The 72,089-nt window shown below is 34.9% G+C and overlaps 1 long non-coding RNA gene and 1 other non-coding gene across 2 annotated transcripts; one reads left to right on the top strand and one right to left on the bottom strand.

The window, feature by feature from the left end:
* Positions 1 to 32,322: 32,322 nt before the first annotated feature.
* LOC119254748 (uncharacterized) lies at positions 32,323 to 59,160 on the bottom strand. Its single transcript, XR_005127341.2, has 7 exons — positions 58,784 to 59,160; positions 57,042 to 57,119; positions 52,409 to 52,487; positions 47,099 to 47,350; positions 39,411 to 39,431; positions 36,185 to 36,251; positions 32,323 to 32,471 (listed from the first exon to the last, which is right to left on the bottom strand). It is a non-coding gene; the product is annotated as an uncharacterized LOC119254748 (long non-coding RNA).
* An 829-nt stretch (positions 59,161 to 59,989) lies between these two features.
* Positions 59,990 to 60,148, top strand: LOC119256471 (U1 spliceosomal RNA). The gene has a single exon (XR_005127801.1). It is a non-coding gene; the product is annotated as a U1 spliceosomal RNA (small nuclear RNA).
* The last annotated feature ends 11,941 nt before the right edge of the window (positions 60,149 to 72,089 follow it).

The raw sequence follows: 72,089 nt of genomic DNA, 5'->3' as shown, positions 1-72,089 counted from the left end.
TCTGGAATTCCTTAATTCATATTTCTCTAACTTTAGGATAGATCTCAGCTATTTGTACAGACAATAAACACATAGAGCTGTGTGTCAATATTAATGGTAAATCAGAACACACTATAACATATAATTGTAGAATTAGCCAGGACTTGACACCAGATAGAATAATTTTGTGAAAATTGGAATAAAGTTACGACATCACCCAAAAAGTGTTAAATTGACTTTTGGCAATGATGGAATTTTGTAATTCCATGATTAGTCTAGTTATAGTTCCATCATTTAGTTTAACAGATATAGGCTAAGTGTATTATAAATTCTGGGAATTTAAGATCAAATATTAGATTGAGATTATATTTATAATTAATTAAGAGCAACTCTAAATCAGTTACATCTTATCCAATGGATTTTTTTAGGATTTATTTATTTTATTTATTTTTTGTTTAAAGATTTATTTATTTTATACAAGAGCTGGGGTATAGGCCAGAGACCAGGAGGGTGAGAGGATTCACCAGAGACAGAGTGGGGAACATAACAGGCAGACTGATGAAATACACTCCTGAGGGGAGCAGCTGGCAAGACAGGAGAGGTCTGCTGCACCATGTGGGACCCTCGCTGGTTGGCTGGGATCGAACCCGCGCTGCAGAGGCTGTGGACAGCCTTACAGCGCAGCACTCAACCCACTGCGCCACCGGGAAGGCCCCTAAAGATTTATTTATTTTTATACAAGAGCTAAGGTACAGGCCAGAGGTGCGGGAGGGTGAGATATTCCAAAGCAGGGAGCAGAACAGGCAGAAGGACCGAAATAAACTGCTGAGGGGAGCAGCGGGCAGAACAGGAGAGGTCTGCTGCGCTATGTGGGAATCTCCCTAGCTGGCCGGGAATCGAACCCGCACTGTGGAGGCTGTGGACAGCTTCACAGTGCTGCGCTCAACTGGCTGCGCCAGCAGGGAGGCCCCAATGAATCTTTTATTTAGCCAAACCATCAACTATTATTTATGAAGTATGTGTATAATCAACAATTAAGGAGGATGAAGAGATTATAATGAAGAATTATGTAATCTACTACTTTTCCTACCACTATAACTTCATCCCATGTGGATTAAATATAATAACCAGAGGACATCGCCCTTATTTAATGAAGATTGTTTGATAGTCTGAAATTTCTTAAGGCTTTCACCTGTTTTCAACCAATATGCTACTTTAGTTGATCCAAAGGTGAATCTGTTCTTTGGTCTTTATCTTTTATATCTGAGCAATTGAACTGGAAAATGATACTAAAAAATTAACTAGATAATTTGTCTCTTGTATGAGATAGGGTTTTTACTTATTTGAGGACTATGCCACTGACCACCTGTCTTCCTACATTCCTGCCTGCCTTCCTACGTTCCTACCATCTTTCATTTCTCTCCTTCTGTATACATTTAGTCATTCAATGCACATTTTTATATGACTCCTGTACAGTAATCATATGTTGAATTCAGAGAATACAGAGTGAATAGAAAAATATGCCTTTAAGGAACCTTCATATGCCACATATATCACCTTTCATAGTTTGTAAGATATTAGTGCTTTTTGGAATGCTTTAGCAAAGAGAGGTAAGAATATATTTTCATAGTTTGCTATAATAATAAACTAAGGTTAATAAACACATAATTATAGAATAACTATACAAGAAGCCAAAAAGAAATAGTATGTGTCCCCATTACCATTACAAATTATTGGGATAGCAAAATATTTATACATGATTAAATATTTTCCCAAATATGAAAAAATTATAGAGATTTAGAAGTGGACTCTGTTTCTGGCAATATGGCAGACAAGACACTGTGAAATGACCTCCCTCTATAAAATTACTAAATCTAAATAAATTTTACTTTTAGAATGTGTTGCCAAGTTTGTAACAAGGAGTGAGTTTCTCTAGGATACCTCATAAAATGGAATTAACTATGTGCCTGCAAAATATCTAGAATCAAGGAGAAAAATCATAGTTGCCCTGAGGAAAAATGCTAATAACAATTCAGAAATCTGTCATCAGATACTATGACTTGGGCTAGTTGAAGAAGACCTTCCTGAGACAGACAAATAGTTCTGAGCAAAGATGCAAATCTTTCTCAGATTACTATTTGCCCATTTATATCCTTTATGATACTAAAGGTAAAAACTAAGCAAATATAAACATTATTATAAATCACCAGAAACACAGAGTTAGCAAAAGTAGACACAAACAGATGCCAATTCCCCAACTTTCATTTGATATTAAAATGATTAAATTCATAATGTAGAATTATAATATGTTTAAACATATAATGGTTGTAAAGGCAATAGGAAACTTTCAGAATGACAAGACAGACTGAATTTAAAAAGATCATATACAAAATATACCGATGGCGATAAATAACAAATTAGACAAAATACAAAAGAGAATTAGAGAACTGAAAAAATATTTAAGGAGCTGAATGATAATAGAATATTTAGAGAAAAGAAGATGGATACCATAATGGAACAATTGTGATATGAAAGAGGTAATGTTTTAGTGTTTGTATAATTGAATATCTAGAATCTAAATATGTAGAATGATGTTCCTATTGTGGAACATCAAATTCAAGAGAGACAATATTTAAAGCGACATTGATATCTGAGAAATTTGTAAAATTTCTGACCTGAACAACTTACCGAGTAGCTATATAGATACATAAAGGTAGGTAAGTAAGTAGGATTTTTGGAAAGGACCAGTACAGATGAGGGACCAAATGCCACCCCCAATGTCTGGACAATGCCCAAGCCAGAAGGTATGAAACCTGTGCAGTGCCCTAGTCTTAATTCTGCCCCAGCTCTGAGCAAGAGGACTGCTAGGCAAAGAGGTACATGGGCTTTTCTCTCTTTTGGAGCTGCAGTGGGAGGCAGCCACCCCTGCGGGCAGGATGGCACCAGGCCTTCAGCAGTGGCAGACCTCTGCCACACGCTGAGGGTTCCTGTAGCTGCAACTCCACTTAACATTACCTATCTGTAACCTATCTGTGATCTTACCTTCTTCCTCTAGTCTGTTCTTTGAAATAAATTGCTTTCTTTTTCTACTTTGCTACATCGAAAGCCTTTTTGTTTAAATTTGTGCTGGCAGATGGCTAGACTCAGCCAAAACAATAAGATCAGTTCTGCCCTTGTGACAGTTTTTGGACCCATTGCTGGGTAGCAAGTTGGTAGATAGCTAGATATATTACATAGATAGATGGTGCATGGATAGATGGATGATATTTCAGAAAACATAACTCATCTCAGTTTCAATAAGTACAAAGGCATTCATGCAAGGCAGCCTATAGTAAAATTGCAGAAAAAAAGCAGAAAATAATCTTAAAACAATCAGATTAGAATAGAAAAGAAGATAACATATAAGAACAAATACTTATATTGAAGTAATTTCTCAATATCAATAAGGGAGAGGTACACTATCTTGAAGTACAAAAAATAATCATCATAATTGTGTGCTAAGCAATGCGTCTTTTAAGACCATAGGTGATCTGAGGAGATATGCAGATAAAATAACAAATTACTGTCAAGAAACTTTCACTAAAGAAACTACTATGGAGTTTATTATTGAAAAAGATAAATAATTTTGGAAGAATGATATTAGATGTAAGAAGAGTGTACTATGTAAGCAGAAATAAAAATTTCATTAATACTAATAAAAATAATGGCTAAGTAGTGCTAGCAATTTAGAAGGCAAAACTAAAAATTCTTGGTGTAAAACAACATGCACAATAAGAGGAGGGTTCTCTGAGTTTTTTTTTTTTTTTAAGATTTATTTATACAAGAGCTGGGGTGCATGCTAGATGTGCAGGAGGGAGAGGATTCACCAGAGACAGAGTGGGGAGCAGAACAGGCAGATGGACCAAAAGCACTGCTGAGGGGAGCAGTGGACGAGACAGGAGAGGTCTGGTCACACCATGTGGGTATCTCCCTGGCCAGCCAGGAATCAAACCCGCACTGTAGAGATTGTAGACAGCTTCACAACACTGCACTCAACCAGCTGCACCACTGGGGAGGCCCTCTCTGAGTTTTTACATCAGTGTGTCATGAAATAAATTTCTTGCCATTGGACTTTGATAGATTGAAAAGAATGGTTTTGTTTCAAGGGTAACCACCATAATGTCATAATAGTAGAGTTTGTTATTCCCAAATCAGTATGGAAAAGCAAGTAGAAAGGAAAAAAAAAATATACAATGAAATATCAATAAATGCAATTTAAGAAGAAACAATAGGTTAAAAGGAGTACAAAATGGTTGAATTTAAAGGTAATATTGGCAACAAATTTAAACTTAACCAATAATTTCAATAAAAGTAAATATATTAAATTAGCCATTTATAAAACAGTGGTTTCCACATTATAATTTACCAGGAATACAGAAATACGCTATCAAGAATATAAATTTTACAGAGAAGTGTTGAGAATAAAAATATTTCCATTTAACACAAATGATTTAAAAACCAATATAGACATGTTAATAGTCAAAATGTGGTATTTAAGACAAAGCCATTATTAGAAAAAGAATCACTACCTAATGATGAAAAAAAATCACAAAGACTGACCACAGATACATTTTGAGCTTCTATACTATTATCTTTATGTAATCAAAATAAAAATCAATTTTAAAATAAAGATAAATTGCTAAACTGAAATCATAGTTTCAGGATTTAAAAAACTTTCAGTTATAATTAGTTTAGAAAAAGAAAGAAACTAGAGTAATAATTAAATAACAATAGATTTAAGGAACACATACTTCATACACATATGTGTTAGCACACATATGCATATATAGACAGTGTATTTATTAAATCAAATTTATTAAATTTGTGTTCAAACACATTTCATGATCAAGTACTATTTGTTTCTGTCCATCTTAAAAATGAGCAAAGGAGAAATGAAATCTACAATATGATACAACAGCTAATTAAAATCACACATTTTTCTCAAGCATGTGTAGAAAATTACCTGACCTATAATTTTCTGAATAACGAAAATGAAATAAAACTAATATAAGGAATACAAATTGCAATTGTTAGAAGTCACAAAGACATAAATTATAAAATCATCATTATTTGGAAATATAAGTACTTGAAAATGACACAAGCAAAATTAACATCATAAAAAGATTCTAATATATTTTGATACAAGAATATAAAGCAATAAGCAAAAGTCAGCTGATTTATATACTACAATATTTGCAAAATGAAATTGAAAACAATTTACAGCAGCATAACAATAAAATATGAATACATTAAATATAAATGTTTAGTAACAAATCATATAGTTATATATATGTTAGGTATCAAAAATATATGTTATATATAAAAACTTAAGAAAATGAACAAAAAGAGATAATAAATAGATATTTATAGTGTTAAATACATAGATTAAGAGATAAGAGTGAAAATGAAATGAGTTAACATCCTGTTTAAGTGATGAGTAAAATAAAAACACAAAAGATAAACTAAGGAAAATAAAGATAAAACAAAGGTAATAATAGAAAGTAAAAATAGAAAACAAAGACAGCACCAGGGTCAAAAAAGCAATTTGTGCTTTGAAAAGTCTGGTGAGAAAGCAAACCATCTGGAAGGTTAATGAAGAAATAAAAGATTAAACAGAAATAATCTTAAGACCACAAAATGGGAACATAAGTTGCATAATACAAAGTGCACAATATTATTAGTAAATTTATCCCAATTATTCTGAATTAGCTAAAAGGAGAAAATACATAGGAAATTAAAATTTACTAAATCTGAATTAGTTTTTAAAAACCTGCATCAATATCCTCTCTACTAGTTAAGAAACAGAGTAGTCATTTAAAAAACCTTTGGGAAAACCCTGGGAACAGATGGTTTTATGGGCAAATTCTACACAAATTCATTGAACAGATTATTTTAATTATATGCAACAAAAAAGATAAAATACTTAATAATCATTTGTATTAAACCAGTATAATCTCAATTCTAAATCCAGACAATGATAGCATTAGAAAACCAATTTAGAGGAAAATCTTGCTGTGAATATAGATGAACAGTTGTCCTATTGTCAAACCAAATCCTATAGTTTATAAAAACATAATTATCAATCATGACCAAGTTGAATTTACCCTAGGATTTAAACATTGGATTAACATTAGAAAAATTAATATTTATTTGTCACATAAAAAGATTACAAGAGGAGAAATATATAATAATCACAATATGATAAATTAAAAAAGGAGAAAGTATGCTTGATAATGTTCAACACATATTTGTCATTAAATCTCTTAGCCAAATAATCTGCTAAAGGTATCTGCCCAAAACCACAGGAAACACTAATATCAGTGAAAAATATTTGAAGCATTTCCTTCAAAATAAGTAGAGAAGCTCATTATCAATAGTTTTATTCAATTATGTGTGCAATGTCCTCATCAGCACAGAAAGGAAAAAAGAAATGAGATAAATGCAGGCTAATTATTAGGAAGAGAGAATCATAACAGATGCTAATCGTTTACCTATACAACCCAAGGGCACTTACAATCAAATTATTGGTATCAAGGGATTCTAGATGTCTTTATCATAAACATACAAAAATCTGTAGAATATCTGTTCAACAATGACAAACATAAAATATAATAAAAACAAGTAAATTTACAATTGTAATGAAAGCAAATACATTATGGGACATAAATCTAATAAAAACTATATGAAAACTATTTGGAGAGATTTTCATAAAACATTTTGGAAGGTACTAAAATTAATTGGAGAGATATGTCAAGTTAATGGATACAAGATTTCGATATAGTAAAGATTTTAACTTTCCCATTTAGTTTGAAAGTCTTATAAATGCATTAAATATAAATTTTTTAACACTTCACTAGAAAATACAGGTGAACTTTTTCTATTATATTAGCATAGAGAAGAATTTCTTGGGTCTCTGGTCACTCAGGAGTGAAAGTCTCAGTGCTATCAAGCTATTGCCAGCCACTGAGCATGAGTTTGATCGCTGGCCAGGGAGCTAACCCACAAGGTGCAGCAGACCTCTCCTGTCTCACCCTCTGCTCCCCTCAGCAGTGTATTTCAGTACATTTGCCTGTTCTGCTCTCCACTCTGTCTCTGGTGAATCCTTGCCTCCTTCCCCCCTCTCCCTTTGCATTTCTGGCCTACATCACCCCAGATCTTGTATAAATACAAATAAATCTTTTTTTAAAAAAGAATTTCTTTTAAACACCAAAAGGAAAGATAAATACATTTGGCATCTTTCAATCTAAAAATTTCACCTTATTGGAAAACACAAGCAACAGAGCGGGTAATTATACTATTAATACATTCTATCAAATATATGTATTTAAAGTAGAAAAAGAACTAAAAATAAATATGAAACACCCAATTTTACAATGATAAAAGTTATGAACAGCTTTTTCACAAAAGAGGAAATACAAATGGCCAATAAACATATGGAAAGATGCACACTCTTAGTAGTATTCGGGCAATTGCTAGTTATAAATAAAATGCATTGGAAATTAAAAATCTAACAATATGAAATATGATATTAGAAAGTCAGATATATGACATTTGGCACGTAAGGGATAGTCTATGAGTAAATGTGTGTCTAGTGAATAAAATACAAAAAATCAGAATGAAGAGGATAACCGATGTCAGACTAGATTTCTTTTTCCCTATAGAAATCAGGGATTGGTGGAATGGTGTTAACTTTGACAAAAATAAAGTCAACAAAGAAGTCAAATTTGTTTTAATTATCAGGGTAGACATTTTAAGTTTGGATTGGTGTATAATATGCAAGAAAATATAAAGCATTAATCTTTGCAGTATCAGGTCTGGCATTTGAGAGGTAGAGTTCTGATTTATTGAAATGTGCTCAGCTGTTTTTATTGCTTTGTATAGGTCCCATTTCCTTCATCATAATTACAGATGCCCTAAATCTTGTTTGTGTAACATCCTCTTTTACACTCAAAAATATCTCTTTTTGAATTAAAATTTATTTTGTTAGCTTATATGAGTTAATTATAGAATACAGGTGAACTTTTCCATTTACGTTAGGATAGAAAAGAATTTCTTGCAGACACCGTATCTACCTTGTAATAATCCTAAAAGGAATCTCTTTCAATCTTATTATGCCATATTTTGATAAGGGTCCAAGGTTCTTAAAAACTGGTATATGGGATCCTCAAATGATTAAATAGAATACCCAACTTAGCAAAATGTGCCACATGATTTTGAAATGAAATGCTCTGAAGATAGTCATGATAGATAACCGCCATGTTAATGGTGATACACTGCAACTTTTTCACTTGGTTAATAGTTTACAACCACTTTTCTAATTATTGATAGCAAATGGAGAGTGGAAAATGCTATCCTTTTTGTCAAGAGCAAAGCACTAGTAGAGGTCTGTTGCTGGAATCAATGTATATTTCAGAATCAAGTTCATATGCTACAAGTTTCATTTGTAAGAAGCATAACTATAATATACAATCCAACCTTTCATGGAATTTTGCTAAATTCTCCATGTCCATTAACTATAGATTATTGTGTTGTAATGTATAATCCCATATTTGCCAGTATGCACTATAAAGATTTTTATATTAAGCGGCCCTATTGATTAACATGGACAGGGGAAGAAATAGGTATTCTGACTGGACAGATTCCATCTTTTGAAGCCATGAGTATTTGGCCCAATTTTCAATGTCAAATGTAGACTATAATTTATTCAGACTTGGCTTTTGTTCTTTTCCACCCCCAACCTTAAAAAGTATGGGGTAATATTAGGCGTTTGAATTTATTAGCATTCATCAAAGAGTATTTTTGGCAGCATTGCATCACAAAGGCTGACATTGGCAGATATAAAACAATACATGTGCAAGCCTGTAAAGAAAGGAAATTTGAAGGGAATGTCCATTATATAACTTGAGCTGGTTTTTTTGGATCAAATAAAATTATAGAGGCGCCATGCATAGTACTGTTGCTGAAGGCCATCATAAACCTTGGGTTTCATGAGGTTATATGGTTTTTTCATGATGAAAAAAAAAATTCCTTCTGTTTTTAAGCTGCCAAATTACTGAGGCAGCCTGAGAAAAGGGAAACTTTTCCAATTAAAAAAAGTATGTACACAGAAAATAACATTCTTTAAAAGGTAAATGAAATAAAAATTTAGATGCCTTCATGGCTTTATTCTGAAACCATGTGTAGTTTTCTTCCCATGGTAGATGTGTGTCATGTAACTATCGTCATTTCTAGTTAAAACATTTTAAAAACAAGGAGACATGTCTGACCGTTACATCAATGTATCTTTCAAGTAATTTTATAAAAGTTATATGTGAATGATCGGGGCATTGTAAAACAAATTGGCAAGCATCCTGTCACTCATCCATTGCTTATGATACAAAATCAGAGGTTTTAAACTTTATGTGAAAAGTAAAACCAATTTCAAAAATCATTTAAAGTGTGAACTTCATTATATACAGGAGGTTCTAAAAAATGAACCACAACAATCCAGGGAAATTGAAGATTTGAATCATACCTGGATTGATTTCCCATAGGAAACATCTGCGTATTAAGAATATCTAAACATTTTACCAAACCTTCCAGTTGGAGTGTCTACAAGAGATGGGTTTTATTTCTCTTTTTTTATTGTGTAGTAATCAACATATACATGTATTGACTTAAAAACACTGTGATGAGGTAACATTAATAAAGGAGCTTTATTTTCAGTCAAAGATGAGGACTAGCTGGGAGCACAAGAGAGTAATGGTCAGCCGTGCTCTTTGTTCCAAGATGCAGTTAATAGATTACTCCATTGTGAAAAGGGTCCTGGACTGCATACAATGGAAAGATAACATTAATTATTCTTTAGGCAAGATATTTGTTTTGGAAGACTGTGTCTGGTAATTTTCTAATAACCTCAGGTAAAGATAAGAGCTAGGGAAGTGCACTGTATAATATAGGAGGTCATTATCTCTGTGTTCAACCTATGTGTGAAAAATGCAACAGCTAGGTCATAAATCTTTATCTCAAAGGTTGTCTTTTGTGGACCTTGGTGTCTGGTTGCATACTGCTGCACATCCTTTTGTAGGCAACATAGTGTGGGGATATGGAATTATGATATACTAAGTCTTTGGGGCATCTTCATAGCCATACTGCTCTGAAGTAGCTGACTCTGGCCTTAGCTTGTGTGTGTGTGTGTGTGTGTGTGTGCGCACACACCTCAGTATGCTGATCCCTGCTTATTTTCTTCCATACAGGGTGGAAACATAATGGTTGTAGTAAATCAACTCGTTGTATAGTTTCTGATAAACTTCTTGGACTCTGTTATGCCACTGTCAGTTGCTAAATTGATTGCAGTTCTTTCTTGAAACTGTTATTTCTGGTCTATCCTTCCCTTTCCACATCAAAGGACCTAAAACATCAGTTTGTGTCACTATTGGTGATCTAAGTTCATCATTTGGTTCAGGTTGTCCACAAGGCTTCACCACTTACTAATAGTTTTTATATATTAATCTTAATTTGTAAGTAATTCACTGAAATCATCTGAGTATACTCTGCTCCAACAATCTTCCACCAAAAATTTTAGCATCCTTTGGCAGTGATTTAATAAGTCATTTCAATATTTGTGCTAAGGTGATTATTTTCAATTTCTAGTATTCCTTCTGCATTTATTAGTAGACAGTATTCTGTTAGGAAAAGACCCACCTCAAGTCACTCATTTTTTTTAAAGATTTATTTTTTATTTATATAATAGCTGGAGTACAGGCCAGAGGCCTGGGAGGGTGAGAGGATTCACCAGAGACAGAGTGGGGGGCAGATCAGGCTAACGGACCGAAAACACTGCTGAGGGGAGCAGTGGATGAGGCAGGAGAGGTCTGCCATGCCATGTGGGAATCTCCCTGGCGTCCAGGAATCAAACCCGTGGTTCAGAGGCTGCAGACAGCTTCACAGGGCTGTTCTCAACCCGCTGCACCACCAGGGAGGCCCTCAATTCACTCATTTTAATGATTTGTTCTTTAGTGTGTTAAGGACTCACATAGCCATTTCTTAGTCAATATTTTATATTCTGTTTCTGTTAACATTTATGGCAAGAGGTCTTCAATTTGATGACTGAAAGAAAATTTCTTATACATGGTTTCTTTGTCTTTTAGCATACCTAATTCATTTTTGAGCATTTCTTCAGTATTTGGTATAAAAGAAAAGATAACTAATCTGACAAAAGATACTAGATTGATTCTTTGATGAAGAAACAGCAGCTCTAACAAGCATTTTTGGGACAATTGGGGACAATTGGGGACAATTTGTATATTGGGTGTATCTATCAAGTTCTAATATATATTAATGTTGGCTTTCCTTACTGTGGGAAGTATTTATCCTCCATGAAAGATAATACTATTGTCCTTAGGGAGATATATGATTAAATTCTGAGGTACAAAATACCACTCTCTTTAAGTACATCGCAAATGTTTCAACAAATATTACAAAGTGTTAGAAGTTGGTTAAAGAATAGTTTTCAGGAGTTGGAAATATTTCTTAATGAACTTGGAAAAATTTATAATGGAGCAAAAGTATAGATTTACCTAGCAAATGAAAAATTTAACAGCTTTATTGTTTTTCATTAATGAGAAATAATAAGGACTTCAAGTATGGAAAAAAAAAAAAAAACAGTTGCTTACTTTAGTCCATACAGTTTCAATGTTAACTCAGTTAAAATCACATGCCTAAGATAAAAATAAAATATAAACCAAGACTGGGTGAAAATTGCTTTTGAAAAAGACATTTTATATGTAAACTTCTCTCTGTAAGACCTCTCCCCAGTAGACCTATCTTTTCAATGGAGAAGTTAGAACTCAAATCTGCATACTTTAGTTTACTCTACCTTCCTTGTTAAACTCCCTAACTGTTCTCCATAATTATCCCTAACCCCCTTCTCTAAGCTTAACTATAAATAGTTAAGATGTCTGATGTCATGTAGTGAGTTACTCAGTTTTACTGTCTCGCCTTTATATACGGGAGGTATATATGTTATTATAAACCTCTTTTTTGACTTTTTCTCTTGTCAGTCTATCTGATGCTTATTTATTTGCTGACCTAGAAGACCAAGATGGGTTCAGATGATTTTTTTTGTGCCCCAAAACACTCAGTAATTTTACCCATATTTTCAGCGACAGCTATAGGAGGTAAAATAATTTGATTGCTTAGCAAAACAATAATGGTTTACTTTTAGGGCAACGGAAAATGGAAATGGAAATTAAGTTTCCTTATCTTATTACTGAGTTTTCTGTCTGAAGGAAGCTCCATCAAAGGGAAAAGTTAGAAAATAAATAATAATAAATAAATAATAAATTAATAAATAAAATATATAGCTATTGGTAAAATATAGTTTTAGTTCTTTGTGTTTGTGTGTGTGCACGCATGTATACATAGATACCTAGAATGCATGTATTCTCACTTAGTCCTCACAAAACACTGATATGATAACATATGCATTTATTTAACAAATAAAAGGCAAACATAAAAATTTAATCCAAACATGCTATTTTTGAAAGGTAAATTCATGAAATTGTCAAGTCATTTACAGTGTTTCTTCTGAAATGATAGATTTATTTTTTGCATAACATATAGAAGATACTGATTAGATAACTAAAATACTTTCATTTGGTCAAGCAACAATAACAAAATATTTTCATTTAGCATAAAGAACAAATGCCACAAGATACATTAAATTGTTTAAAATATGGGAGAGAATTTATGAGAACTCATTATTATAAAATTCTTTACTATTAAAAGTAGTCTGGGGCCTCCCCAGTGGCGCAGCGGTTGAGCGCTGGGTTGCGAAACTGCCCGCAGCCTCTGCAGTGCCAGTTTGATCCCCAACCGTTGGGTGAGGGTCGCACATGGCGCGCAGACCTCTCCTCCCACCTCCTGCTCCCCTCAGCAGTGGATTTCGTCAGTCTGCCTGTTCTGTTCCCTGCACTGGCTCTGGTGAATTCTCTCACCCTCCCCTGCTTCTGACCCAGTGCTTGTATAAATAAATAAATAAATCTTAAAAAAAAAAAGCTTTAAAAAAAATAGTCTGAAAAGTTGTTTTGAAATTCTAACCCTTCCATTTCAGAGGCATTAATTAAATTAAATTTAAATTAATCATTGTAAAGGTTGGCTTTTTAATTACAAAGATTTATAATTAAGGAGGTAAAGACAACAGGTTTGCAGTGAATTTTGGATGTGCTGGAAATCAGAATGCATATGAAAATGAAAAAATCTGACTAAACTGTGCATGACATTAAGTAGCATATTATTAGCACTTTTTTAAGCTCTCCATTTGTAAACATAGCTAAACTAAGAATTCTAAACAAGTCAATCTCCTTAGGATTTTTTTTTTTTACTTTCATTTCTGTACATTACTGGGTGATTATCGTTTTAAAAGCAAAATTATGTTGTTAACCAGTTTTTAAATTGTATTTGTTAAAGATTTAACAAAATACTTAAATTTTGGTTTATGCATGTTTTACATATATGTATAAGCATATTTTTATATATTTTACATACTAAAATATATGATGTAGTAAATAATGAAATGTGGTAAAAAAAAACATGTCCAAAGGAGTAAGTAATATGATATTGATATTTTGAATCTGAGTACAAAATAGTTTACTAACTGGAATATATACACACAGAAGACATTTAAGTATCTGATTACTAGATTGTCCTGTAGGGAAGCAAAAATATGCGACCCCAAAATATGTCCTTGGCAAAAGGATTATTTCACAGGATGATATCTGAAGGTTCAGTGGAGATCGCCATTTGTAAGAGACATTTTCATGTGTAAAGGAAAAAAAGTCTATCTGTAAGGGTGTTCCCTTACTATTTTGAAAAGATCATGTTTCTTTTCCCTGGAGAAAAAGAAATAAATCTGTATAACTGTCATACCTGAGTGTACTGTACCTTCCAGGTAACTTCCCATAACTGATCATCTCCATCTTCTCCCCATATTTTTAGCTGACATATTTTGGTAACAGAAGTCACATGGGTCAGACACTACATCTTATTTTGTGTCTCCCATGTATAAAAGAGGTATATGTGTGAGTACAAAAAATTTTATTTTTCCATCAATCTAGGAGAACCCAGAGGAGTATGGGATCATTCCCTTTGTGCCCCAAAGTCCCATTACACAAGGGTGCTCATATAGCCTTATATATCATAGAGATGAAAGTTATGCAAATTATGTGAATGCTTACTTTTGAATTATATATATATACACACACACATACATAATCATATTGATAAATATATGTTTAATTGACACAGTCTTTTCAAACTTTCCTGGTTATTAACCAAGTATGTATAGGAAAATATGATCCAAGAAAAATGGTAATATGATAATGCACTTTGCAAACACAATGAAAACATGACAATTATTAATTTTTCAGATAAGTACTATTAATTTACCTCAGAAGTTTTATCTCTTCCAACTTAGTGCAATGAAAGTAAGTGGTGATTTAAGTAACGGCCTCTTTATTTCCTCTTCCTTTATTGTATTTTGCTCATGATACACACACACACATATTACTATTTATGTATGTGAAGTCATATGATTACATATATTTATGTGCATATTAGTGTGTTAATATAGTGTAAATAGCATATATGTATATAATATAAATAATGATATGCATATTTATGCAATATAATTACATATAATATCTAGTAAATAATCAATTTTGGAATTTTATACACCTTAATAATTTACATCTACTTAATAGTTTACATATTTCATAACATTTCAATAGATATTATAATATCCTGAGCTAACATCACAAATACACTAAAATAAATATAGACACAGATCAGAAAACTTAAAGTATGTCCACCAAAGTTGAAGTCATAACTATAAAGAAGCATGAAGTTCCTAAACAAGTTGCTGTTTTCAGAGGTGAGAAGGACATTATGAAGGCTTTATCTTGTGAAACATTGCCTAGGTTCATGGTAAGTACTTCCCACATGTTCTCTTTGTTTTTCTCAGTTTCTTGATTTCTAAATATCAAAAAGTAAATAGAAAATAAAATGTTGCTTGTACTTCACGATGCTATTGATAATTGGAACATATGCGGTCCAGTTCTTGCTAGTTTGTTGGAGGTATTCTGGCAATGAATCAGAATATCTGGTTTGTGTGAAAAGTTACTAAGAGATTAAAACAATGATTCATAATAAACATGTATTCCTCTGTGTGAAAAATTGAAAGATAGAATACTGGTGTTTGGTGTTGGGACCTATGTATTTCAGTGTATTTGCTAATGATGAAGGGGACAACATAAACAGGGAGATGGTGAAATATTCTTACAACACTAAACTATTTTGGTTAGTTAAAAACTAATGAGGTTTGGGAGATGCTCCAGATGGCTGTAATCATACAGGAGAATTGGGCAGCCCAGTGGCAGATGAAATTCATTTTTGATAAATGTACAGGAGGAATATTGAAAAATTATAATCTAAACTCTCCATGTGTACCATGAGGTTTTGAACTGGCAAATTTTCTGAGAAGCAAGATGTTACTGCTACCATTGCTGGTTCAATGAAGGTGTCCCCCACTGCACTTTTTTTTTTTTTTTTGAAACAGCTGAGTAGATGCTTGGATGTGTTTAGAAAAAGGTTTGAAAATGCAAATAATAGGGAAAGCTGTTTTGAGACAGATAAAGAATGTTTTACCCATTGCAGCAGGATGGGATTTCTTCTGGGTAACAAGTGAGAAGGGACAGAAACAAGAAAGTCACAGAAGCTTGTGGAAAGAGTGACTTATTCCTGAAGTAAGATTGAAAGACAGGCTAACAACTGGAGAACACATTTACATATGCCCAAACCTGTTAGCAGCATAAAGCTTTTCATTTTGAGCAAGATTTGAACCATGGAGAATTTGATCTCATTAACAGGGCAGCAACTGTGGGGCCCTGACAATTATTACATGAGTTTGAAGATTTGGCACTTAAAAGTTAAAAATTCAAGGCTTTGCTCTATTTGGTACCTGGTTATAAGTGATAAATACTGGATGTGTATAGTCATAGGCTCTTTGTAATAGTTGTACTCTAAGAGTGATATATTAGCATATCAAAAGACCATGTTTTCAATTCACCACTGCTCCACTATTAGATAAAGATACAAAGCATTAGATGCATATATAGTGATTGTCTTAAAATTAAGAAAGTCAACAATAAATTGCTCACAACATATTTTCTAAATGTATCCTAACTGAATAATTGGAAAACTATCCCAAATGACTTGCTTTTGACTTATATCCAGCTGTAGTAAAATGGACGAGGAATATTTTATGAATTCAAGGTTCATTGATAAAGTTGACAGCTATTATATTTAACTGAATGAAACAGAGGGTTAAACTAGGAAGGGGTGATAGAAAAGGAGTGGGTGACCTCATCCTTATTCTGCAAGTAGAGATTAGATTCTCCAACAGAGAGTTCATGTTCATAGCTAAATCTAAGACTGGAAGATATCACCAAATTTAATCCTTCTTGGTAGAACAAAGATTGTTGCTTTGATTAGGTAAAAATAGCAAAGGAAAGAAAACCCCTAGGGTTTTCATTGCTCTTAATTTAATCATCTTCATCCCCTAAGTAATAGTAATAGTTTTCTTGAAACTCACAGTTTTTTTATTGGCCTTTAATTCCCATATCAAAGTGATAAAACACCTACTCTGGGCATATTAAGAAGTTTCTCTGGTCCTTGGAGAGACTGAGTCCATACTTTCATACAGCTCCTTAGGGTTCTTTACTGTTTGCTAGGTTTGATGATATCCAATTTATGAATCATTGAATAAAGCCAATAAGATCTTTAAGCTTTACTTATTTGAGTTTTGACTTTCACAAATATGTATTATATATATATATATATATCTCATATGGACATAGTTTATATAACTATGTAACTATAGTGTGTTATATCATTGGGTGCCACTAGTTTTTATTTTATTTTTTTAAGATTTACTTATTTATGCATACAAGAGCTGAGGTGCAGGCCAGAGATAGATGTGGTGAGAGGATTCACCAGAGACAGAGCAGGGAGCAGAACAGGGAGGACTGAAATACACTGCTGAGGGAAGCAGCAGGCGAGACAGGAGAGATCTGCTGTGCCATGTGGCGTCTCCTTGGCCAGCCGGGAATCGAACCCCTGCTGCAGAGGCTGTGGACAGCTTCACAGCGCTGTGCTCAAGCCCCTATGCCACCAGGGAGGCCCTGGCTATTTAAAATCTTGATGGTATAATACTTCTCTTTTGAGAAGATGCTTTATATGGGAAACAATTCAAAAGACCTCCTTCCTAACATCTTTCTGTAATAGAAATACCTAGTGAGGGCCCCCCTGGTGGCACAGGAGTTCATGGCAGCGCTATCTATCCCCAGTGTAGGGTAAATGGTTTTCAGGCTTTTCTTCCCTCCCACCATTAGGATTGCCCTGCCTGGTGGAGCACCTGCAGTTGTTACATTGTTGTAAGCTGTCTTGTTTACCTCTGTGGGCTTTGGCTCAGTATTGAGGTAGTCACCAAGAGAAGCAGGAGAAGAGGAAGGAGATAGAACAGGAGAGAGAAGGGGAAAAAGAAGGCCAGAGAAACCCAGAGTGAAGACGTGCCGGGGGCTTGGAGACCTCCTGGCCTCCTGGCTCCCCGGCACCCCTCCCTGCCGTGTACCTGGTTGCTGCACTACATGTAAAAGCTCAATAAAAGCCTAAGAAAGCCACCGAGGGCTCCAGGACTCTCCTTTACCTGGTCTGCTTGAATCATAGAACCAGCTCTGTGCCCTTTCTGGCACTACAGCCAGCCAATGCCGCACAAGTTAGATCCTGGCCAGGAAACAACCCAGCCTCACCCACTGCTCCCCTCAGCAGTGTATTTCAGTAGATCTGCCTGTTCTGCTCCCCACTCTCTCTGGTGAATCCTCTCATCCCACCCCACCCCTGCACCTCTGGCTTACACCCCAGTTCTTGTATGCATAAATAAAGCGTTTAAACAAAAGAAAAAATAAATACATAGTGAATTTCAATTGATCCATATAATTAATTTTTTCAATAAAAAATGTACAGGTTTACAACTTGAAGAATAGGTTACAGACATGCTAAACAACCCCTTGCATTATTTTAGCTATTTACATGAAACTTTAGGGAAACTGCTAAAGAATTTGAGTGGATCTACATTGCAACAAATCATCCATATAATGATTTAGAGGTCTATGAATATTTCCAAAATGTTAGCAAGTTGAAAACTGCCTGGGAAGGCCAAGTGAACCTATAGTTGCTGAACCAGTAGCAATGAGAAATGAATGAAGCAGTAAAGTGGAAGGAGCCTGCTCAATAACACTTCTTACCCTAAGCATGTTCTTCTGAATGCCACACATTCTCTCAAGATGTTGAACAGAAGGCTTCTATAGAGAAGCCTTAGTCAGCAACAATGTATTAAAAGAAGGCACCTGAAACTGATTGAATCCTTCTGCCTACGTTGCATTGCCCTCTGGCTCAGCATTCCTAAAACTCAATTCTTGCTAGCCATAAATCTCTTCCAGCATGTGAGGCTCTAGGTTTCCATATTCAAACATGATGTTTCCCTTTTTGCTGAATAATTTGTGTAAGTGAAAATGAATAATATTGGTCACAGGAGTTACAAACAAAGTGGTTCCATGTGTGTTTAAAGAGGTAATTCACTACTGCAAAGAGGCAGCATCATCTTATAAATCCACCGACAAGTTAAGAAATCTATGCTGATTCCCCATTCTCCAGATGAGGGACACAGTTACTGTGAAGGTGTTAGTTTGAAGTTGTAATTTGTTGAGAAAATCCGTGCTAAGACATTGTTTCTAACAGAGGTAGAAATCAGTGAGTATAGTAACTACAAACATATTATTATATTTTGGGAAGCTTTGCTCTAGTCTCTTTTATATTTTGTTATGTAGAAATTCATGGGCATTCTTTCAGTAGTAAGCCACATGTTTTACTCCTATTCCTTTTTTTTTTTAACTTTCTTCCAGGAGCCTTGATTTCAGGGAAATTAGTGAGAATGATTGCTTGATCTGATCAATGGATCCTCTTGCCAAAAGAATAACCTCACTCTCTTAACTTCCCTTCCAAAAAAAAAAAAAAAAAGTAAGCAGAAAATCTAAGTTTTAGGGCAAATTGTAACATGTTACAAGTGAATAAATGGATTAAAAAAATCCATTGTATCCATATAGTGAAAGCATAGCTATAGAAATGTTTGACAGAATCAAAGGAAAAATCTTTAACTTGATTACAATCTCACAGTGCAAAAGGAATGACAAATATAACATCTTCAAAAACATTGCTTCCTGGGTTTAGGTCTTCTGCTGCCTTTGAAGTCATATTATAAATACCATGGATCTGTCATCCTGCTCTCCTGTGGTACACATTTATGAAAAAGAGCATTTTCCTCAATGAAGGTATAGATTTTCTCTCCATTTTCCACATAGTCTTTATCATCTATTTTACCAAAAACTGTATGCCTGATTAATAAACAAATGTATGTGACCCAATGATTTCAGTGGAGCTATAGACAGGTCATTTGATATCTAGTATATGAAGGAAAATAATGTAAAACATGAGCTTCTGTAAAAAATTTCCAGTTGCTCCCTTCAAAAGGCAACATTTCACACATGTGTTATGGTACCCCTCAACTTAAATACTTTTTCCATGTTGTTAATCTGCATGATGTCAATTTTGGAGTCAATGGATTTAGAGTGCAGTGTCCTTGGGTCCACTCTGGGGAAGTTTTCACCAGAGCTCCCCTTTCAGCGGCATGTGGCTAGTTTCCCAGGCTTGTTTCTCCATGAGACAGAGACGGTAGTTATATTTAAAGAACAGGTTTATTGAAAAAGGGACAGAAAAGTAAAAGACACTTGCGTAGGAAATGCTGCCCCTAAAGGATCAGGTTTGCTGAGAGAAGCCTGCATGGTTGCAGGCCGGCTGCCTTGAGGAAAGCGGCCTCCGCTGAGGGAGGTCAAAGAAGAGAAGTCAGGCATGGTACAGGTCACGGGCAGGCAGGAGGCTGCTGCCCTGAAGAGGAGAGAGTTGGTGAAAAGAGGCACCTGCATAGGCACAGGTGGGCAGAAGGAGTGCTTCCCTGAGGCTCTGCAGAGACTGCACTGATTTTGTTTGGGAGGGGCTCACCCCATGTAAGCCTTTGGTTTGTTCCTGATTTTGGATAACTATGCAGCATCTGAAAGGGACCTGAGATTCCACAATGGGCCCAATCTCCATAGTCACACTCCCTGCAGCAGTCTGATACCTGCTTGGATCTTCTGCACTGTAATCTAGGCATTGGGGCCTAAGGCTCATGGCTTCTATAGCTGGATCAATGGCTATGCTAATCCTCTACCCCCACCTCCTGTGTGAGCCAGGTTTCCGGCCTTGTGGTGCTTCCTTTTCAGTTTTTCTGTTCTTGTTCTCTGTCATGTATATTTTTATGGGTAACAATATGGAAGTTCTTTTCTAAGTCCTGCTTCTTAAGTATAAGAATACAGTGTGGCATAAATTAAAGTTTGCAAGCATTACTTCTTTGAAATGAAACTTTCTCATCTCTTTATTTTCTTGATGTTAATTTTTGATTCTTCACTAAACTTTGTGATCATTCAAGTAACTTTTTCTAGAAATAAAAAGAAGCCCTCCTTGCATTGAAGTCCTCCCTCTTTCTCACTTATTGTCATTGCCCTGAGAGCTCATATTCAGAAGAATCATTTATTGATATTTATTTCTGATGTTTCTTTCATTAATCAAATCCTACATTCCTAAGTAAAATTGAGTCATAGGGTAATCAGATAGCTTCTAGGATCAGAATAGAATAGGCAAAGCCTCAGAGGAATAAGGGGGGCTCCAGAGACAAGAGCAACAATTCCAAAGGAGATTAATCAAACACCCCCAGGACTAGGGGCAACAGGACATTCCTGAACAAGGACAATGAAGAAAAAGGACTCTAAGATAAAGGATGCAAGACTTAGTTCTAGGCACAGAGACATTAAGACAGAGTGAGTGAGGCCATGACAACTAACCAATCATAGAGACTGATGGGGCTTTAGAAAAATTAGGGAAAGAAGGTGTATATTCCCTAAGGCCGGAGACTGCACAGCTGCTTCCTTGCCCCTCCCTGGCCTGGGAGTTTGTTTCTGTTCTTCTGTGGGAGTTTCCCACTTTGTTTCTGTTCTTTTTCTCCTTAATAAACTTTTCCTTATATATATTTCTCTAAACATATTTACCTTTTTTCGCTTGCCTGAGCATCAGCGAAGTTCCTACTGCAGCTCCGTGAGATACCAGCCCTTGGTGGTCTAGTGGCTGGACTCATCGCTGCCACTGAAGCCTGGGATCCATTCCTGGCTGGGAGACTAGGCCTGAAAGGACAGTATCAATATCAGGAATCTTAAATTTCTCATGCTCAAAATTGACATCTATTTTAAACTCCCATTCCTGTTTTTCCTTCTCAAAACTATGTTTTTCCTATCAATGTATTGTCATCAAGTGTAGAAAAATTGCCTCAGCCATTGAATGGGGAAGGGGATGATGCAATCATTTCAATTTCCCTAACAAACCACACCTCATCTCCTCATCTCTGCTTTTTTAATAGAAATTAAAAACTAATTTTATATATATATATATATATATATATATATATATAACTGCACAGTTTCTCAGGTCATTGCCCAGGTCAATACTCCCCTCTTTTAAATCAATTTTTACGTTACTGCTATATATATATATATATATATATATATATATATATATATATATATATAAAACCACTGTAGCTAGATAGATAATCTTGTTCTTCATAGAGAGTTGTCAGTGAATGTTTTTCTCCCACCTAAAAACCTTGAATTAGTTGTCACATTCTAGATAACTCAACCTAACTAACTCACAAATCCCAAGTGGTAGAATGCTTATATTTACCTCCCACCTATGCCATTCTTATACAGTAAGTCCAAAAAGAATAGAACTTGGAGAATTATGGAGTTCGGAGATTTAATCCTCATGTGAATGTGAACTAGTAACTTCCACTGTTTCCTTATTGTACAGTAAATATTGCAATGTTAACTCTAAAATATTAGGATAGATGGGGGGAGGTGAGTTGGGGAAAAATAAAATAAAATATTAGGATAGTAAAATAAGGTGAGATACACAAACATGTGGAGTACATTATAGTTCCACATATTAATAGGCTTTCTTGGAGACCACTCCTTTTTTTAACTGTTAAGATATGTAAGTGTAGGAAAGATTAATCAAAATGGTTTTGGAAGAAATCAGTTTTTGTTGTTATTTATCAGAGTGGCAGTTATTTTATCTGAAAAAAATTCCTATTTCTTAAAATTGTCCTCAGGATTAAATAACATTTCCTATGTAGAGCACATAATGTGAATCCTATTCTACAGAGAGCTAAATTAAGTATTTTCCTCTTTTTCTCAGTTTTTACTGTAGGACTTCAAAAGTGGATTCTCATAGAAAATTATGAATCAGTGATCATTGATTTGACTATGTTAATCCATTATTAGATTCATTTTTTATCAATTTATTTGCTTGCCTAAAGCAAGCATGGAAAAAATATTAAAATAGAATAATTTATTATGTTATGGTTTTCTTGCCTGGGTTATGATTCCAGATTTAGAAAGCACCCTTACCCTTTGTTACTATTTCAAAAATAATTAGTAAAGGTCAGTGTTTCAAACATGTGTCTGATTTCCATTCCTTGGGCTTGGTTATATTCTTGGTTGTGTGTATGTGTGTGAAATTACTAAAAAAAACAGCAAACAAGTTAAAAGAAAAAATATTGTTTAGATCTAATTTCCAAACTCATATAACACAACTTCTTGAAATATGCAAAATTTGCATTTCATTTCAGTCACTGACATTGTGAATAGTCAGAGTAGATGGGTTTAGTGAATTTCGACATGCAATGCTGGGCGGAGGAGAAAGTTAATCATTATTCAGCATTCACTTCTCCACATATTTAATTTGCCATAGATTAGTGAAATGGCATCATTACAGGTATTTAGACTAGATTAGTAAATTTATTTGTGTTGATTGAGTCCACACTGATCTGTGATATTTGGCACACCACACATACATCTGACTTGTGATTAAGGTGTGAGAGGCTCACTGTGCTGGAGCTGTCTTTGTGCTATAATTGCATAGGCTTACTCCACTGGGCGATGTGTACATTACAGCACTGAACTAAAGTGGGTCTGTTTTTCACCAAGCACAGTTTAGTCATGCATCAATACATTTTTAATTAAAAGTATGTGACAGGTACAATAGTGGAACATACCAAATAATTTTCTCAAACATTCCATTTCCTCAAAGATAGGTAATCAGGATCTTGTCTCTATGAGTCAGTGAAAGTATATTTTTTATCTAGATGCTTGATTAAATGTCTAAAAACTTTATGCTAAACCACTGCATTTTAGTTGTAACTACTCTGCCACAGATACTTTATGCTATTACATCAAAATAAAGCATTTGTTCTTGACAGAACTAAAATAGGTGACAATCTGATGAGCCTTTATTTTTAATATTCATAATGAAGAGATGAGAAATCAGCAGTTATATGAATAGTGAAATCAATTAGAACATGGCTGTTTCAGAAGGAAATAAATCACAGTGTAATTCTTAGACACAGAGGAATCCAGGGAACAACTTCAGGACTCATATACTGAATAACGTGACAATATTGCTATGTTGATATAGAAATCTTATAGAAAGATTAATCTCTGTAAATGAAATGTAAACATGAAAGCCGGGTGACCAGAAGAGGCTACAAATTCTTGAATTATTTGCATATATCACAATGCAAATTATTCAAAATCAATAACCTAAATATAAGATGGCAAAATCTAGTTTTACTGAGAATACTGATTCAATCACTAATATAATAAAGTTAAGAACCATTAAGAGAAGGAACTCAGTTTTCTTTAATAGCCATGAATTTTAGAACTGAACTCTGTATATCAGTTTTTTATAATTAAATGATCTATTAGCCACTACTAACAAACACTAAAGAAATTACACTCTTCAAACTGCTGGAGTAACACTTTGTTGTGTTTAATTCCATATGAATGTACTAGAAATTAGCTGGTATTCTCAATAACATTGTGTTATCCTGTCAGAAGAAATTCTTACAAACAGTAAGCTATGGTTATCTCAATAAAACTTATTTGCATAGGTTATGGATTTTAAAGTTATCTGATTACTGAATATGTGTAGTACATTTCTACATAAGATATTTAAGAAATCCTTTTTTTAATTATTCTACATTACTTTAGCAATACAAAATTAATCACATGAGGTTAGACAATTTTGTTTTCAAGTAAAACAAACAAAATTCTTGACAAAGGAGATTTCTTGTTATGAATTTTACTCTAATTCATTACATAACTATATTACTATGATTAAAATATTAAACAGAACTAATATCATTAAATAAAGAGACAGTCTTTATTTTTTATGGTCTGATGCATATCCTCCACAAAAAAAAAAAAAAGCAATTCATTTGGGAAACAATTTCAAAGAATGCTTTTGTAGAATAATATGCATAGATATATGCAAAAGGCATCTTGGTTTAGTGGAGAAAGCTAAGAATTTAAGTTGAAAGACTGTGGCTATGTACTGTACCTTTATCTACTGTCAGTGACATAGGACAATATAAAAATGTTGAATTCAATTCCACATACATGTATGTATGAAGATAAAATAAAAATTGTGGGGCCTCCCCGGTGGTGCAGCGGTAGAGCGCTGGGTTGCAAGGCTGCCCACAGCCTCCACAGCTCTGGTTCGATCCCCAGCCGCTGGGTGAGGGTCCCACATGGCACGCGGCTCCCCTCAGCAGTGTACTTCGTCAGTCTGCCTGCTCTGCTCTCCACTCTGATTCTGGTGAATTCTCTCACCCTACTGCGCTTCTGACTGTGCCCAGTGCTTATATAAATAAATAAATAAATCTTTAAAAAAATAAAAAATAAAAATTGTGACCAGTTACATAGGATTGCTGAGAAGAGCTAATTGTTTCTACGAGAACGTTTATATTATCTACAAAACTGTCTATGATAGTTATTTAAAAACAAGTGCTATTAAGCACCTGAGTTAGTCATTCAGAAGCTGAGAATTGCGAAATAAGTAGAAAATACTTAAATGAGGGCAAAGCATGAGTGCAGAAATATTAAGCAAAGAATATAATACATGATAGGTCATGACCACAACATACACAGCTCTAGGATGAGGCAGCTGTTGGTTGGCCAAGAACATTCTATTTACAAGTTACTCTTGCCAGAATTATGAAAACAGAAGGAACTCAGTAATGTCCAGAATTGAAATAAGGCCAGTGTAGCCTGGCTTTAGTGAGCTATGGAAGCAAATAGCTGAAAATGAAGGGGAAGGGCAGGTGAGGTAACTTAGTGTTCTTAGATCACTATGAGGATGCTGAGACTATTGGATTTTTTATTAGGAGAAAGGGAAAATACTAATGTTTGGGGGAAAAATGAGAGTTGTGTCATTAAAAAATCATTTTGACTATTGTATAGTGAATAGTTCATCTGACAAGTCATCTCTCCAGTTCTGAAAAATTGTAGTTTTAAGTTCCAAATAATGCTGCGCTTGGTTCGGAATGTGGAGAGAGGGCAAAGTTCAAGTTGTCAAGAAAGTTTGGTGGCATACAAACAGGATTTGATGGAAACAATGGTAATCCCTGAAACATCAGCTAATTTATCAAAAATGCCTATTAACTATTATAGTTTGTGTTATGCAACATTAATTATTTAAATAATGTACAAAATTTAAAAAATATATATTTATTTCACTACTAATAAATTAACTTAGACTAAGATGGATTTAGTGTCTGGTGCCAGGGGAAGCAGAACAAACCTTATTATAAATTTTTGGGTAGATCTGTTATAACCTATTTGGGACCTACCCAGCAATTGATGAAAATATTTGTCCTGCTTTGCTACCTTGGAACTTATTCAGCCCATAAAATGGAAGAAAATATTTCAAATCATATATCTGATAATAGTCTATTAGCCAGATTATATATGTGTATACTGAACTACTAAACAAATTGCTAAAACGAACAGTTGAGCTTTATTGGTAATCTATATTTAAGGCCATTGATATCAGGCAGTGATATGAATATAATAATCTGATAAAAATAAGAGTCATGATGGCTTGGGTTGCTATCTTAGAGTAAATTTTCACATTTTATTGATAAGTGATGTTTAATGTTAGATAGTATCTTTCTAGACCTGTGTTGTTTCCTATCTTGGAAGTAAAGTTTAATTCTGTGAAATTTTTTAATTGATGCTTTGTGAATGAGAGGAAGATCCCCTTTCACCTCTTGATTTGTTAGGCTAACAAATAATCAGATTAACATCACATAGATTGTCGGAGGAAAAAAAAAAAACAATGTGTGTGTGTGTGTGTGTGTGTATCTACGTAGTATATGTATAGATACAGTAACATGTATATCTTCTGTGTATTTTAGAGAGACCTAGTAAGCGCTGAGTATATCTTAGACATTTCTGAAGTCTCCTCCATGAATAATGTCAGCTGGTGACAAAAGATATTGCAGGTGTGGTAAGTGGGATGTCAATTATGGGAAATTTCTAAGAATGGCTCAGTAAACAAGGGTAAGACTTAAGCAGAAATAGGTTGCTGCCTTCTCCATTAATGAAAATTAAAGACATTTGGTCTTCCTGGTAGAGCAACAAACATATTATCATAATGGGAATTTTCCTTTATACATGAAAAGAATTTCAAAATAATCCTATACCCAAAAATACATACTTGGGATGGCAAATTTGCTTCCTGCAGTGCCTGTTTTCTAAAATGGTTTCTCAGAGAGGTCCTTATAGTTTTTGAAAACACTGCAAAATCTTCTTTGATTTTTTTCACTATTAAGTAAAACTGTAGTTGTGATACATTGACCTTCAGGCAACGAGCAACAAATTGATCACCCTTCTAATAAAATTCAGTGTTCAGATATTTATCTATTTAATTGCTATCTGCCTTAGTGAACCACTTTTGAATTGTTGATCATTTTAATGAATTGTAGATACAATGGAAGTACAATAAAAATAATAAAAAATGCAAATTGAAAACTACACCATACAAATGGAAAGTTAAGTGAAAGTCACAGTGCTCCTGTAACTTGAATCTGAGTTGAGAAACACTGATTGATTAAAAAATATTGAAGTTTTGGGCCTCCCCTGTTGGCGCAGGTGGTTGAGCGCTGTGCTGTGAAGCTGTCTGCAGCCGCTGCAACTCTGTTTCGATCCCGGCGGGCAAGGCTCCCACATGGCAAGCAGACCTCTCCTGTCTCACCTGCTGCTCCCCTCAGCAGTGTATTTCGTCAGTCTGCCCGTTCTGTTACCTGCTCTGTCTCTGGTGAATCCTCTCACCCTCCTGTGCATTTGGCGTGTACCCCGGTTCTTGTGTAAATTAATAAATCTTTAAAAAAATATGTGGAAGTTTCTGTGAAAATGAAAACCAAATAAATTATGAAATGTATACCAACAAAAACAAAGAGGTGAGGGAGCATGTGGTGGTAGACTAGGGGTGATTTGGCAGTGGGTGCACTATGGTGGTAATACCTGCAGCTGGGGGAAGGGAGATGATCCTATTCTTCAAAAATACCAGCAATAGGCCCTCCCTGGTGGTGCAGTGGTTGAGCGCTGGGTTGCGAAGCTGCCCACAGCCTCTGCAGCGCTGGTTCGATCCCTGGCCGCCAGGCGAGGGTCCCACATGGCGCGCAGACCTCTCCTGCCGCCTGCTGCTCCCCTTAGCAGTGTACTTCTTCGTCAGTCTGCCTGTTCTGTTCCCCGCTCTGGCTCTGGTGAATTCTCTCACCCTCCCGTGCTTCTGACTGTACCCAGTGCTTGCATAAATAAATAAATAAATCTTTTAAAAAAAAATACCAGCAATAATGTAAGTAAATGTTACCTCGATTTAAAAAAATAATTAAAAAATATGAATTGCATTTCCTTGTGGAACCTCATGATATGGCTTATAAGACTGAAAATGATTCATGGGCCATATGAATCACTTTTCTAAAAATGTGTATGTTTTACAGAAAGTCAAGGCAGGTTTAACTATGTTATGCTATAGAACTGTAGTAATCAGGACAGTCAGGACAGTCTAACCTAGGAGTAGACATATAAATAAGCAAAATAGATATTGAAGAAAATAAACTTGTTCAGGTGTGGTCAGTTGACTTTTGGAAAAAAGAATGTCAAAGTGGAAAATAATTTCCTTTTTAATTAGGTGTTCATTATCTAAGGAAAAAAAATTCCTCAATTCTTACCTCACACCATGGAAAACTTGACTTGGGCTGGTTCATGAACCCAAATGCAAGAATGAAACTATACCAATTCAAGAAAAATACTAGAAAAATATAGTTATGTCATTTAATTAGGCAGATAGTTCATACCCTAGGGTATACACATTATAAATAATAAAATAAAAAATGAAAAAAATTTGACTCAAATTTAAAACTCTTAACACTTCTCTTTTTATTATTTATTTATATATATTTTACATCATTGTTCATATTTTTACAGTGTTTGCTTTCTTTTCTCAGGTGTAGTCCCTATAGATTTCCCACCACCCATTCACCCATGCACCGTCACCATAGACCCGTGTGCTCTTCCCACCCTTGTTTTGATCCCTCTCCCTCCCCCTCCCCTGCAGAATATCTCTCATTTATTTTTGTTTTGTTATGTTGCATAAAACTCATGTCACTTCTACTCGGCATCCTACTCAAATAATTATCTACTTTGAAAATAGCAAAATATCTTCACTAAACTTACTCCCTAAGGGAAAAAGAACAAAGTAAAACAAATGAACCTTTGACCTCATAAGAAAAAAACAGCAACATCCCAGAATACAAGGTCAATATACATAAGTCAATTAATTGCCTATATACAAGCAATGAGTAACTAAAATTTTAAATTAAATATACATACATATGTATTAGCACTGAATATTGTTTTAATTTTTGAAAAGATTAAATGTCTACACTTCAAAGGCATTGGTGCATGCCAACAATTTGGATACCTCCGATCAAATGGATAACTTCTTAAGAATATAAACTATAGCAAACCTGCATCATGAAAGAATAGAAAATCTAAACAGACCCCACTACTAGTGATGAGATTAAATTGCTAATAAAAAATCTCCAAACAAAGGAACAGATGTCTTCACTGGAGAATTCCATGAGCATTTAAGGAAGAATCAACATCATTCCTCTAGAAACTATTCCAACAATATGAAGCATAGGGAATAATACTAAGCATATTCTGTGAAGACATTACCTGACACAAAAGTCAGATAAAGATACTGTAAGAAACCTATGAAGGAATATTCCTGAATGATAGTGATGCAAAATTGTTATCTGCAAAGGACATCAGGGAACATTTTGGAGTCATGAAAATGCTCCATATCTTGTTTGTGGTGGTGATTACAATTCAACAAAGAAACAGTCCCAAATGGAGCCATGCTCAGCCCGCCAAGACTTCATATCTCACCGCATAGCAAGTTTCAGCCTTTCTCAGAAATGGAATTTGAAGCCAATCAACTTGGATTTTCCAAAGCAGCACTAGTGAAGTCATCTGCCTAAGGCATCCGCCCCACCAGCCTTTCCTTAGTAAAAATGGCTATCCCTGAAATCTTTCTTTTCTTATCCCACCCTCTGTCTATAAACACCTTCCATTTTATATAACCCCTCACAGAGTCTTTCTTCTTGCCAGGGGGAATGTTGCTGATTCATGAACTGTTTTATAAATTAGATCTCTAAATTTATTAGGATGATTTTTTTTAACATTACACAATATACCATTGTGAAATGAACAACTGAGACAGGGTAAATTTTACTAATTGTAAATTATTCCTCAATTAATCTTATTTTAAAAATGTCATATCACAAGATGTGAGCATCTTCAGAGAAAAGGATTCTCCAAAAATAATAGAATGAAACATACAACTCAGTGAGTTAGATGAGGTGACATTTCCTTTATATCAGACCCTGTGACACAGAGGTGATAGTATGATGGTAAGGAATAGAGTTCTGAACCCAAATTGCAGGTATTTAGATGCTAGAATCTCCACTCTAAGTGATGTGACCTTGAGCATTGCTGAACTGTTCTACTGTAAAATGGATAATGATGGGGCATTCCTCATAGGATTGTTATGAAGTTTAAGCTAATAAAACACTGAGAGCAATGTCTTATATATTGGAAGCACTACATAAGGCTTTAAAAAAATGTAATGTAATGAATCATTAAGTCACAAATATATCCATTAATTTCTTGAATAAATTAAATAATACAAATCAAAAGCAGTTAAAAATATTGAGACTTTTTAAAGTAGTAATTTATTTTGAGAGTAGGAGGAAACGTGTTTAATTTTTTTTCTTTTGACAACCAATGTTTATAAGGACTGTGATGCATATTTGAGTTACCCAGCACATTTTGGTAATCATTATTACTTACAGATGATGTGGTTTTGATTAAAAGAATAAATGGAAATGTGTTCAACCAATTATTAAGCCAATATTTACTGTTCTTTCCTAAGAGCTTGGCATAAAGCTATGTTTTGGGAATATAAAGATGAGTGAGGTTCCAGCCCTGCTTTTAATGTGTTCACAGTGTAGGGGGGAAGAAAGATAGGTACACAAATAATTACAATACAGTATGGAAAGTGCTAGAGAGTAAGATGTACACAGTGAAATTGAAGCTCTGGGAGGTCCTAGCAGAGATAAAAAAAAACAAAGTGATTAAGGAGCATTAAGTCTAAAGTTAGTTTAGGCTTACAGGTCAGTGGGTGATGGGTCAATTTTTTTTTTTTTTTTTTTTTTTTTTTTGGTGGGCCCCTCGCCGGCGGCTGGGGAACGAACCGGCACTGCAGAGGCTGTGGGCAACTTCACAGCCCAGAGCACAACCGCTGCGCCACCAGGGGAGGCCCTCAACTTTTAACTTCCATAAAGAATTTAATTCCTTTAGCCACTGTTTCCTTCTCTAGAGCCATAAAGTTAACAGTTAGTTACACTTTAGGGTTGTTGTGAAGATTAAATCAGGTAATACATGTCAAGTGCTTAGCAGGTAGATGACTCTAACTTTCAATAAATGCTAGTTATACTATTATTGCTATTATTAACATTATTTTTAGTACTTAAGTCCTGCTGTTAACACATCATCCTACTACTGTGCTGAAAATCTACTATTTATTTACAAAGTGTTTTCACATGTGATTTTTTTTAACTGCATCCTCAGCAATTATCCAAGTTACAATGACAGATTTTGTCCTCAATTTATAGATAAGAAAAACAGGAAGAATGCAAATATCTCAATCTATATTATGATTTTTCTCATAAAAATGAATTTCACTCTATCAGACTGAAAATTTCTTAAGTTTTACTATGCTATTGTACTCAAAAATTGTCCATAGGCCACTTGCATTTCTACCTAGAATACACATGTGCTCTCAAACACACACTCACAGACACAAGTTCCCTGTATATGTTTATTTTCAATCTATTATATAGCCTGTGGTTCTTTCGTAGGACTTTCGATTAATTTGAACTCCTTTTATTCCTGCAAAGGCCAATTTTTTTTTGTTATTTATATTTTTAATTGGATATGTTTCCTTATATTAAAAATATTTCTGTCAGAAACAGCAAGAATAAAAATAGCCGAATAACTTTGAGCTATAAATGTGAAACTTTATATCCAATTCCAGTTCTAGGGGCATAGAGATAAAAGAAATACTTAACAACAAAAAAATGTTCTGTTCTGTTACCGATTTGTCATATCTTATTTACCTTTTAAATAGACCCTTTTATGTATTCTTTTAATAAAATATCCATGCTTGTTGACTAATGAGAAAGGGAGACAAGTATTGTTCAATGCTACTTTTAGATACCTGGCAGAGAAAAATGACACACACACAAAAAGCAGCAGGAGGGAGAGTAGGTAAAATATGATGTAAGATTAGTCTCTTAGATTCTATTAATATTTATAAGACATCTTTGAAGAGGTGTACATACCATTCATAACAATTCTCTGATTTAGGCAATTTAGTAAATTTAATCAAACTGCTTTTTTTTTCTTTTTGTAGATTTCATGATAGAGACCAGTGTTTAAATTTGAACTTAAGATTTCAGATTTTGATTCTTGCATAGAATTTTGAAAAAAAAAAGAAAGTCAAAGGAACATGAACAAGATGTACACAATATGAAAATAGTGAGGTAGTCACTTTAATGATAAATTTTGTCTTTACATAGTGCATGTAAGGTACATAGTTATTATCATATTTGAAATCCAGTTATTCTGCCACTAAGAAAAATATTTGTTGCTAGTGGAAAAATGACTCCATGTGTTGATAATCAATCATCCAGTTAGCTTCCTGCTGGTAGTTGTATAGATTCATTACTGTTGTGAATATTTTACCTGTGAAATCAGGAAGAAAAGATAATTAAACACACATTAACCAGACCTAGGGGTTTGAGTATAGCAATCTATTAATCAATATTGATTGAATATTATAATAAGCATCATGAAAGAGATGGGTTTTAGTTATGTCTTGAAATATGAATAAGGTAAGAATGGCAAAAAGGCAATAGGGTGAGAAAAAGATACAAAAGGAGAAAATTCAGGTACAGGAAACATGACATTTCCACAATTTCTTCATTCATTGTAGGAAATTGGATGTCTATTCATTTATTTTAAAATCAAAGAACATGACTTTTTTTCATTCTATCAAATGCTAACCATGGGAAACATATCAATAAGTAATGTGGAAGAATTATTTCTTAAATATGAGTTAATCTTAAAATAGCATTAAGAAATGTCCCTTTAGTCATATATTTTTTATTTCTAAATTCTCACCTATTTATTACTTCTCTCTTCCATTCCCTCAGTCCAACCTTTCATTGGTTAAGTAAATACTTCTGTATATCTATTATGTGCCTAGCACTGGGCATAGAATATGAGGATGAGTAAAATGTGCTATGAATGTCTGATACCAAGGAGCTTTCTTTCCACTGACCACAGTGGAAAGAAAGTAATAAAATTATTCTAAAAATAAATGCAAATTTGTACCTGAATTTAGAGCTACAAAAATTGGTGTGTGTTGCATAAGATCAGATGAAAGGAGGAGCTGACCTGGTCAGGGCTCTTGGGGCCTTTTGGGGGACTGACAATTGAATTTCAATCTGAAGGGTGAAGAAAGATTAGCTATAACAAAAGAAGGTCCATGAACAACATTGCTCTAACCCCTTTGGTAGCTTCTGCATTCATTGGTCTTGAAAAATGGCCCAACGTAATCCTCTCTCCTCTATTCTTTGTTCCTCAAGCATGACAAAGATCTGTCACATTACAACTTTTGAGTTTATTATGTCAGGAATGATGTTCTTTTTTTTCTTTAAAGATTTATTTATTTATGTATACAAGAACTGGGGTACAGGCTAGAGGTGTGGAGGGTGAGAAGATTCACCAGAGACAGAGTGGGAAACAGAACAGGCAGATTGACCAAAGTACAATGCTGAGGGGAGCAGCGGGCAAGTCAGGAGAGGTCTGTTGCGCCATTTGGGTATCTCCCTGGCTGAGGATTGAACTCCTGCTGCAGTGCCTGAGGATAGCTTCATAGGTTGTGTCTTAACCTCTTGTGCCACCAGGGAGGCCCAATGATGTTCTTCCTATAGCTGCAGTGTTCCCTACCCCTGTTTACTATCACCTGGTAAATTATAGTTTTCTCTTTTACCCCCTATCTTGCACTATTTTGAACTCCATAAAAGTAGAAATTGTAGTCTGTTTTGTTCACTGCTGTTTCTCTAGGCCTGAAACAGTGCATGCCATATAATAAGTACTCAGTCAGCATCTTGAATAAATAAATCTATTATTAAGAATATGATACATTCCCTTGTTTCTTGTAATATGCATACATAACCAATAGCTTCTTGGCACGTGTTTTACTGACAGCATTTCTTCAGTCTCACTGGTAAAATCTTCTTGCCCTGGGCTTCAAGTAAGTGGTGTGACGAAAAGACCCCTTTTCGTCTGTGGAAAATCCTAGGATTATGAGAGAGTTAGCATCTGAGAAGGCACCCAACTGACCACTAAAGGATGCTTGCTGGTAAATAAGTGTTCCTGCTTCCATTCCATGAATTTTCTCGCTCATAGGCAGCACAACACCTCCAAAAACCCCCAGCATGATCTAACCACATTGTCCATGATGGTAGCTTGCTTGTAACACAATTTTCTTCACTTTTTCTCTTTCCTGGGGATATCTTTCTAAAACAAGCTGCCTGCACTCAAGCCTTTGTCTCAGGTTCACTTTCGGGAGGGAACCCAGGCTAATGCAATTTTCCTGTGAAACACAGTTCCAAAATATTTTGTGGTATGTAAGTACTTAATAAATATTTATAGAATAAATGTTCTTGTCATTATAAAGACAAGAACCCATAATACCCATTTTTAGTCAAGTCTTATGTGATCAAATTTGTTTTCTTTATATCAGATATCAGAAACACAGTGTCCCAAGAGTCAATAATTTTTTGATCCTTTTTTTTTTCCCAAATTCACTAAAAGGATCATGGAATGTTTGCAATCAGAGCTTTAGCATACCTTCTATTTTAGTAGAACCAAAAACAGAGAATGATTTACAGAATGAAAATGTTCATTAGTATTTATACTCCACAGGAAGATTAATGTTCCTGCAGTTTAACTCTGAAACTGAGGAAAATCTTTTAATTTATGCTTTAAGTAAGTTATCTTCCTTTGGAACGATGTTTATAGTCATTGAATTTCTACAAGATACTCAAAGGGTAAAATTCAAACCAAAGAGTAAGAATGAGAGGCAAATGACTTCATATATTAAGCAAAATTAAACCCAGTTAGAGTGGTTTACAGTGATTTTTTCTGCATTTGTTTTCTTTTCCAAAAAGTCAAAAGTAAAATCCTTTTGTCCAAATTATTTCTGATTGTTTTCAGCTCATGAAGATCACCATTTCCTGGTTCTAGACAAAGCTGATAGTGTAGACAGAGAAGTAGTTGCAGGAACTATCACATGCATAGAACAGTGAGCAAATGGTCTTTCATATAACCCATCTTCCACCCTCAAGCTATTTTTCTATCCTTGCAATTTTATTTGTTTCAGATTAATAAGAGTAATTATTTATTAAAGTACCTGCAGCAAGACTTGTATTACTGCAAATGGAAAAAAAACGAATGTACATTTTCCCTATATAAGCTATTTCCCTTCCTCCCTCCCTTCTTTCTTTTGGGCCACTCCTGGTAAAGTTAATCATCTAGTGGTGGCACAGGATTGGTCTCCCCAATATGGTCATGTAGACTTTTCTCAATGTGTCTAAAGTAGGCCTCTTCTAATAGGTATCACCTGGGTGTGGGGAACTCAAGTCAATCCAGGGCCTGTGAGTCTTGGTAAATATGTTAATATTACTTAAATAATACAAATTATTCTAAATTAATATCAACTAAAGGCCCTAGAGGGCTGAATGGAGTTCTTACCCATATTTCCATCTTTTACCCTTTTCCTAACCAAGGAAACAATCACTGCTCCCTTTTAAAGACAGAGTAACATAGTCTGGAAGGGGTTATCATTCACATTTAAGTTAATTAGTGAACATGTCCTCTCCATTTGCAAAACTCTCAAAATGAAAAGATAAAGTCATTCTCTTTGGTTATGTGATATGTCCTCCTCCTCTCTCCTTACTACCCCAGGGTTCTCACTACAGGATATATAGCCCTGGTTCACCCATTTTACTTTAGAATTTATAACCATGTACATTCGTCATATCTATGCTATTAAATTTTGCCTTTTTCTCCTACTAATTGGTCTGATGTTAACTTGTTTGTTCATCTAGAGTCAAGAGAACCCATAAAGAGTGAGGGAATTTTCTCTTGTGCCCCCAAAATGGAGAGAGAATTGATATTTATAGTTATATTTTTGACATGTCATTTTCTATTTAGGATTGTATAGTCATGTAGAATATGGGAAAAAATTATCAATTTGATTTATTTGTTTTATTTGAGCAGAAATTGCAACTCAAACCTGTAATGGATAAGTGAGAAAAGTCAAACTAATGCTAACCGTAATGCACTGTAGATCTTAAGTGATGATCATAAGTCACGGAGCCACTCACCCTTTTGTTGTAGAAGAATGTCACTATGCAGAAATTCAAGTTCAGCACCACAAGTTACTCATGTCCCCTTTATTTAGGAAAATGAAAATTAAAGTTAGTGTGAGAAATAGCCCAATTTTTAAATATGGAAAATAAGTTAGACTTCTGAGAAATATATTGGCGATACAAAATAATTATGACCATCAGCATATAAATGCTATTTTTAATATTTGCATAGTTACAGGAGTTATTACATCTCAGAACTTTTTAAATAAGACCACTTACAACATGTTTGAGCATAACTGACCTTGTTTCTCGACCTAAGAAATGCTAAATTATAAATTGACAAGTAAAACAATAAAATGAGGAGAAGAGTGAGGAGAAAGAATGATTTGGGGAGGAAAGAAAAGAATAAGGGAAGAGGAGGGGGAGACAATGCCTTTGTTCACAAGCACTCTCTATGGTGGCTGCATTCTTACCCTTGGATTTATAAAAAGAGAGAAAAAGTTTGTGTTAATTTTTTTAAGGAGTCAATTAAAGAATACGATCAACTTGTATTTTCTTGTGAGTGGTTAACAGATGTTTCCCCAAGTTAGTGAGTTTACTTAAGTGTCAGAGCCTGGACATTTGTATATAAAATCTCTCTTTAGTCAAGGAGAAGTAAATTAAGTAAATTAGAAGAATCTCTTACGAGTGTAAATATTTCAGACTGTAATAAGCTCCATAATGCCCTGGTATAAAATGCTTGCCCAGAACACATTAACTTGTTCTCTCTAATTTCAGTAGTATTTTCCCTTTTGAGTTTGAAATAACAAATCACACTTAGCACAAAAATTCTTTAAATGTAAGAAGCATTTTAAATTCTGCCTCCTTAGCATGTGATCCTCATTCTTAAGAAGTTAAATGACAGACTATTAACTTTGTTTTCCACTTCCTTTGAGTCATGACTTGACTTTCAAAACATTTTGGTCAAGCAGACTCAGAGTCTCCTTGCAGAAGAAACATTCAGGAATCATGTACTTCCTTTGCTTTACAATTCCCCTTCAGGGCAGGGCACACACAAGTGACCCTGGCTTTTGACAAACCTTAGCTGAACAAAATGTAACAAGCCCTGTCTGTTTTGAGCAGAGTTTTCCATTCTGACAGATACAGCTCAGGAGCATTTGATGTCTGCTTGCTGGTCATAGATAATGGTGCATCTTGGGACCATTGTCATTCCTGTCAATAAGAAGGCCTGGGGGGACGTGCAACAAAGCTACCTTTTGATTCACCGTTTTTCTTTCCTTCCCAAGACATTTGTAAGCCTGTGGTCAGCTAGGTCATTTTATTTTATCCTGATGTGCCTTGATAATAGCATGATGTCTACAAAAAATTTGACAGGCCATCGATGTCTGTTTCTCTGACTCCTATCTTGTTTTTCAGTCCTTCTCTATGTCAAACATACTTTGAAAGCTACTGATTATGTTGGTTGGAACTATATTTGACAAGACATCCATTCTTTGATAAAATTAAACTCATGGGGGTTGATCTTGGAATTTAAGGTAATTTTTTTGAGCAACACAAGAGACTCTGTCACTCTACAGCTGGCACTCAAGAATTGTTTGAGAAACTGAATTCTTTTAATTCTGATAAGCAGTTTTTTTAGTATGAGTTTTGAAGATTGGAACAAGAGGAAACTGATAAGTGCAAAAAGGACAATTATGCCTGCATCACATTCTAGTGAGAGCTACTCTCCCATTTATTGAATTAATAAGTTCTGCTACAGTTGCAGATAATATAGTACGTAGGAATGTCCCTGTGTGAAAAGAGGTGCTTACATATAGGTCAGTCTTAAAGAGACTCGGCCATTGTTTCTATTCTTTTTTTCTATTTTTGAGTTGTGTAGCCCTTTATTAGCCACTAAATAAAAAAGTAGCTGTTGTACAACACAGTATTGACGGTAGTTGTAGAATTTTTTTAATATTTTATTTTATATAATTCTTACATCATTTTTCATTTTTGCACAATGTATGCATTTTCATTTTGGTTATATTCCCCATATGATTGTACCTCCCCTTATTTTGACCCTAATCCTTCCTCTCCCCACTGCACCCCCAGTATGTCTCTAGTTTATAGTTGCTTGTTGGTAGCTGTAGATTTAATATACTGCAATGCATGTCATTTATGAATGAAATTTCTTTATTAAAAAGCTTTTAATTTATTTGTCTGTTTTTAACGTGCAAAACTATTGTGAAAGCAGAGTATATACACACAAGCCTGCAAAGAGTGCAAATTTAGGACATGGTAAATGCTTTCAAGTTCCTTTTTTTTTTTTTTTGTGGGACCCTCGCTGGCTGCTAGGGAACGAACCAGCACTGCAGAGGCTGCGGGCAGCCTCGCAGTCCAGCACTCAACTGCTGTGCCACCAGGGGAGGCCCTCAAGTTACTTTTAAGAAAATTACTGCCACAACTGGTCCTTAATATTGTTATCTTTTTTTGATCAAAATATTTTTATGCCAATCTCTTTCCACTGCCCTCAACTATAAAACATTTTTTTAATGTGTTGAAATTAAGGAAGGACTATACCCAATAGGAAAGAAGAGGAGAACATTCTCTAGTTTGAGGTTCAGAATCCTTTCTGACCAGAACAGTATTGGTATGGGCTAGGCTGGGATCCCAGACAGGGTATGAGTATGTGCAGGTGATATCCCTGGGTATTCAGTGCTTCAGTGGACCATAAGTCTGTTACTATTCTTAAACGCCAGTTCAAAGCATATACTAAGAAATTATGTGTGTGCATACATATGTACCCATACATATATACACAAATATATTTACAAATTTGTACATATTGCAAGTACATACCATGTAATGAAATGAGCTATGGAGTATATGTCATGAATAAATAAAAATATTTTTGTGTATATGTGAATATCAAAAAAATAGTCAATATAGGCATGTCCTCAAAAATGATATTGTATCATAGGATTTTAGCAAGGTTTCTACAACTTATTTCTGGTCAGTTTCTCTGTGTGTGTCATTCCCCTCACTTTATAGATCAGTAAATGGAGACTTGGAAAACTTGTGTGAATTTTCCCATGACAGAAATTGACAGAGCTAAGGAATTAAAACAATTATTCTGCTTCAACTCCAGTTTTTTTAGATCACAACACAATAATGTGTGTAAAGATCCTAGAACATAGTGTGAGCTTAATGAATATCAGATAGCATTATTAGAGTTATTTACATATGTTCAGAAATTCCTTACCTCACATTTAGTTTATGTCTCCTGGAAAAGAAGAAAATTTATTTTCATTAAATATAATCAGAAAAGGGCCTCCCTGGTGGCACAGGCGGTTGAAAGCAGTACTGTGAGGCTGTCCACAGTCTCTGCAGCATGGGTTTGATCCTGGCAGGGGAGATACCCACATGGCGCAGTGGACCTTTCCTGTCTCACCCTCTGCTTCCCTTAGCGGTATATTTCAGTCAGTCTGCCTGTTCTGTTCCTACTCTGTCTCTGGTGAATCCTCTCACCCTCCCACACATCTGGCCTGTATGCCAGTTGTTGTATTTGAAAAAATAAATCTTTAAAAAATAGATAATCAGAAAAATGATTTTTCATACACAAATAAGTAGTTTTAGCACAACCATTTCAAGATACTATAGCAAAATATTTGACTAATATAAAAATCAAATCTGAATGCTTATTAGGATACAAGTAAATATTTCCCTAGGTTTCTGATGGTGCAATAGCACATTACTGATAATGATTTCAAATGCTAGTTGATTCTTAGTTTTTATATGGTACAGTCTTTTCATGATTACCAGTAACTAATGGGAATGTTAAATATATTTTTAAATTAGCATCAAAGTGAATTTTAAGTATTCCCTTTCCAAATGTGAGACACCTTTTTGTCTAATTCTTATTTCTCAAATCATCATATTTTACAGAAGGGTCCTCTGGTGGCTTTGGCTGAGTATTGATATGTAGATGTGTGAGAGGATTCTGTGAGGAAATAACCACTAGATTGGAGTACAGAAACACTGGTTGAGGACTAGGCCATGATCTCACAAACCAATGTGGTAAAAATCTTGTAGTAAATGAGACTAATAAAATCTTCAGAATAACATCTTAGTTGAAGTATAGAGTTAGCCATGGACTAATGGCTTCTCTTTAAAGAAGTGTCAGAAAGAACATAACTGGGTGCAAAACACAAGTGAACACTATTTTACGAAATGCAATGTGACCCAAGAACAAATAGTGTAAAATTTGAAATGTGTCAATTTTTTTCAGGGATACAAGGTAATTTTAGAATTCAAAAACCAATGAATTACTTTATCTTATTAACAAATAAGAATAAAAGTGTATGATTATTTCAATAGGTGCAGAAAAGGCATTTGACAAAATTTAGCACCCAATCATAACAACTTGCAATAAACCAAAAATAGCAGGATATGTCTTCATCTAGACAAAGAATTTATGAGGACCCTATAGCTAGTAATTAAAAAACTGAATACTCTTCTTTGAAAATCAGAAATAAAAGATGATTAATCTTGCTTTTTAAATTTAACATTGTACCAGAACTGCCAGTCAATGCAATAAAATGTGAAGAGCCTACGAATGTAGAAAATAGCTGAAAATTAATGTGACATTAGAAAAAATGTAGGGTACAAGTTTCATTTAAAAATGCATTAAATTTCCATATACTAATAACAAATGCAAAATTGAAATAAAACTAGCATTTTCAATGGCATAATAATATTTAATACTTAGGGACAAAGTTAACAAAATATATGCAACCTTTTCTCTGAAGATTACATAAAGTTGCTAAGAGAAATTAAATAAAACATAAATAGAAATATCAGATTTATGTATCAGAAGAATCCTACTACCATTTTCACCACTGTTAAGATTCAAATTATCTACAGATTTCACGACCCAGAGATACAATCTTTCCATACATTCAGCATAATCACTTAACAATCCCCCCCCCCTTTTTTTTTGGTAGAAATTGACAAAGACAAAGGAATTAATACAGGCACATATTTTGATAAAAGCAATCAAAATTGAAGAATTTATCTATTTTTCAAGATATATTACAAAGTTACAATAATTGAGAAAGTGTGGTTTGACATATGATAAATATATAGAGCAATGATACAGAATAAGTTCTATAACAGATGCTCAGTTGATTTTCAATATTGCTGCTAGGATAATTCATATGGAGAAATCTAGTCTAACTGACGCTTACCCTGAGTTCAATTCTTCTCCCTTTTCAGGTGCAGATTAATTCCCTGACACCCCACACCTCATCAATTCATAGGAAACTATAAGCTGAAAACTTTATTATGAGGACCTCTTTTTTTTAAGATTTATTTATTTATTTATTTATTTATACAAGCACTGGGTACAGTCAGAAGCGCGGGAGGGTGAGAGAATTCACCAGAGTCAGAGTGGGGAGCAGAACAGGCAGACTGACGAAATACACTGCTGAGGGGAGCAGCGGGCAGCAGGAGAGGTCTGCGCGCCATCTGGGACCCTTGCCCATGGCCCGGGGATCAAACCGGGGCTGCAGAGGCTGCAGGCATCTCTGCAGACCAGTGCCCAACCGCTTAACCACCAGGGGAGGCCCTATGAGGACCTCTTTTAACAGGTTATAGATTTAAAGTTCTCCACTCTGTTCTTTGCTATTTACCTCCTGTCATGAGATACTGTGAGTTAACGATGAAGATGTCTTCTAGATTAGACAAATTCAAGCTTTTATTTCTCTTTTTTACTCTTGTAGTTTTGGGTGAGTTTTAAAAGAAGAAACGGGAAGAAAATGCCATCTATTTTTTCCTACTTTTTTAAAAATTTTTTTCAATGTTGTATATTTTTTACATCATTTTTCATTTTTGCACAATGTATATGCATTTCATCTTGGTTATAGTCCCCATACAATTCCCACCACCCTTGTTTTTATCCTACTCCTTTCTCTCCCCTCTCCCTCTGAATGTGTCTCTGGTTTATAGTTGCTTGTTGATTTTGATTTTTACTTTATTATAGTCTTTCTCCTGGTCCCTTATTTAGGTTTTCTAAATTCCTGCTATGAGTGAAACCATCCGGTATTTTTCTTTTTCCTTCTGGCTTATTTCACTGGGCATGATCCCTTCCAGCTCCATCCATGTTGCTGCAAATCGCATGAGTTTATCTTTTTTGATTGCTGAGTAATATTCCATTATGTATATGTACCACATCTTCTTGATCCTGTTATCTATTTTGGGAATTTGTGTTGTTTCCATAGCTTAGCTATTGTAAATAGTGCCGCTGTAAACATAGGGGTACAGGTGCCCTTTAGAATTAATGATTCTGTGTCCTTTGAGTGAATACCTAGGAATGGAATTGCTGGATCATGCAGATTGAGGAATCTCCACACATCTCTCCATAGTGGTTGGACCAGTATGCACTCCCACCAGCAGTGCAGGAGAGTTCCTTTTGCTCCACATTCTTGCCAATCTTTGTGTTGCTAGTTTTTTTTAATATGTGCCATTCTCACTGATGTAAGATGGTATCTCCTTGTAGTTTTGATTTGCATTTCCCTGGTTTCAAGTAATGTTGAATGGTTTCTCAACATCATTCCATAACTTATTTCTAGTTTTTCTTTGAAACAAACACTACAATACTAAGGAAGTATTGACCATTTATAGTAGTAGAGCCCATGGTCTATTGCCATAATGAACATTAAATCATGTTATCAAGTTTATTGAGACAGAGAGAGATTAAGAAATGTACCCAAAATAATGCAGTTTTGTAAATAATGGTAAATAATGGTACTATAATTTGAATCTAAGAAGTGACTCTTTTAACTACTATTCTATATATTATAGAGGGAATAAGAAATATGCCAAAATCAACTAGACACGTACACAAAATCATGCATGAATACACAGAGAATTCAAATTTTCAAGTTTTTTTTTTTTCATTCTGATATCCCACTTAGCAATCAGTTTTAGAATTTATAGAAATTTTTACTAAAAAAAAATCAGTACAGCATTGGAGAAAATCATATCAATATACCATGCATGTTAATCTTGTCTATTCAGAATTGTTTGTCTATTATGAAAACCTGAACTGCATCCTCACTTAACATCATTAATAAATTCTTGGAAATTGGAACTATAAGCAAATGGATATTTAAGGAAAGCAGGTTCTTAATAGTATCACTTCATTAAGTTTCCTGGATTCTTGTTTTCTCATCAAAGTTGGACAACAAAATGATGTTGAATGAAATAATGTTATTTGAGGATCTGCTCTATTTAAGGAAGAATATTAATGACACAGAGTAAATCTGCAAGTCAGGGAATGCAAACCAGTCCATCTTGTTTGTATTTTAACTGTACCATCAATCTCAGGATAGTCACAGCTAAGTTCATAGCTAGGCTTTTATCTGGGGGCCTTAACCCTAGACATTCAGTTAGGCCTAGTTGCCTTCAAACAGAGGTTTGAGTTGTGCTATATTTTAAGTCTTTTACATCTTTTACTTTCAGGGCACTCTCTATGATTATCTCCTTTATTTCCTAGTTCTTTCTTCCACAGTACTTCTTATGACCCCACAACTATGTTTATCTCCTCTTCCTTTATCTCCCTTCCCTTTATCTACCCTGAATGGCAGTGCTTTACAGTGGTTGCATTTATCAGACAACAGTTATCTAATGAATGAATCCAAGTTAATAGATTAATCTGAATAGATTGAGGGTTAAGTCAACCTCATTTTTTTTCTCAATAGATCTGTTTAGTTTGTTCCTAATATTACCAGACTGTGAATTCAGTAAGAATGAGGTGATTTTTATCTATATCTGTATCTGTATCTATAGTTTGGTTTAGGTACTTATTTTTCATCTATTAATGTGTATATTATTTTGATATTATTTTCCATTTTCTCCATTAGGTCTATTAATGTTATCTTTGGATAAACTTTTTATACAAATATGATGAAAGAGAAAGACGTGTAAAGGATTACATAGCTGCAGAAAATTTTACAGAATATTTTGATATTCAGTCAAGCTAGGGAAATAGCTAGAAAAAATTTGGGGAATAACTTTAATGCTTTTCTCATATCAGCCATCTCCAGATATAATCTCTGATGCTGGTTCTCACAATTCTTACCAATTATTTGATAGTATTTCTGTCCACAACCTGGTCTAAATATTAGTCTCTAACATCAGTTCTTAGGGCTTTAAAAAAAATACACAATATGTTATGGTTTCTGAAAAAGTTAGCATACAAAAACCATTTAATGGATGTCGGCAAAAAAATACTGCCAACTTCATCCAACTTAAAAGGAGTTCATCATGAATGAACTTATCAAAATAAAGCATAATGTCATACCATAGTCTTATTACAAATATATTAATTATGAAGTATCAGGAATAGGATTATTTCATCTTCAGTTTTTCACTAAAGCATCTATATCTGCACTGTTAACAGTGTAAGTTTTTTGTCAGAGTCCACAAACAGTCTGTTTCTTTTATCACTCTGTATTTCTATTCAATAAGACATCTCTAACTCACAGATAACTCTTTGGTACCTAACTAAGTTAATAAAGTATTTGTCAAACATCCTTTATTTGCTTAGAAATATTCTTGAGACTTGAATATACTGGGTCATAAGATATAGCAGACAAAATTCCTTATCCTTGAGGAACTTACATCTTGAAAGGGAAATACAGATTATAAATGATACATAAACCAATAAGTAAATTATTTAGTTCATTAGGAAGAGATAAGCACTGTAAAATAGAAGAACAACATGAGAGGGATAATGAGCACTACATGAAAAATGCAGATGTGGGAGTCTCAAACCTGTCCTCACTGAGAAGTTGAGAAGTATAAGCAAGGTCTAAGTACACATCCTGATAAGAGAATTCCCATCAGAGGAATATAGCTAGTAAGTAAAGTCTTAGAAATGGCAGTTCCAAAAAACATTAATGAGGCCAATGAGGTGGTAATGAAAATGGAGAAAATAATAAGAGAATAGACACTGGGTGAAGCAGGTTTTCATTAAAACTACTCAGTATAATAATAAATACTAAATCAAGCAACATAAAATTTTCATTTGCATGGTTTGTGCTAGAACACAACACAGTGATAAAAAAAAAATCACCACAAATATGCAATTAATGTGCACATGCCTCTTTTCTGAGCTTTTGTAAAACTGAATGGCCCATATAATATTTTTAGTATATGGACAAACTTTGATTGACATATATATATACATACACATATATAGATTTATAACCAAGTGACTGTCTTATATCGTAGTAATACTAAGTACTACTGACAGCTCATCCTCAAATTAACAACATGCTTACTATATTCAGAAAATAATAGCATCATATTATTCAAGAAAGTCATTATATTGATTTGAACTTTCTTCATGATTTCACGTAGGTATTGTTTTCTGCCAATTTCAGTGCCTTGAAAGGACATATGTTGTCTCATCCCTATGTACAACTGCTCCTACAAAAGAGTGTACTTAAGGAAGAAAGTAAAATTTTTTCCCTTTCCAAGAAGAATTTGTAATTGTGCATGATTGTATCATTGTGTATAATAACAATAGTCTCAGTTTTCAAAAATCTATTCAAGACAGAATCAAGAGTTTTAGGTATATTGTTGAATGCCAGCTGATCTCTACAAATAGAATGATGTAGGGATTCAGATATAAACTCTTTTATTGAGTATACTGGCACTTCATTGTCAAGTACATCAATGGTGCATGAGTCCTAATCCCAATGCACTTTTTTGGAATTATTGTGACAGCAAAGAAAATAGCCTTATTGTAAATGAAATATTCTTTTTCTGTAGCAAGATACTTAGTGATGAACAAACAGAAAGTTTCTTCCTCAGGCTTATGTCACCTGCATATTTTCATACACCAAAATTCAAAGTTTTTATCAAACTACAAAGCAAAGTATGTGATTGTACACATCCATGATAATAACTGCTTTCTCCACTCTGTACACTGAAATGATACACTACTTATGAAAAGAGGCATGTGACAGGAAATTTTTCCAGTATATCATTTTATTGTATCTCCTAGATTAACCCTGTCTTTAACATTTTTCCTAGTTTATGAAAGGTCACTGTTCATTGTTTTTCTAAGAAAAAATAAAAGCATGGAAGACTTTCTGTTCATGTCCCATAGCAAACAAAGCAGTGACTGTTAGAGCATGATGGCCTGACAGCTCAATAAAATCTGATTTTCCAATACATATCATTTTAGTTCTTTAATTTTCTTTTTTTAATTTTCTTTGTTTTTGATGAGCCTTTATATATATATATATATATATATAAATATATATATATATATATATAAAGATGTATTTATTTTTATAAAAGAACCGGGGTAAAGGCCAGATGCGCAGGAGGGTGAGATTTACCAGAGCCAGAGTGGGCAACAGAACAGACAGACTGACTGAAATACACTGCTGAGGGGAGCAGTGGCTGAGACAGGAGAGGTCTGCTTAACCATGAGGGTTTCTTGCTGGCTAGCTGGCCGGCCGGAATCGAACCCGCGCTGCAGAGGCTGCGGACAGCTTCACAGTGCAGCGCTCAACCACCTGCGCCACCAGGGAGGCCCTCTTTTTTTTTTTTTTTTTTAAAGATTTATTTATTTATGCAGGTAAGAACTGTGATACAGGCCAGAGCTGTTGGGGGTGTGTGAGAGCATTCACCAGAGACAGCGTGGGGAACAGAACAGGCAGATTGACTGAAATACACTGCTGAGGGGAGCAGAGGCGAGTCAGGAGAGGTCTGCTATGCCATGTGGGTTGCTTCCTGGCCAGCTGGGGATCAAACTCACACTGCAGTGGTTGCAGACAGCTTCATAGGTTGCGTCTTAACCCCTTGTGCCACCAGGGAGGCCCCAGTTCTTTAATTTTCTAGTCAAAGTTACTGAGAACAATTCATTATACTTACAGAGTTAGTTGCTTTAAGATATTTCTGTTTTTTTGACATGAGTGTGTTCTTTTTTTTTTTTTTTTATACAAGCACTGGGTACAGTCAAAAGTGCGGGAGGGTGAGAGAATTCACCAGAGCCAGAGCAGGGAGCAGAGCAGGCAGAAGGACCAAGGACCGAAGTACACTGCTGAGGGGAGCAGCAGGCAGCAGGAGAGGTCTGCGCGCCATGTGGGACCCTCCTCAGGTGGCCGGGGAGCAGTCAAAGCTCTCCTGAAAAAAAAGAAGGGAATGGAGGCATCACATGCCCAGACTTCAAACTATACCATCTTACACCAGTGGGGGGCAGAGAGGAGAGGGATTGGGGTCAAAATAAGGGGGTTGCAATTGTATGGGGAATATAAAATAAAATTTATTTAAAAAATTGGAAAAATTAACAATGATGTAAAAATATATAATAAAAATAATAAATTAAAATAAATTTAAAAAATGAAAATAAATAAATAAATAACTGGCATTTATCTCACAGCCCTTGCCACCTTTTGTATTGCTTTCTTTCTTTCACCTTTAGGGTAAGAAAAATCAATTTCTCAGTGTTATAGTTAATTACTTTTAGAGCAGGTACCAGTCTCCAGATCTGTTAACTCTTAGTCCAGGGTTTTGTCTACTGGATTATACAAAACTTCCTCCTAAATTGCCATTAAAGCCAGCATAAATCTTTCATTTCTATTGTTCTTATTTTCTATTATTTATATTGTTTTGCTTTATTTTATGTTCCAGGTCCCACTCATAGTGTAGTTTTTGATAGAAAGGACAGTGCTTATAATTGTATTTATTGAAGACCTTAAAAATACTCCTCTTCCTGGATAATACAGAGTGTCTAAGCGATGATAAAGAAAAAGGGGGATGGATAGGAAAATAGAGGAATGAAGAGGAGAGAGTAGAAAGGGGATTAATAAGATAATACAGGGAGAACACTAACCCCATCATCTCTTATAAAGACCACACATTTGAAGAATAGGAAGGACTTCTGTACTCCTACCTTTGTATTGGACAAGGAGGGAAGTTTATTAACAAATAAAAAGAGCAAGTGGTATTTGTCACCCATTGGGAATCATCATTTGATGGAGCTAGCTTCCTAGTCACATCAGTGGGAAAGGGAAACTTATTTGGCAGGGAGGACAATGTTAGTAAACCATTCTCAAGTGACTGAGACAAATGGTTGCTTCCAATCAAAATCTCCGAACACCACTCAAAACAGTGCCCTGCAGAACAGTAGCTTGAGTTCCCCATGCCATACTCCCCTCTCTCAGATTCAGGTTGCTCTCTTTTCCTATTTACTGCAAATATATGAACCTCAGAATTTGCTCGCTTCACAACTATAATGGCATTTTTCTCTGTTTAGTTTTATTTTCTTCACTTGCAAATCTCCATTAGATTTTAAACTCTTTAATGGAAGTTTCTATTTCACTTTAGTGTGGCCAGAGGGCAAGGCAGTTGCTTGATTCTTCACACATGGCACCATTAATCCCAAAGAACAGATCGAAAATCTTAGCATTATGCCATGTGTTTTGAACAATGCAAAACTAGAGGACTGCCATCTTTGAAAATTATATACACTGGAGTTTACTTTGAACTGACAGTGTTTATCCTCTACATTTTCAGAAATAAACAGAAAAACCTTTAAATACTAACAATTGCATTTGGTTCTTGATATTCCTTGGCAACTAATCACAACTCCTTTGCAATACCCTACCCATGACATGTAAATATTTGACAAGAAGCTAAAATATAGCTATCTGAGCCTCTTAGGCATTTAATGATCCCCCCATAAAGAGCCAGAAAGTAGACTAAGAGTAAAATGTCAATGCAGAAAAGGGGCAATGGATAACGAGGTTCACGAACCAGTAGGGTGGCACTCCTCCAATGACCTACTGCATGTGTGGCTACTGGGAAAATCCCATATCGATGCTTCCCGTCCACATTATTTTCTATTAAGTTTGGAAAAATCACAAGTTATGTTCAATCAAAAGAAAATGACACCAATGATCTTTCTGACCTCTACTTTTTTTCTTCTATATGTCTGTTTTGAGTTTCCAAGTGCTAAATTGGTTTGAATATCATTATAGAGAACTTTTGTAGAATCAAATGAGCTTTATAGGTACAACTTTAAAAGCTTTAAAAGCACAAGTTGAAAACCAAGATCTTACAAGCTAATTCTAAGTCAAATGTGTATTTGTTCAGATAACATACATACAAACATATATGACAGACATACATGTAAAATTTGCAAATTCTTGAAAGTCTGTTTGAAGGTCTAGCAGGGAGGGCAGCTGCTTATATACCCTTGACTGAAATGAACAGTGACCAGTCTGTCTCTGTTCGGGGAAAGCCATCCTCTTCAACAGAGCATGCAGCTACAGGCATGATGTCCATGGAGTGGTGAGGGAGGAAGAGGACACCCGCTTAGTAGGCCATATTACCCACTGATTCAACCCTTGAGAACTATGGGGTGACAGAGGTCACGGCCAGGTGCTCTCACATTCTAATTGGTGTACTTTTAAGCTGGTCTTGGGCCCGATAATTTACCAAAATCTCTCCATCCACTTCTGTTTTGTATCTCATTCTAATCACATGTAGATGCATTACCTGCATGTCTTTCTTATTTTATGAAGAGGGAAACTCAGAACAGACAATCACCGTGCTCCTACCCTCTACCTAGTTAGTGGTAGAGCTGGGATTATACCCTAACGTTCTTGGTTTTCAACTTAGCATTCTTACCACTCACTGTTCTCTAAAAGTTTGAACATGATGGAGTTACTGTTTTATAGGATGGCTTAGGACATGTAATTGAATTCTTTCTCAAATTACTGGAACTCTCAGAATATATGTTGTATACATCCCTGGACAAATTCTTTGTCAGACAATGGTGTAATTGAAGTATGTGAGTGCACACCAAGAGACAGATTGACACTCAAATCAACAGGATTAGTAAGAAATGACTATACACTTCAGCTCTGTTATTACTTGAAATGACAGCGAACCACAGAGAGAGTGAACATTCCCAGTCACATCTACCCTTCCATCCATCTCTAGCAATATACACGAGGCATGATGGACACCAGTGATGTATAAATATGTTTACTTGTTTGATGGCAGGGACTAGGAGGTGAATTTACCAGTATTCAGAGAAAAACTAGGATACAAAAGGAATACACAGTCCAACATTTTGTGAATGTGAGAGATAATATAAGCTATGAAGTGAAAACAGAGCATATTTCAGAGAGAAAGAACTGGTGAAAGCCAAAAGTTTCTTTGTCCCATAGATTTGGGAAGAAGTACACTTCTATTTAAGAAGTGTACTTCTTTTAGCCCAACATGTAGGTTAACCGGAGAAATCCCTTACCCATCATACTTTCCGGTAGAATTGAAGCAGCTTTTGGAAACAGAATCACACTATTAAAATGGTCTATTCATCTAAATCTATTTTGTGGTATTAAAAATTCCTTCTCTGGATTGCAGTCTCACTTGACTCCTTTGGCATCAAGAAGTGTTTAAAAGCATAAAATTGAAAATGAAAGACAAGATGCTTACTAATCTGCTCTATATGCCAGTGGACTGTCAAGGCCAAGTGATTTCCTGCAGATAATTCATTGACAAGAGGGGCCAGCACAGGCACAGAAATACCAGAACTTTGTAATCTTTAGACCCAAATATTTTACCAGTGAATATGAGAATTTACATTTCTGGAGGTCCTTTTTCTTCTCCCCTATCATCACCAATTGATGTTTATTTTCTTCCTTCCTAGAAGTTTCTGCCACTGTTTGTTTAATGGTGTGTATATGCTTTTATAATAAGTGTGTTATCACTTTGCATAATTATGATGTGTGATTAATACTGCATGCTCTGGAAAATTGTTAGGTTTTATTTAAGTCTTTATATTATTCACTTATAATGCAAGTTGACAAGAACTCCTACGAATGGAGGAGTACAAAAAGTCTGTATTTAAAACTCTGTGCTTTAGTTGCTGGGAAGATAGCATTATTTTCCCCTCTGATGACCCTTCTTGCGGTAACTGATAAGTACAAGTATTTCACAGCAAGATGAATTACAAAATTCAATATCGCTTCTGATAATAAAATATAATTAACAAAAATATACATAATATAATTCTTGGTATATGACACGAGTCTACAGACTATAATATTAGGTAAATAGACAGAAAGATATAGGGATCAATGATAGATATATAGATTGATGGATGAATATATATAGGAGGAAGATAAAAAGAAGGAAAGAGACTATAATATATTTATACAAGGCAAATAATAAATTGGTATTTTGATGAAAGAGGTATATCACCCCTCTGATTTTCAGTTTATGACTTGAGAAAAGTCTCTTTTAGTAGGCAATGTGACAGGAGAATGACAAATACCACTTGCCAGATTTCTACACAAAATGAAATGGACAAAGTTGCCAAGCACATAGAAATCAAAATACCAGCTTTTGTCCAACAGATATGGAAGACTATATCTTACAAATAATACAATCATAGGCTACGTTGTAATGCTGAACCTCATTTCCAAGGACAGAATCTTTATCTCCAGATTATGACATGACCAGAAGCAAACAAAAGTCTATCTCATAGAGCTGAAGTAAGGAAGTAAGGAGAGAGTTCAGGCTCAATATGCCCAGGCTAAGAGCATAAGACATGACTACATTGTTTCTGTCTTGGGTTACTAGAAAGCAGAGTAGAGAAAACAGATTTCCTGAGCTTCCCTTCCTGGAAACTCTGCCAGGAGGAAGAAATTCTAAAACTACACTAGCAAGCGGAGGGTATTCATTTTTCATTATTAAATATGAAGTAAATTGTGTTTTGTGTTCAAAAATCCTTCATCAGCAGCAATTCTAATAATCCATGCTATAGAGTTATGGCTTAAATTATATTGTTGTTTAATGAAAGAAATGAATTCTAGATCCATGAATTTCATATTGAATAGATTTTCTTTGAATGGAGGCAATTTCAAAATATTTGGCAAAATGTGTATGGTGTTTCATGATAAGTATGACAGGTATATAATCACAGAATCATCAACTACTGCTTCAAAAGCAGATAAATTTTGGAACATGTCATTTCAATCCGTAGAAAGCCTCAAACTTCTCACTTTTGTTTTTGTACTTTGACTTTTTTTAACCATTGAAAAGATATGTTGCATTGTATTCTTAGATTAGCAATAGGATTACTAAAAATAAAAATATCAGGCAAAGAAACAGATATGATGTTTTGCTCACACCTTGTTCACAGTTGCTATCAAACTGGTGGTATCTTACCTGACAAAAACATCACAATCTTGGGCCTCCCCTGGTAGCACAGCGGTTGAGCGCTGGGTTGCTAGGCTGCCCGCAGCCTCTGCAGTGTCAGTTCAATCCCCAGCCACCAGCAAGGGTCCCACAAAAAAACAAAACAAAACAAAAAACACATCACAACCTCTTCCTTTTTAAAAAAAATTTTATTTTATATATTTTTGACATCATTCTTCATTGTTATACAATGTGTGCTTTATCATCTCAGGTATAGTCCCCATGAAATTCCCACCACCAACTCTCCCATGTATCGTCACCATAGTCCCTTGTGATCTCCCCTCCCCTGTTTTGATACAACTCCTTCCTAACATTCTTGATAGTCTCAACTTCAATAAATTTAGTAATTCGGCCTGTAATAACAGTTATGTGTAATAACTATTTTATTGCTTAGTGAAGAATATTATCATATTTAACCCATTAACCTTTACATAATATATAATTTTTCTACATCACTAAGCACATTGTTTAGTGCAATGGCTTTTTTTAATATAACATTTTTAATGACTGTACATTCTGGTACAAGTTCTTTAATGAGGAATTAAATACTATTTCAGAATGTTTTCGTCCATTGTGGCTATATTATTAGAATATTATTGTATTCAAAATTTAACCTCCAAACTTCATTTGTCTGCAATGCAAGAAGTCATAGTTTCATAGAATTGTCAAATTTAAGTTCTCCATAATGTAAAGAAATGCCATTTGAAACAATATATGTTCATCGGGGTGTAATGAAAAATAATTTACAGCAGCATTTGTTCTTCTAACTAAACCTTAGTATCGGAACATGTTCAGATATGATCTGTCATTGAAAAATGGTAACTAAGTTACCTTCTTAGAAGCAGTCACTGATTATTTGCAAGCAAACATTTGATGCAGTATTTCACTAGTGCCTTTGCAATTGTTTATGTTTCCACAGTTTTAGCAATCCAAAGTGCTACTTTATAAGATGTCTGCAATGTGCTCGTGTTTATATATATATAATATTGAACATCTGCTTCTGTTGACTTTTTAATTTAATAATCTGTCTTTCATATAGTTCTTTGCTTTTGAACTTAATTCCTTATGTTTTTTATGTTAATGCTATTTAAGTTTTGAAAGTTTAATCGCCTCATTAACTGTTACATTTCCACAAATAATACAATGTTATTTCAGCAGTTTACCATCAATTATGATAAATATGTGAGAGGTAATAATTTTGAGTAAAACTTGTGCAAACTCATTTGATCTCCATTCCTTGAAAAGCATTTCTATTGTCATCATTTAGTTAATTCCTGCTACTGTGTCCACAGAATCAAAGCTTGCTTCACTACAAACGAATTGGAGTTAAATATGAATTAATATAGTGTTTACTTTCTTAATGCAGCTAATAATATTAAACTATAAATTTAAAAAGGGCTTGATAAACATTTTAAGTAATTGTATAAATTAAAATTCATAATAAATTGGCTCTAATAGTTAATAGTTATATGTGTACCTGCACTTACAATATCGTGTTATGTCATGTTTCAACTGTGTCCACAAGCACGTGCATCTAGGCACATAACATTGGCAACACCCACACACCTTTACTCTGTGTTTAACAGGACCATTGGTTATTTACTTGGGGGGATCAAGTCACTATAAGAGCTTCTAAATATTGTTCTAATTTCTATCTACACTTTTGTCCTTGTGTAGGTTAGTAGCGAACTTTGGCCTGGTATGTCTCATAGATCGTTGCTTTCAGAGGCATAGTGGTGGAATTTCAAACAGACACAACATCAGTTTGGCCTTCTGTTCACAATGAATATAACTCTTTTCTGCTTACTGAGGATTGCTAACAGTTCATCACCAGATTCTCAAATGGATTTTAAAATTGCTCTAGATCGCTGCTACTTGCTTTCCATTTTTTTACTTTTTGAGAAATGTGTCTATAATAGTCATTCTGGCCCCATCTCACTATTATATGATACAAATATGGAGTCAAACACTTGTATTCAGATAACACCCAACCCATTAGGAGGCACAAGTGGGAAGCCCCAATCTCATTCAGAACCAATGATGATCTGGACAAAACAACTTTTATTTTTTCTGGTATTTATAGGTAGGCATCCATCATTTTTATTCCCTTGCTCTACCTATTAGATTCTCATACACTGTTGCATTTTTTTTTTCTTCTCTATGACTTTAGATTATGCTTCTTTATAGGTAACTTTGCTGTTTTCTTCCTGTTCTTCAATTTCTGGGAGTCCTTCATTATTATTTTATTTCCTCCCTCTCTCACTTTCTTTATTCTTTTTCTTATATCACTTGTAGTTACAAAGCCAAACTTTTGTCCAGTGATGCCTAAAGACTGGCTAGCACAGGACTGTTCTCATTCTTTCATGGAACTTTCTTCGATTGCCTTACTTTTATTCCATAACCACCTCATTACTTTCAGTAGATTTAGTACAATCTGCAATAATTTTGAATTCCCTTTCATTTAGATTCTTCAACCTAGCCTAATGTGCTCATCTACATTTTTTTTTTTTTAAAGTGACAGTCTTTTTTATTTATTTATTTATTTGTTTGTTTTGTTTATACAAGCACTGGGTACAGTCATCTACATTTTTTAAAAAATCATTGCTTTATTCAATTGAGATAGGTACAATTTTCTTTTGATAAAGAATAAACCTCTTCATTTCTATTTAAGGTATCCCTTTTGTAACTGTTTTCTTTTGTTTGAAACATGTTTCCTGTTTAGCCCTTAATGCAGATTCCTTCTTAATTTTTCTATATGAGATATAGCACTCACAAAGTTTCATAAAGCCTGCATTTAGAGTACTAAAAACAATTATGATATATACATCCTTATAGCCAACAATAAAATCAAATAAAGAGAAAACTTCAGCACTCCTAAAATCCCCTTTTAGTTCTTTTGTGATAACATATAATACACACCCTTATCGAGAACCAACATCCTGATTTTATGATAATCATTTTCTCATTTTCTTTATTGTTTCAACATGCTTGTTAATATAGATTACTTTTCCTAATTTATATTTAGGTACATGGAAACATATTGTGTGAATTTCTGGTGTTTTGTTTTTTTTTTTTGTTAAACATATGTTTTCAAGATTATGTTATAGTATATAGATGTAGCTTGTTCATTTTCCTTGCTGTATATCCATATTACTCAAAATAATTGTTTCTTAAGTGATTAGTCTGTATGAATGTAAATGAACACACAAGAATGTAAATCAGTGTGCTGCAACTCCACTGAGAAAATCCTACTAAAACAAACAAACAAAGCCTAGCATGCTTGTGAAGTAGTTATTTATGCATTTTTTTTTTTATTCTGGTATAAGTGTCTTCTCTCTTCATAGTGAGGAAGTTCTTATTACCTCAATGTCAAACATTTATTGTACTTGTATCAGTTAGTGGGCCACATTTTAAGTAGCACTGCTGTATACTACTCCATTGTCTAGCATGCCATATTTTATTTTTCCATTCTACTAGTGATTGAAAATTATGTTGTTCCTGTTTGGAGCTATTAAAAGAAAAAAAATGCTTCTAGTTACTTCTCTGATGTACAAAAGTAAACTTGCAGTTTCCTTAAATAAACCGCATATAACAATATATTTAAAAAAAAAAAAAGGTGAATGAGTTTGTATTATCCCCTGTTTTCCAACCAGAAAAACAAAGACTCTACTAGAGGTATGTAAACCACCTCAGCTGTCTTCACTCAGTCTAAAGTCCTAAAACAAGGAACTCACCCAGACCAGTAATTTCCTTTAGGTTTTGGGTCCTCTTCAAAATCAACCTTTCTTTTTGTACTTACTAGAACTCCATATTTTGCCCAAATATTACTAGTTATCTGTGAGAGGTTGATTCTGTTAGAAAAATAGCTTTCCATATTGAAAGCAACTCCTCCCTGCTGTTTCTTAAAGGTCAACAAATGTCTGCTAAGTTCTCATTTTCTCCTGTGTTTTGATTATATTATCTCTTTGATATGTAAACAAATATGGGGGTAGTTTTTTTTTTGTTTTAACTTTTTTACTGTGGAAGTGTTATTGGTCAAAATAATTTAATTCATTTTTTTCTGGATGGGTAAATCCTCAGGTGACTTCTAGGGCATGCTGGTATCCTAGGTAGGTTCCCCGTAGTAGCTAAATCACTTTGGTTTCTAAATGATATGGACTAGGGAAACAGTGAAACTCATGGAATTTTAGACTGTTCTTTTTGGCAAGTATAGCAAATCTGCATGAAAAGTAGAATCCTAAAATCCAGTTATTTAAAATGGACCTTGCATAATGGAGGTCTAATTATGTAATTATTAGGCTGATCCTGTTCAAGTTGAGAGCATCTTTGAGTGTAATGAGTTTCAAATCCATTCAAGACCCAACTACAGTATGGTGCCACCTAGTGGTGCTGGTCAGATTCAATTTAAATATTAATAGAGAAGATGTTTGTTCATGTGGTTTATTGGAGCTTATAGAACAGTTCCAGTGATTCCATTAGTCTTCCAATGAATGAACCTATATTTTTAGGCCCACTCAGGAGAGATCTGGGTGGGAGAACATTGCGGCAACATCCCCACTTCTCCCATATGTTCCTGAGATCAGGTTTCCTGTTATTTCCCTACCTGCACTGGCTGTCTCTTCTTAAGATCCTCCCAAGAAGTTAAATTTTTAACTTCCCCAAGTTGAGAACTGGAGCTGGGCTAAGAACAGAAGACTATTATCAATCCTGTGTTATTAAAAAAAAAAACTTACAGTAATTTAAATTACTTAGTTTTTGTTTTCTATTTCTAGTCCAAATTCCAAATGTGCAGGATAAATCCACTACAATGCCTACCCAGGAAAATATTCCTTTTTTAAAAATTATATAAATAGATTTGATTCATCGATAGTTTACTTTTGCAGAATGACCAAGCATTTTCTTCTCTATGATAGTAAGTCTCCAAATATAAAACCAGTCAACTCTAGATCTTAGATACAAGTTCCATTTACTCCCAAGAAATGTATTTTCTATATGGTTGTTTGTTAAACTCATTCATAAAACAACAACAACAAAAGTCACCTTAACTTCACAACTTGCCCACTTGTGGGTAGGTGCTTACAACAAATATACTCTTACGTGTGTTTTCCAACTACCTACTGAAGGTAGTTAGAAAATTCATCAGTTATCTTTCTCTTTTATTAGCTTTTTTTCATTTTGCTTGCTTCTTATCACAAACTTTTATTTCCAAATAAGAGCAAATGAGGGCCTCCCTGATGGTGCAAGGGGTTAAGACACAACCTATGAAGCTATCCACAGCCACTGCAGCACTAGTTCCATCCCTGGCAAGGGAGCTACTCACATGGCACTGCAGACCTCTCCTGACTCTCCCACTGCTCCCCTCAGCAGTGTATTTCAGTCAGTCCTCCTGTTCTGTTCCCCACTCTGTCTCTGATGAATACTCTCACCCCCACACCTTTGTCCTATACCCCAGTTCTTGTATGCATAAATAAATGAATCTTAAAAAAAAAAAAAAAAGAGCAAATGAACACCAACTGCTTAAGTTGAAACCAGTGAGAAAAAGTTCAGGCCTCTGCAATTTTAAATCTATGTTTATCCTATCATTATCATTAATATGGATTTAAAGTACTCCCCAATTTCATTCCCCTAAAATGTAACAGGCTGTTGATATCCCATCTTCCCTTTTTTTTTCTTTTTTTGCTATATCAACATGTTACTTCAGTTACTAGAATTTCTTAAATATGCTCAATCCCCTCAAACCTAGTAACCTGGATTTTTTCTAACCATTATGCAGCCCTTTCTCTTATAGGTTAAGATAATTTTAGACTCTCAATATGTGAGAAAAAAGAATTAATGAATGGAACAGATATGCAACCCTACCCTCATTTATAAAATTCCTATTGTAACTAGACAAAGTATGTGCATGAAAATTATGTTAGGATATTACTTTATAGGATGTATTCAGAATATTTTCTACAGTTTTCCTTTTTAACAAATAATAAGTATATTGCCATTTTCCAAAGCTAAACTAATAGAAAAAAACCCATATTAATTTTACATGAAAGTTTTATAAGATTACCAAGGTGAATTTAGTAAAATATCACTGTATTCTGGTCAATTTATTCTTCAGTGATGATGTGTTATTCCAAATTACCAAGACATATATTCTGATTAAAAGATAAACTGCAGTATTACTATGATAATTACACTATATAAGAAATAGATTTATATAACACATAATACTACAGCATATAAATATATATTTCCTCTTTAGATATGTGTTGTTAGGTTATTACGAAATAGTATTTTGTTATGTGTGCATTTTGTAAATACACTGTACCAATGTTATATAATGTGTAATTATACCTAAGTAGAGGATGTGGCTAGCTCTTCTTTCTTTGGAGTCAGGACAGAATTGAACAAGAGTTCTCTAGGAAATAGCACAGCTCTATGTTATCTGTCACTTGTTCTCTGGCAGAATTGGAGGACTTCTGTCTTTCATTAGGATCCAGAGGAACACTGGACATGTGTCCCCCCAAATGTGAATGTGTGCATTCTCATAAAGTCCATTTGTGGTGTTTGATGGTGGATATTTTGCATCTCAAATTATTGAAGAGGGTATTGTAGATTGGTGCCAGAAATATTTGTCCAAGGTCACCCAGTTAATCAGAAGAAAGGCCCCTCTGTCTTGTTATAAAATATAGTTTGTCAACTACAATTTCTGCTGCTTAGTGACCACAAGGTCTTTCTATGAAGAAAACACCATCAGAATTCCAAAATGTATTACCATGGAAATAGTATATCAAAACTATTCTATTCTACTGTATCTGAGCAACAGAGTTTAATTCTAGGAGCTGTGCTTGACTTCTGTGCTTGACTTATAAATTTCAAACTTTACTCAGTCATCATGTTAATACTAATATCTGGTATCAAAAAACAAAATAATTGATGTTTTCTATAATAGACAAAAACAATAAGGAAATGCTTATCAAATCTTGCAGTGAAAATCAAAAGGGATAGAAGGAGATTAGGATATATTTATACTTTTTAATACATTGTTTTGCATTTATTGACCACCCTTCATTGGTGAAAGTATGAATAATAAGCATTTTCAAAATAGGAAAATAGGTGTAAAATCTTTGGAAAGAGAATAATTGCAACTTTATAAAATTGCAGCTTTATAAAATATGATGATATGATGATATTATTATTTGAATTAAGTTTGTAAAAAGTTCAAGTATATTTTCAAAGAGAAAATAACTTTCTATTTAATTATCATGCATTTATATATAGACACATATATTTTAATTCAAATAAAATCATCTATACCTGTCTAACATAAACTTTAATGAAACATAGTTTAAAAGTCCATTATTATCATCTATGGATAGATAGATAGATAGATAGATAGATAGATAGATAGATAGATAGATAGATAGATACATAGACAGACAGACAGACAGACAGACAGACAGACAGACAGACAGATAGATAGATAGATAGATAGATAGATAGATAGATAGATAGATAGATAGATAGACAGATAGATAATTCTCTTGAAAGTGAAATTTAAAACTTACCTGGCAGGGGAGACACCACGTTCACGAAGGTGATTTTCCCAGGGCCATGCACTGTACTCTGGGCGTGCTGACCCCTGCGGTTTCCCCGAATGCAGGAAACTTCACTGCGTAATTTGTGGTAGGGGGGTGTCTGCGTGTATGCTCTGCCCTGAGGAAAAAAAAATGAAATTTACCCAGGACTTATATAACTTATAAGTAAACCACAATTAGGTGAAAAGATCAACAGATATTTTGGAGTGTTTTTAATATATCTTTTCTTTTATATATTATAGTTTCAGGTCTTATATTTAAGTTTTTGAGAACATTTTTAATTACCTTTATGCCTAGTGTGATAGTGGCTAGGTCCATTCCTTTGGAAGTGATAAAAGTCCAGTTTTCCCAATACCATTTGTTGAATACACTCTCCATTGTCCACTGTATGCTCTGGGCTTCTATGTCATAAATTAACTATCCATATAAGTGTGGTTTTATTTTGGGGCTCTTAATTCTATCCAATTCATCTATGTCACTGTTTTTATTCCATTATCATTCTGTTTTGATGACAATAGTTTTGTAATATAGTTTTATGTCTAAGAATGTGATACTTCCATCTTTTAAAAAATCAGAATTATTTTGGCTATTCTGCATCTTTTGAGGGTCCATATAAGTTTTAGTAATATATTCTCTATTTTTCTCTTTCTCAAGGCATTGAAACTTTGATAGGGATGGCAATGTATCTACACATTGCTTGAGGATGGTTAACATTTTAATAATGTTAATTTTTCTAATCATGAGCATCAAATATCTTTCTATATCCTGTATCTTCTCCCACTGCATCAAACAATGTCTTTTTTTTTATTATATACGTCTTTCTGAGATCCTCAATACTTTTTGATGTGACTGTAAATGAGATTGTTTTGATTTTTTCCCCCTTCTCCTTCAATCTTTCCCCCTTCTCCTTCAATCTAGGAATACAACAGACTTCTATAACTGATTTTGTAGTCTGCCACTTTACCCTACTGATTACTTGCTTCTAATAGTTTTTTAGAAGACTCTTTTGATTTACATCTTCAAAGAGCCTAATGTCTAAAATCTGCAAAGAACTTGTATAACTCAGAAACAAGGAAACTAATAACAGAAGCCAAAAATTGAGCATACCGGTTAAATAGACACTTCTCTAAAGAAGACATACAGATGAAAACATGCTTACCATTACTTGTCATCAGTGAAATACAAATCAAAACCACAATGCGATACTACCTCATGTCCTTGAAAAGGCCTATATCAAAAAGACCATAAACCACAAGTATTGATGAGGGTGTGAAGAAAAAGGAATGCTTGTATATTGTTGGTGGAATGTAGACTAGTCCCCTTGGAAAACAGTATAGATGTTTCTCAAAAATTAAAGATATCCACCATTTAATACAGTAATTATTCTCCTATCTTCCTGAAATATACATACCTAATTTGAAAAGATGTATGCACTCCAATTAGATTGCAGAACCACTTGTATTAGCCAAATTATGAAAACAACATAAGTACTCGATGAGAGATGAGTGGATTAAGCTGATGTAGCACAAATACAAAATGGAATACTTCTCAGCTATAAAAAAGAAAGATGAAATCTTGTATTTGGATGGAGATTGAGGGAATTTTGCTAAGCAAAATGTCAGAAGGAGAACAAATACTGGATGTTTTCACAGGTGAAATATCAAGAAACAAAACAAGCTAACAGATTAAACTAAACTTAAACTCTAGAAATCTGACTGCAAAAATGAGACTATAAGAGGGAGAGAGGGACTGGGGAACAAACGTGGTCAAACTGATGAACTATGTTGAAGGATTATGTGTACCTTGGTGGAGGGCATGGTTTGGTAATACATAGGAAGAGGTAAGGATTGGTATCCCTAAACCATAAACAGTTTTATAAATCAACTTCTCGATAAAAAATAATACAATCAAAAAAAATCAAAGGATAACATTTTTATTAAAATGACATCTATGTGCCTTCCTGGTGGTGCAGCCGGTTGAGTGCAGAGCTGTGAAGCTGTCCGCAGTCTCTGCAGCACCGGTTCAATTCCCAGCCAGCCAGGGAGATATCCACATGATGCGGGAGACCACTCCTGTTTTGCCCACTGCTCCCCTCAGCAGTGTATTTTGGTTCTTCTTCCTGTTCTGCTCCCCACTCTGTCTCTGGTGAATTCTCTCACCCTCCCATGGCTCTGGCCTGTACTCCAGTGCTTGTATAAATAAATAAATATAAAAAAAATAAAATGACATCTATTTCTAGGATAAAAGTTTTTCTGTTTATATTATCATTATTTGCTTGAGAAGTATGTGCTTACTGAAATATTTTAGGAATTATAATTGTATTATTTTAAGTATTAGTACTTCCTAAATTTTAAGAATTTTAATCATATATAAAAAATGTACATAATATAAACTTTGATAAATTCAGCATAGTAAACCTGCAATTTTAACAATAATTCATTTTTTATTAACAATGGTTAAAAACACTTTTTGTGTGGGAGGTCTAGGATCTCTCCTATCAGTTGTTACTATACCATACCCATCACCACAGCATCCAATGTCCATCATCATAAGAAAACATTAATAAAGATACTCAGCCTTTAATCAGAGACATTGTACATATATAATAAATATAATGAAGAAAGTGGTATAAATATATATTTTCACATATACTATGTATGTGTGTGTGTCTGTGAATGTAAACACATGTGTATGAGGAAGAAATTTAACCTGTGTTTAAAGATCCTCATGTTCTGTACCTGATCCTGATCTCCAAGCCATACACAGATTAATCAAATTAGTTCGTCTAGAGTGGAAATCACATCAGAATATTTAAATGCCCCTCCCCACTGGAGAACTGCTACCTTTAACCATAACTAAAAATTACCTGCAAATTCAAGCAATCCTCAATATTATTTTGTTTTTATTTCCTATTTTCTGGTGATTGACTGGAAATTTCCCTTAATCAAGATTTACTCTGAGGGGGCGGAGCAACATGGCGGCGAGGAGACGCTGCGAGTAAGATCTCCCATTAAAAAAAGTGAATAGGGAGGAAAAGCGGCAGGTCCCAGTGAGAAGTGGGACACGGAAGATAAACGGGTGACGCCAGCGAACTGCCCAAAGAAGAAAGTGGCCATAAAAGAGGACTAGAAGGGAGGGAAGCGCAGAACCCTGCTCCCCTCCCCCGCCCACAGAGGCGGCACTCTCCGACCAGCAGAGAGGAGGAAACAACAAACCAAAACGGCCAACAAGAAAAACGGACGCAGCAAGCAGGACTGGGAGTGGAAAGGAACTATTGCAGCCACCACACCCCGTGAACGGGAGCTGAGGCGAACCCTGCAGGATCCGCCGCAGCGGTGAGTGAACGGCTCCTGGCGCCATTAGAGAAGAACAAAGACCCCGGGAGACGCGCACACAGCCCGGGCTGCCGGTAAGCTGGCGCGGAAACGCGGCGCGCTCGGGGAGCTTGAAAAGCAAGTGCAGACCTGGATCGCGGCTGCCCAGGTCCCCGCGCCTGCGACCTAGGCTTGCGGGGAGACGCGCGGAGGTCCTCACTGAGGTGAAGGTCCCTCCCTGAGTGAGCAGGAACCAGGCGCCCAGGCACGGGAGCTGTGCAAAAGGCGCCATTCCCGCGCCACTGAACTGGGCTACAGCCCGTGTCCTGGAACTGAGGGCTTTGAACTGAGACCCGGGGCACGAAAATTCGGGGCGTGGGTTCTCCACGACGGTGGGGCACAAGGCAGACACAGCACCCCAAAGCTGTTGAGGTGTACCCTACCATTCCCGCTCTGTTCTCTGTCCCACGGGGTGGGGGGAGGCGAAAAACAGCCCCCCAAGGACAATAGGAGAGATCTCTGGCGCCACCTAGCGACCAGGAAAAAAAAAGTCACTAACACCCTATAAAACAGGACATTTCTTAAGACTGCTTGAAAAGGGCAGAAGGTTTCTGGAGGACCCAGTGGCCAGCCGGGAAGTTATTCCACGCCAGGCCCCTTCCGACCAGCAGTCTGAGCCCACAGAGGGAGCAGGCACCCACGTCCGGGGCAGACCGGGGGCGCAGAAGAGTGTGCCTGAAACCGGAGGCGCAGGGACTGCATCCCGCTTCGCCATTTGAGAACAGGGACATTTCTTCAGTAAAAACTGCCTAAAACCAGCAGAAAGCTCCCCCAGAAGACAGAGATGGCTCCTGGAAGAGCCAGAGGGGAGCGGAGAAGTTCACCCAAGATGTCAGTCAGTCCGAGCAACACAGTGTCCCAACGCATACGACAAATTAGAAAACAGACAGTAGGGAGTAGAAGAACCACACGCAACCTAAAAACTCCTCAGGAAAGAAGCACACCACAAAAAGAAAACCACTCCCCAGATTGCAACGACAGCAACTTGGAAGAACTTCTGAGCCTTCCAGAAAGAGAATTTAAAATTGCCATGATTAAAAAAGTGATAGATCAGAAGAAGGAAATTGAGTCCCTAAAGAGGGAAGTAAGAGAAATGCAGGAGATCAAAGAATTAATGGAGGAACTAAAGAACTCTGGGAAAAGCAATGAAAGCAGAATGGATGAAATGGAAGAACGAATAAGTAATCTTGAAGACACAGAAATAAAAAGAACCAAAATAGAAAAGGAAAGAGAAGTACGAAGGAAAAAGAATGAAGAAAGACTTCGGGAACTATCTGACTCCATGAGGAAAGGAAATATAAGAGTTATAGGAATTCCAGAAGGAGAGGAGAGAGATGTAGGAACAGAGAAAATATTCATGGATATAATTGAAGAGAACTTCCCAAATGAGAAGAAGGAGCTGAAAATTGATATACAAGAAGCAAGAAGAACACCAAACTTCCACGACGAAAGGAAAAACACAGCAAGACACATAATAGTAAAGCTCCCAAGAATCCAGGACAAGGAAAAAATAATGAAGCTGACAAGAGGGAAGAAACAGATAACATTCAAAGGAAAACCAATCAGGCTGACATCAGACTTCTCTGAAGAAACACTACGGGCAAGGAGAGAGTGGAGGGACATAGTCAACAGACTCCAAGAAAACAGATGCCAACCAAGAATACTCTATCCCGCAAAGCTCTCTTTCCTCCATGAAGAAAGAATATGGACCTTCCCAGACAAAGAGAAACTCCGGAATTTCATTGCGACTAAACCCCCACTCCAAAAAATACTACAAGGAATCCTAAAGCCAGAACCTCAGAGGGACGAATAACAACGAAAGAAGACCAAAAAAAAAAAAAAGTTATTAAAAGAATAAATAAATAAAATCAAAGGAAAGACAAACATAATGGCAAATACAGATGCTAACATATCAATATTATCTCTAAACGTAAATGGACTAAACTCTTCAATAAAAAGACACAGAGTTGCAGCCTGGATTAAGAAACAAAACCCAACCTTTTGCTGTCTCCAGGAAACACATTTAGCTACAAAAGATAAAAATAGGCTCAAAGTCAAAGGATGGAAAACAATCCTACAAGCAAATGGGCCAAAAAAGAAAGCAGGAACAGCTATACTTATATCAGATAAAACAGACTTCAAACTCAAAAAAATAAAAAGAGACCCCAATGGTCACTACATTATGATTAAGGGGACAATACTTCAAGAAGAAATAACACTCATTAACATATACTCACCAAACGAAAGAGCACCAAAATATATCAGACAACTGTTGTCCTCTCTGAAAACAGACATCAGAGAAAACACATATGTAGTGGGAGACTTCAACACACCACTATCAACAATGGATAGATCAACAAGACAAAAAATAAGTAAAGAAACCAAAGCTCTAAATAAGGACCTAGAGCATTTGGGCTTAACAGACATCTATAGAACACTAAACCCAAAAAAAACGGAGTACACATTTTTCTCAAGCGCACACGGATCATTCTCCAGGATCGATCACATACTGGGGCACAAGACAAACATCAACAGATACACCAAGATTGAAATCATACCAACCATCTTTTCTGACCACGAAGGCATCAAACTAGAAATAAATCATAAAAAGAAGGCAAGGAACTATCCTACCTCATGGAGATTAAAAGCCACACTACTGGAAGACCACTGGACTAACGAGGAGATCAAAGAAGAAATTAAAAAATTCTTTGAATTGAATGACAAGGAGGACACCAATATCCTAAATATATGGGATGCAGCAAAAGCAGTAATAAGAGGAAAATATATAGCAATAGAAGCTCACATCAAAAAACAAGAAAGAACTCAAAGAAACAACCTAATCTCGAAGCTCAAAGATCTAGAAAAAGAACAACAAAAAAACCCCAGAACCAGTAGAAGAAAAGAAATAATAAAAACCAAAGCAGAAATAAATGAAATTGAAACTAAAAAAACAATCCAAAAGATCAATGAAACCAAGAGCTGGTTCTTTGAAAAAATCAATAAAATAGACAAACCCCTAGCCAGGCTCACAAAGGAAAAAAGGGAGAAAGCACAAATACACAGAATCATAAATGAAAGAGGAGAAATCACAACGGACACAGCAGAAATCAAAAGAATAATCAGTAACTACTATGAACAGTTATATGGAAACAAGTTCAACAATCTAGAGGAGATGGACAAATTCCTACAACTCTACAATCACCCAAAGCTAGATAAAGAAGAAATAGAACACCTAAACAGACCAATTACAAGCAGCGAAATTGAAATGGTAATTAAAAACCTCCCCAAAAACAAAAGCCCAGGACCTGATGGATTTACAAATGAATTCTACCAAACATTCAGAGACGAATTAGTGCCTATCCTTCACAAACTCTTCCAAAAAATTGAGAAGGATGGGACAATACCAAACACGTTCTATGAAGCCAATATTACACTAATACCAAAACCGAATAAGGACAACACAAAAAAGGAAAACTACAGGCCAATCTCCCTAATGAACACTGATGCAAAAATCCTCAATAAAATTTTAGCTATCAGAATCCAACAATGTATCCATAAGATAATTCACCACGACCAAGTTGGATTCATTCCAGGGGCACAAGGATGGTTTAACATCCGAAAATCAATCAACATTATCCAACACATCAACAAAAAGAAATATAAAAACCATATGATAATATCAATAGATGCTGAGAAAGCTTTCGACAAAGTGCAACACCCATTCATGATAAAAGCCCTTGAAATTCTTGGGATACAAGGAACATACCTCAACATCATAAAGGCCATCTATGACAAGCCAACAGCCAGTATCATTCTCAATGGTGAAAAGCTGAAAGCAATTCCATTAAGATCTGGAACAAGACAAGGATGTCCACTCTCACCACTGCTTTTCAATATAATACTGGAAGTCCTAGCCAGAGCAATAAGACAAGAGAAAGACATCCAAGGAATCCAAATAGGAAAAGAAGAAGTCAAACTATCACTATTTGCAGATGATATGATAATATACATAGAAAACCCCAAAATCTCCACAGAAAAACTAATTCAACTCATCAATCAATTCAGTAAAGTGGCAGGATACAAAATCAACACGCAAAAGTCAGTGGCCTTCCTATACACAAACAATAAATCTGAAGAAGAAGAAATCAAAAAAACCACCCCTTTTATTATCGAAACAAAAAAAATCAAATATTTGGGAATAAATCTAACAAAAGAGGTAAAGGACCTATACAAAGAAACTATAAAACACTGTTAAAAGAAATAGAAGAAGACACAAAGAAATGGAAAGACATCCCCTGCTCATGGATTGGAAGAATAAACATTATTAAAATGGCCATCCTACCAAAAGCAATATACAGATTCAATGCTATTCCAATCAAAATCTCAATGGCATTCTTCAAAGAAATAGAACAATTATTGATGAAATTCATATGGAATCACCAAAAACCCCGAATAGCCAAAGCTCTACTGAAAAAAAAAAGAAGGAAATGGAGGCATCACACTCCCAGACTTCAAACTATACTACAAAGCCATAATCATCAAAACTGCATGGTATTGGAACAAGAACAGACATACAGACCAATGGAATCGAATAGAAAATCCAGAAATAAACCCACAGATTTATGGTCAACTAATCTTTGACAAAGGAGCAAAGACTATGCATTGGAGCAAAGAAAGTTTGTTCAATAAATGGTGCTGGGAAAACTGGGTCGCTACATGCAAAAGAATGAAGCTTGACCACTACCTCACACCATACACAAAAATCAACTCAAAATGGATTAAAGAACTAGACATAAGACCTGAAACCATAAAATACATAGAAGGAAATATAGGCGAAACACTACGGGATTTGCACATCAAAGACATCTTTACAGACACATCACCCAAAGCAGTGATAGTGAAGAGAAAGATAAACAGCTGGGACTACATCAAATTAAAGAGCTTCTGCACAGCAAAAGAGACAATAACAAAAACAAAGAGAAACCCCACCAACTGGGAGAACATTTTTGCACCCAACACTAATGATAAAGGACTGATCACAAAAATCTGCAAAGAGCTGATGAGACTCAGCAACAACAAAGAAAATAATCCAGTCAAAATATGGGCAGAAGAGCTAAAAAGAAACTTCTCTGAAGAGGAAATGCAAATGGCCAACAGACATATGAAAAAATGTTCAACATCACTTGTAATCAGGGAAATGCAAATCAAAACTACCATGAGATACCATCTCACACCAGTGAGAATGGCACATATTAAAAAAACTAGCAACAACAAATGTTGGCGAGGATGTGGAGAAAAAGGAACTCTTGTGCACTGTTGGTGGGAGTGCAAACTGGTCCAACCACTATGGAGAGCTGTGTGGAGATTTCTGGACCTACTAAACATAGAGCTTCCATATGATCCAGCAATTCCACTCCTAGGTATTTACCCAAAGGACACAGAAACATCAATTCCAAAGAGCACCTGCACTCCTATGTTTATAGCAGCACTGTTTACAATAGCTAAGCTTTGGAAACAACCCAAATGCCCAAAAATAGATGACTGGATCAAGAAGATGTGGTACATATATACCATGGAATATTACTCAGCATTCAAAAAAGATAAACACATGCAATTTGCAGCAACATGGATGGCACTGGAAGGGATCATGCTCAGCGAAATAAGCCAAAAAGAAAAAGAAAAATACCGGATGGTCTCACTCATAGCAGGAATCTAGAAAACTTAAATAAGGGACCAGGAAAATGAATATAAGAAAGTGAAAATCAAAATCAACAAAAAAACTATGAACCAGAGACACTTTTTGGGGGGTGGGGTGCGGGAGGGGAAGGATTGGGGTCAGAATGGGGCGTTTGCAATTGTATGGGGGAATATAAAAATAAAATTTAATATTTAAAAAAAAAAAAAAAAAAAAAGATTTACTCTAGTGAAAATAATTGTTTGTATTTTGTAACTTTTTTTTTCCCTGGCTTTCTCAGGCCCACTCATTAGCACAATATAATTTGAAAGTAGTTATAAATTCTTGAATCCTGATTATTATATCTTATGTAAATAACAAAAACAGACCAACTTTGGAAGTTCAATGGTCTATCTGATTATCATTCCATTTTCACCTTATTTTGATATTGTTTATTCATTTTTTTTCTGTGAAACAAATCCCTAAAAACATTGTAATTTAAAAAAAAACGTAATGTATGATTTTTCATGATTGTCTTGGTTAGCCAGGCAATTCTTCAGCTCATCTCACCTGAGGTCATGCATACTCCTGCTTTCAACTGAAGATTAGAAGAGTTACTTTCCAATGAGCATTGCAGATTTCATGGCCACCACATACACAGGAGAACAAATAAACTCAATCTATTGTTGACAGGAACAGCAACCAGCAACATCAGATTGCTAAGGTGATATTAATTGGGAAATTTGTTATAATGATCTGCCATAAATTATATATGTCCAAATATAGTTTGCAATACTTTCAAATTTGCCTATGTACTGACGAACCAACTTTGAAAGCAGAACTTTACTCAATCCACCAATGACACACTAATCCAAACCAATCTATCAGTAGCACATTGCTTCTTTCACTCCTCTTTTAGAATTAGTTTGCTATTTTGTGCTCAAAATATGCATATGGTGGCGATTTCATCTGTGAAAACTTGGGAGACTTATATTAATCATTATAACAGAGTACAGGTCCTTTCGCAGCATGACTCATAAATATCTTTGAGTTTTAAAGCTCTTTATAATAACATTAATTTAATCTGTAAAATGACATTGCTTGCAATAAATTCCATTTACAAATCTGAATAGACAATGAAGAGAAAGTGGTAGCATCGTTGCAATTTTTTAATGGAGACTGAAAAACAATAGAGCAATGGGAAACATGAAAATATCTTCTTGCTTCTAAAAGATTCTGCAAAGCTGTGACACTAATGAAGATGGAGATTGCTTAGATGGATTTGCCTATATGCCATTTACTGCCAAAGAGATGGTTATCGGACTAAAAATCTGTTATTGATTATTCAATTTAGTGTTCATATATTTAAATTTTATTCAGGTTGGAGTGATGTTGAAATTTGGGTTTCCCATCTTAGTATGCTACTGCTGTGGTTGACAACAAAAATGTTAAAATATAATCATCTTCAGAGTATAAAATGGCCATTGGAAGGCTAATTTCCATTTTGTGGTTTATGGCTTTTTCTTAATATCTGATAATGCAATTATGCTTCAACAAGGAATGAATCTTCTCTTCGTAAAGTAGCCATGCCCAGAATATTGATGATTTAAATAAAATAATATCACTACTTTAAAAGGATCTTCATTTAGAGATGGCTTTTGCCATGTAAAATATCTACTATTCAAAGCTAGAGATCATCTCCCACTTTCTTCTCCAGGAAGAAATGCACATGGGTAAGGATATGGTTTCAAATTGTTTGGTGGTAGTATTGTTAAAATTGAAGTTTCTTTTTCAGTGTTTTATTTTTCATTTTAAACAAAGGACTTATTTTTCTGAAACAAAGTATTTTTAAACTACAAAACACAATTTGAATCTTTTCTCAAATTTGATGTACTTATTTCCTGGCAATATATTCTTTTCGACCTTAATACTAAACTTCTCTGCTAGATTTATAACTTTATGGGTATATCTGATATGTAACTACTGTAAATACTTTCCCTTTTAAATTTCAGTTGTCAGTTCATGCTATCTAGTTTATACTACTGTGAATTATATTCAGTGCTTTCCCATCTTTTGCTAACACAACATCTCATAAAATCACATAGGGTAACATAATATGACAGTTGAATTTAAGAGACCTCTTATTATATTTGAAGTCCAACCAATGTCCAATTTAATGGCAATAGACGATTAGAGAAGAAATGACATCCTCATTTCAAAGATATTTTTACTCCGATGTATTTTTAATGCTCTCATGTCTTTTATTATTTTGACAGCTTATCAAAAACAGTTTTAGAAATCTTTGTTTGGATCTGATTTTAATAAAGAGAGACAGAGACATTTTTAAAGTTTAAAGAGCATGCTATTTAACATGATTTAATTTATGAGAAAATTCTTACACAGGTAATTTGATTATTTAATTGTTGATCAACTGATCAAACTTTCTAGTTAAAACACCTATAAAATAGTTCAGAGACAAGTTATTTCCCCACAATACTCTTTTAGATATTTTCCTTGTAAACATGCAACTGGGGAACACAAGCAATAGTGATTTTGAAAAATATCTGATAATGTGATACTGACATTTCCTGAGAAAGTGGTTACAATCTGTAAGCACATATGCAATATATTTAATATTTAGAAGCAGAAAATGGAGATCATATAACAAAGCACAATGAATGTTGATTTTAAAAATTAAAGTGTTTTCTCTGGATATTTTCTGAGTCCTAGAAAGTATTATCCCTAATTTAACCATGCTTTTATAGGAAAACAAACATCTTGATATTTTCATATAGCATTTTGTATATTGTGAAATGCTCTAAATACAGTACACTCACATATAGTGCACCACTAAATCCTCACAAACAATTACAATATTTATTTACCCCTTTAGTTGATGAAAAACATGAAGAAATCCAGGATGAATTGACTTATCCATCCCACAGAGTTAATTGGCAAAGTCAGCTGGCCTAGTCCCATTCCCAACGATGAGGTCAAATGGCTAATTGACCACA

The sequence above is a fragment of the Talpa occidentalis genome, unplaced genomic scaffold (assembly GCF_014898055.3).
Source record: "Talpa occidentalis isolate TD23 unplaced genomic scaffold, MPIMG_talOcc4v2.1 talOcc4.3, whole genome shotgun sequence".
NCBI lineage: Eukaryota > Metazoa > Chordata > Mammalia > Eulipotyphla > Talpidae > Talpa > Talpa occidentalis.
The sequence above is the reverse complement of the archived record's forward strand: the minus strand, read 5'-3'. Positions and strand labels throughout refer to the sequence as shown.